Below are 72,089 nucleotides of genomic sequence, written 5' to 3' on the forward strand. Positions count from 1 at the left end.
GCTGGGGGAGTGGAGCGGCCTGCCCGCCCGCCGCGCGCAGGGCCAGCTCCACGTGCTGCCCAGCGGCCCGGATTGGACGGAAAGGGCTCGGTGCCGGGAAGAGGCTCCGGCTCTTTCCCCAATCCCTGAAGGGTTGGCCGGAGCTTCTTAGCGTGCGCAAACAGAGCAGTGCCTTCATGCTTCCCGTGACGTGACGGAGAGAGCAGGGTGGGGGGAATCCCGGCGCGGCTGAAGAGCGATCGATCTGACTAAACGGATCTGTTTGAAGTCCACGCCGTGCTAGGGCTGCACAAAACAAGTAATCGACCCCGCTGCCTCCACCCCGCCAGCGGCTGCCTGTGGGTGAAACACAACAGGCGGAACGATCACTCGATTTAATAATCACCATAGATACCCTCCCCCCCCTCCAGCTTTCCTATCAGAAAAGGTGTTTTCCCAGCCGCTTAGCAGCAGCAGTTGGAAGCCAGCCGAAGTTGTTCCTCGCTGTGCAGTCAGCCAAGGGCCGCCACGATGGAGATTTATTTTCTATACAAGACACTCAATGGAGCAGCGGCTGCTTTTTCAGCCAAGTGGTTGGCAGCAGGTCTCCTGCCAACCCCAAACGTGGGATTAGTGAGGTCACCAAAACCATCAGCAGCCGCGTACGCGCTGGGTCGCTGCCTGCAGCAGCCTCCTGAACAGAAGGCACCAGCATTGGCATTACAAAGCCAGCCCCCTCCAGCAGCACTCCAGAGCAGGCTGGTCAGGAGCTAAGGCTGCCGCGGAGCTGAGGGGGTCAGTAAAAGCTGCCCGGCTGTTTGTCTTCATGCGGAATCGCCACCAGACGCAACGCTCCTCGAGGTGCAGAAGTTACTGAGGCAGCGAAGTAAAAGGTGCAGAGCCCGAGCCTGCAAACAAGCACTACCCCCTGTGTCGCGGAAATCCCCGAGAGTGCCCACAGCGATAGACATTAGCTGAGGGAGATTTTCCAGGGAATGTGGGAAGGATCTGGCCCCTTGGGTGCAGCTCTTGTGAATGTCACGGCCAGCAAAAGCCAGGTCCATGCGCTCCCTATTGCAGAGCAGCGCCCTCCAGCCCTTTGCTCCGTCCAAAACTGCTCGGTTTACAAGGTTCAAACTCTGGGGAAAGGTGATGCATGGGGGTGGGTAGCTTCCCAGCCTGGTGCCTCGAATAGCTCAGTTCCTTTCCTTCCTGCTTGTCCAAGGGGACTTCTTTCCTCAAGTTCGGGGCTATTCTTTCCATGCTTGGCAGAGAGCAGTGTGCAAACGCGCAGGCTGCTGATTTCCTTTTAAAAATTACATGTTTTTAAACTGGATTAATTCTTTAATCCAGTTAGGGAGAAGGGGAGGGAGAGGCAAATTGTTTCCGTGGCTTAAATCTTTTTTGTTAAGACCTTAAACAGTTGCAGGAGACCCAGCTGGGCTTTGTTAAAATGCCATTTGAGTTCTTGTGACATATTGATTTTCACTAAACACATTACTTTTTCATCCCCTCCAATTAATAAAGCGGAGAAAAAACACAGAAGTAATGAAAGCAAACAGGATTTTAAATTAAACCACAAAAGTAGACCTGCTGAATCTCACTCAGTTGAGGGGGTGAAAGATCCCTTCATTTGAGATTAATTTTAAAGCAGTATTTTAAGACTCTCCCTCTGGGGAGGAAGGATTTTGCTGTGGCTTTCCCTGAAGCACTTAAAATCTCATAACTTTATGAAATCTTTCTTCTCTGGAGCAGGGCCTACCACAAGCAGAAACAGTGGAGGTGTTTTCCTTACAGGGCATGAACACAGTGAATTTCAAATGAAGCTGAGGGTGGAAAGCACCTCTTAGAATTGGACCCTTTGTCTGTGAAGGAGTAGAAAACAGAAATGCCTATATTATGTTACATATATAATGACTTAGAATGACTCTTTCTCTGGATTTATATCTATATATATCACATAAAATTTGCCACTTAAATGTATAAGTGATATATAAGTGAAATGTATATAAAATATATGAAGCAATTTTAGGTGACAAATCTAAGGAATTGTCCCAGGCTGCGGTTTCAATAGAGGAGGTTTTGGAACAAACTGATAAAAAAACAAAACAAAACAAAAAAAACCCCAGTAATAGGTCACAGGGACCAGATGGCATTCACCCAACAGTTCTGAAATAATTCAAATATGAAATTGTAGAACTAACGGGTATGTAACCTATCTTAAATCAGTCTTTGTACCAGATGGCTAGTGAATAGCTAATGTGACAACAATTTTATAAAAAAGCTGCAGAGGTGATCTTGGCAAATACAGGCCACTAAGTCTAACTTCAGTACCAGGCAAACTGGTTGAAACTATAGTGAACAGAATGATCAGACACATAGATGAACATGATATGTTGGGGGAAGAGTTGACATTGTTTTTAGTAAAGAGAAATCATGCCTCACCAATCTATTAGAATTCTTTGAGGGTGTCAACAAACATGTGGACAAGTGTGACCCAGTGGATATAGTGTACTTAGACTTTCAGAAAGCCTGTGACAAGCCCTCTCACCAAAGACTCTTAAGCAAAGTAGGCAGTCATGGGCTAAGACGGAAGGTCCTCTCATGGATCAATAACTGGTTAAAAGATAGGAAGCAAAGGTTAGGAATAAATGGTCAATTTTCACAGAAGAAGGAGGTAAATAATGAGGTCCCCCAAGGATCTGTACTGGGACCAGTGCTGTTCAACATATTCATAAATGATCTAGAAAAGGGGGTAAATAGTGAGATGGTAAATATTGCAAGTAATGAAAAATTACTCAAGATAGTTAAGTCCAAAGCTGACTGCAAAGAGGTAAAAAGGGTTCTCATAAAACGGAGTGCCTGGGCAAGAAAATGGCAGATGAAATTCAAGGTTGATAAATGCAAAGTAATGCACATTGGAAAGCATAATCCCAACTATACATACAAAATGATGGAATCTAAATTAGCTGTTACCACTCAAGAAAGACATCTTGGAGTCATCATAGACAGTTCTCTGAAAACATCTTCCAGCAGTCAAAAAAGCTAACAGAATATTAGGTACCATTAGGAAAGAGATCGATAAGACAGAAAATATCATATTGCCATTATATAAATCCATGGTATGCGCACACCTTGCAATACTGCATGCAGTTCTGGTTTCCCCATCTCAAAAAAAGATATATAAGAATTGGAAAAAGTACAGTGAAAGGCAATAAAAATAATTAGGAGGTGTGGAACAATTTCTATATGAGGAGAGATTAAAAAGACTGGAATTGTTCATTTTAGAAAAGAGACAACTGATGGGGGATAAGATAGAGGTCTATAAAATCATGAATGGCGTGGAGAAAGTGAATAGGGCAATGTTCTTTACTCCTTCATATAACACAAGAATCAGGAGTTACCCAATTAAATGAATAGGCAACAGGTTTAAAACAAACATAAGGAAGTACTTCTTAACCAAGGCACAGTCAACCTGTGGAACTTTTGCCAGGGGATGTTGTGAAAGCTAAAAGTATAACCGTTCAGAATAGAAGTCGATAGGCTCATAGAGGATAGGTTCATCAATGGCTATTAGCCAAAATGGTCAGGGACACAACCCCATGCTCTGGGTGTCTCTAAACCTCTGACTGCTAGAAGTTGGGACCAGAGGACTGGGTGAATTGCCCTGGTCTGTTCACTTGCTTTGAAGCATCTGGGATTGGCCACTGTCAAAAGACAGGCTAGTGAGCTAGGTAGACCATTGATCTAACCCAGTACGGCATTGTTATGTTCGTTAGTGTGTGTGTTCCACAAAACAGGTAATGTTTGTAAGGCACACAGGTAATGGGGAAATGGCTTTTCTTCTAGGGAGAAAAAAAGGCAGTGGAATAAATGAAAGCATGATCTAAGGATGTGATAAAATGCATGATACCGTGTATATGTCTCTATAATCTAGTGTAAAGACGTGCCATCTAGTTTGCGTTGGATCTGCATGATATACGATATGCGAGCCGGGATCCTGCACTGACACACTTGTTTAACTCTAGGCAGTGAACTACATATGTCCTCTGGAGCTCCTAACATAGAGACGAAGCAGCCAGCGGCTCCAGCACACTTTCCCCACCCTGTAAATACGCGGATGACAGACCCCAGCGGATCTGTGTAATCGGTTTGAGGCCCGCAGCACCCACACACCCGCCCGCTCTGTGCCCGTGGCGTGGGCTGCCTCCGGCCCCGTGCGCGGGGGGAGGGAGCCCAGGGAACAGCTCGGGTCCGCGCGCTCGGCCACCTGACGTCACAATCCGGCGGAGGCGGCTCCCCCGACGGCGCCGCGGCCGGGCTTCCGTTTGGTTACCTAGGAGAAGATACACAGTGCAGCGGGGCGGCTCGGCCCGGGCCAGACTGAGCGCGAAGCAACGGCTGCCTACTCCGGCGCGGCCCGGCAGTCAGCGAGCGGGGACTCGCGCACCGCGCTGGCAGCCCAAGCCGCGAGCCCTCCAGGTGCCTCTGCTCAGCCCCGCTCGTTGGCTCGGGACCTTAACGGCCCCCCGCCCCCGCCGCCATGAGCCAGAGGCAGGTCTTACAAGGTAGGTATGTCTCTGGGTGGCCAGGCGCAGCGAGCCCCTGGCTCCGGCTGTGCGCGGGGCGGGAGGGACTGGCCCGGGGCGGGCTCTTCTGCAACGCTCACTCTGTCCCCGTCTCCCGCCTGCAGTTTTCGAGCAGTACCAGAAAGCCCGGACTCAGTTTGTGCAGACGGTGGCGGAGCTGGCTACCAGGCCACAGAACATCGAGACCCTCCAGAATGCAGGTAAAGCGGCGCTTTCGTTCGCCCGCCGACTGGGGGCAGCGATCTCTTGAGGCACCCGGGCCACCACACAGGCCGATGGGGACTTGTACTCGGTGCTTGAAGTGGGGAGGGGGGGAAGTGGCGTGAAGTCGGTGTTCGCACCTTAAGGCCGAGCTGCCTTAGTGTATCGAATTGATACTGTCACAGCGAAGGGACCCCAAGCTCTGTAGTTACAGAATTAGTGTCATAATCGCCGTGCCCTGGAAAGAGAGGAAGTGAGGGTCACACTCCACCCAGCAACGAGTCTATAGTTAACCTTTTTTTTTATAACCACGCCTCCCCTCCGCCCCCACCGCAGTATTATGAAGGAGAAAAATAATGCAGGTGTCACCTTTCAAGACAAAAAAATGTTAGGGATTCCTGTCTGCAGTGCTGCCATCTAATTAGTGTGTTTAAACTACTGATGGTAGAAGGATCGCATTTTACTTTGCCAGTATAATGGTGTCTGACAGTGTTGGAGAAGAAATATTGATCTCATTGATAGAAGTAAAGAGAAATACTTAACAGCTTTACAGAAATACTTTAAAATATAAATGGTCCTTGTTACGTTCACGAAAGCTAAGTGTTTTAGGCACATAGTGTGCTGAATGGGAAAATAGAATATCTGTACATTTTTAATATTGAGCATTCATCTATGGCGTTCTTCTAGAAAAGGCTCAAGACTTGTTTTCTGTATTTCTGTATATCTGTTGTTTAGGCTTCCAACTAGTCATTATGTAGGTACCATATAGTTCTCATTGCCATTGTATTTGGACACCCTGTCTGTTGTATCTTCCTGGGTGAAATTTGGAAGTTTAAATATACTCTTGGATTGCACACACACATTGCCTTGCTTGACTATAATTTTATTTCTTATTTTTTTAAGAGTACAGAGACCTTTGATATGATCTTCTACAAATTCTAATTTATTTGTATTTAAAGGAACATTTGTTAGTATATATGAACATTTCTTATTTATAAATAAAATTGTATTTGGAAGCATGAAGAATCACTAATAAACAGACTTTTAATTGAGGCTAGCAGTGATAGTGTAAAGAAAATCCTACTCAAAAGGTAAGCAGATGTTGTATATTATGATAGTTTGCCTCAAATGTTGTTTATAAATTGTTGAACATTTCCAGCCATTTGATGGGTTCTACAATCACTCAGAAATTCAGACTTATTGCTGTTATAGAATTTAATAAACCGAAATAAGAATTGTCAGGCATGTGAACAGATGGGATACCACATTATTAGCATTCCATGGACCAGGTTCACTAATTCAGAGTTCTTATACCATTTACTAACAAGAGAAAAGGAGTAAAAACAGAGCATAATTCAGTTTTAAAAGACAATGTAAAAAAGAACAGTACAACTTGCCTTAACTTATTTTATGGTATTGATAAACTTATTAGAATACCCTAAGTATTTTGTTTTAAATACTTGTTTTTCAAGTCTCTTAAAGCTGGTAGTTTTTCTGAAATTCAGTAGAAACAAAGAAAATACGTACAACTCTATTAATACATTTTGAACCAAACCATAGTAATAACACAATAAACCTAAGTTCTTGTTAAAGAAATATTGGGCCTGATTATGCAAATGATCCATGAATGGAACACCCATTGAACAAGCCTTTTATAGTATTAAATGACTGCCTATACTATTTCATTTTGTCTTCCAGAAAACCAGGGTGTACACACTCTGATGTTGCTGTCCTTACTGATGCAATTTGTCCTCATTTGTGAAACAGGACTGTTTGCTTGAGCATGAACTTCTCATGATTAAAGGATTTATGATCAAGCCTAATATTTTAATAAATTGTATTTCTTTTGGAAACAGTTCTGTAAACTATTCAAGTCAGGATCAAGACTTATATTTGCTATTTTAAAAAAATGACGTGAGAAGGTTGTTGTTTTCAGAGAGTGAACAAAAAAACCCAACAAACTAAACCAAACAAAAAACCAAAAACCTCCAAGCACAGTTATACTTTACTTTATTATTTTAAAATACTTGTGGTTGATTAACTTAGTATAAAGCTATTTGGTTAGTTGAAATTTTGATTACTTTATAAACCTGAAGAGAGAAGTACAATGTCTCTAAGACAATATAAAAATAGCTTTTTGAACTTCAGTAAAATGAAAACAGTGATGGAAATATGGTTTAGATGAACAATAACTAATTTTAAAAATAGGAAATTGGCTTAATGCACTAACATTACACCCCAATGACCTGAGTTCAATTAGTAGACTAGTTTCAAGTGAGAACAAAGGCTCAATACTGCATCCACTGATTTCAGTGGAAGCAGGACTAGGGGGTGAGTTTGATGCTTTCATCCTAGTTTCCATTTGTAAAACCATCAAGCAAATTGGCATGAATCAGCCTGTTTGACAGTTTCTGTTCAAAATAGGCCAAAGACTTGGATATCTGACGTATTCCAGTTTAGTATTCCAGTTCCATTTTTCTAAAAGATCTGTTCTAGGAATTATTTTGAGGGAGTTCTATGGTCTGTGTTATACAGGAGGTCAGACTAGACGATGACAATGGTCCCTTCTGGCCGTACAGTCTACGAGGGGCCTGATATTGTGGTGTTGTGCAGCCAGAATTCCTACTGAGTTTTGAGTGTGCAAGGAATGCAGGATCAGGCACCAGCTTAGTGGTGTATCGGAACAGCAGTGCACAATGCTTGCCTGCCAGGCCTGTCTCAGTTTAGTTTTGTTACTCCTATTTCATAAGTTTTAAATTCTCTCTCAAATTTTAGATGATAAAAAATATTCGCAATGATATTTTTTATGGTTTTTGTACCATTTATTTTATTTGCTGAAGTTCATGAACATTAAAAATGAAACCTGATTTCCTCCTTGAAAACCAATTCGTAAGCATATGATTGTAACAACTGCTGTTAGTATCAAAATACTTCAGCAGATGTGTCAAATGCGCAATTTCTAAAGCTGAATGTGGTTAATTGCTTTTTTTTAAAAAAAGGACCAAGAATCATATTTTGAGGCATAGCTGTCTAGCAGATGACTGTCGTGTCTTTTATGGTAATCCTGCTGTATGAAGCTGTTTCTAATAAAACCAGAGGGGGTTCCTTTATGATGTAAGAATGAAACCATTCTATATACACTTAAAAGGTTTCTCTTTGCTTATCATTGTAAAGAAAGCTCATTGTTTATTAAGCAAAGAACTGTTTTAAGAAGATGTAACACTTGATCCTGAAAGATGCTGACTGCCTCAACTTCCATTGACTTTAACAGGAGTTGAGGGTGCTTTTCACCTTACAGGAGAAGGCCCTTATATTGGATTTAAGGACTGTCAGGCCTGGTCCGGCTCCCGGTGAATTGAATTACATTTGAGCAGCATTGGGCCCTTAAATAACGCATTTTACAGCAGTGTACAATTACATCATTATCCTAGTCTTGCTGCTAGAATACCCAAAAGTTAGATCTGGATGCACAAAGAATACCAGAATTTGGTACCTTATGTACAAATCCTTAGCAATAAATAAATGACGATTCCTAATGTCTTTTAAAAAATGAAATAGAGTTTGAGAAGACTCTTGTTCTTTATTAAACAGTGTCCTTGCTCAAAAGCATCCAAGCCAGAGATGTTATTTTTAAAAATTTTGATTACACTTCAAGGACCACTTATCTAGTATCACAATAGATGCCATTTGAAGAGGTGCATGAACCAACAGTCAGTAACAAGAAATGCGATGTCAACGGCAACTGTATTGTGGAGTAGATAGATAATACTAATAGTGTAATTGAATTTAAAATAAAATAGCTCAGATTGCACCCCTTGATCTGCACACATGGATCTCCACCACCTTTTGCACAAAAGCAGGTCCAGTGCCTTTAGCAGCACCATTTTGCCCTTTCAGACCCTATAGAGAGAACCTTCACAGAGATTTCTTCCCTTAGAGCTCCTTCCTGTATGTGTGCTTTCTTGTGGGCCATTGTTCCTGCCTTGGATGCTTTTGTGAATGAGTCTACTTGCATGAATAAGTGCTACTTGTTACTCAAGATAAGTAAACGTTGTAGAATTGGGCCTCTTAATTCATAATTAATGTAAATGTCTAAAAAAGAAAAAAAAATCCTTCCCCAGAAAATCTGCTTCAACTGGTAAGTATGTAACTGAGACATTGAAAAACAATTCACTTATCACATTTTATTCTAGTGGTTTGGGATTTATGGAAGAAATCTGTTTTGATGTTAATAGTTTTACACATTTCCTTTAAAAATAAATCTATTCCTTTGGCAAGTACAGCCCATAAAGTTTGATATCAGAATGAATTATTAAAAGAAAAACAATTATTTCAAATATTAGAAAGTGCATATTTTCAACAATAATTAAAGATGGATTTGAATTGACCCCCTCCCCCACATGATCCAAATTTCAAGGAGATGGATGTTTGGGATAGTTTGGAATCAGGTTTGACCCTTTGGCACAGGCCTGTTTCTACTAGTGAAAATCTTGTTTACTGTGAGCCTGATTTTGCTATCCCTCTTTATCCTGAGAAGTACAATATTCTGCAAGTAGTCCCACTGGAATGAAAGGGATTATTTGCTGGGTAATTAGTAGTCAATAAAAATAAGTACAGGAGAATCAGGTTCTGTAAACTTAGCAGTTTATTAATTTCTGGAAATCAGTTCTATCCTCTCACCTTCAGCTTGAGTGAGAATTTAAGTTATGGTACATTTTCTTGCAATGGAGCTTGCACTGATGAGGATTGTTACATCCAATAGGAATTAAGAATCAGTTTTATTTCAATGACTGAAATGACTTCAAGCCAGCAGACTAAGGAACAAGTCTTGCTGTCCTTTCCCATGGCTAAATCATGCCCGTCAACATTATGGCTCTGGGTGGCTAGGAGCCGGGTAGAAAACTGAGAATGAAAATTGAGAATCTGAAAAATGGAATTTGAGAGGCAGTGTGGGATTAGGACTCGGGAGACCTGCTGCTGACCTGCGCAATTCACTTTATCTCTCTGTGCCTCTGTCTTGTCTATTCAGACTGTAAGCTCCCCGGGGCAGGGGCTGTCTTTTATCTGTTTGTACGGTGCAGAGTGTAATGGGTGGACCTTGATGTCAGGTGAGGCTTCTAGGCACTATTGTAATAAAAATATTAAATATTTCCATCTCTCTATTGGCAGGATGGTTTTATGGTTAGAGCCCTGCACGGATACAAATATGTGGCTCCGCATCTGCTGGAATGAACTTTTACCTGACAGGCAATCCATCCTCCCTTTTTTAGATGTAACTGCATCAGCTGTTTTGGAGCCAGCAGACTTCCATCAGCTGTTGAGCTCCTGCCACCCCAAACAGCTGATGAGCCTCACCCTCCTAACAGCTGCTGATCTGTTGAGCCTTACTGGCTGCTTAGCAACTGATCAGCCCTGCCCTCCCGCCTAACAGCAGATGAGCTGTTGAGCCCTGGCAGCAGCCTACCAGCTGATCAGTTCACTGGCAACTGCTCTAGCCCTGCCCCAGAAGTCACAGGGGTTCCAATCTCTGTGACCATCCGACTCACAATCCACAAGAAATGGTCTGCGGATATCCGCGGATTTGTGGATTATGATCTTTCTAGAGAGGGCTGAGTGTATGGCCATGGAATGGTAAGGAGGCCATAGAGTGCAGAGAAAGAGGGATGGCCTTGTTAAGGTACTGTCCTGGAACTCAGGAGATCTTGGCTGTATCTGAGGTCTGCTATGATCTTCGTATTGGCTTTGAGTAAACCATTCAGGCTTCCTGTGTACATTAGTTCCCCTTTTGTAAAATATCATTAATAATACTTCTTCTACCTGAACACTGTGTTGTAAGGGTAGATCCATGTCTGTCTGTCTGTGAGGCTGTCAGGTACAAGGATGATGAGTATAATGGAAGAGCTGAATAATAATAATAATTAATAGTTTAAAAGCTTGTGAGAAACCAAAACCATGCCACTATCGGAAAATGTAACAAATGGGTGTTAGTGAAAATGGAGATTCCTAAAATCTGAGACATGGAGTGGAGTGAGTGGGAGTGGAGTGAGTGGAGCTGCTAAAGAGCAGGACACGGAGTAGAAATTTTCTACTGAAATTTTCTGCCAAAAATTTTAATCTGACATCATAATTCTACTTAGGAGAAGCGATAATGTAATGCAGAATGCTCGCTGCTGGCTCCACTCCTAACCTGAGGTCCACAACCTTTCAAAATCTGCAGTCCCAGACTCACAGAGTTGCTTCAACAGGCTTTTACTTTGAGGAGATGGTTCTCAGATTCACCTTGCTCTACATCTGCATGGACTATCTTGTGTTTACACAGTTTCCTCCTCTTCTAGGACACATTTGGATGAATAATTTAGTACTTAGAACCAGATTTTTAAAGGTATTTAGGTGCCAAAAGATGCAGATAGGCATTTTGGAAAATCCTATCAGGCACCTATCTACATTGTTAGGTGCCTAAATACCTTTAAAAGTCTGGCCCTTAGTCCCTATTAAGGCAAAACTGACAATTGGGAGCATTGCCTGAGTAGGGCCTACAGGATCAGGCTCTGAGTAAGGACTTCAGGGTTTTATGAAATGTAAAAGAATCTACTATGCTTTATTCCATAAATTTACAGAGCACTTTGCAAACATTGTGCTGAAGCCACTGGACTCACAATAATAAGAGCTTCAGGATCAAATGCATAGAATAAGACATGTCACTTCCCTAGGGAATCTACATTCTAAGAGCTGGATTCTGCAGTTGATTCTGCGTGGACAGACCCCTGTGCTCATATTGATCCAGTTGTAGGATTTGGATGTCTGAGCCCAATCCTGTGAGATGCTGAATGCCCTCAAATCCAATTGACCAATTTCAGTGGGATGATAGAAGATAAAGAATGCTGTTGAGGTGACTAGGAGCTTGTGAGAGGAGAGGTGAGTTGGGAAGGGGAAATAGCTGATATGATAAAAACAGGGAGAGAAGCATGTGAAGGGGAGAGTGAAGATTAAAGCCAAGAGATAATCACTGGAGTCATTGTGGAAAATTCAAATAGGGCAGTTGCTTTCCTGGTATTTTGTGATGTGGAGCTGTCTATTGAAGGAAGGAAGGATGTGTGTTAATGAAAGCACAAAGATATCATGGGGGAGAAAAAGGAGTCATCAGCAGGTCTGAGAAGATAAACTTTGAAAGGGCTTTGTTATTCCTGGATCCTCTATCTCTTTTGTATCTAGCCTTGGTGGAGGAAGCCCACAGGTAATGTAGTGGTAGAGATCCTGTTGGCAGCTGCTGGTTGGCTTCATGAAGTGGCTGTTAAAAGGGAGCCACTCATTCTGGCTTCCTTGATCTTGTTGCCCCATGCCTATGTGGAGGAAGCCTGTATGAGATTTGGGTGGGAGATCCTGCTGGGGGCTGCTGACTAGCCATGAGAAGTGCATTTTAGGAGATCTAGTGCTCCTGGATCCCTTCTGCCTCCAGCCCATATGGAAGAGGCTTATGAAATAGGCTGGGAAGGTCTTAAAAGGAAGTGGTTTGCTACTCCTGGCTGCTTCTGTCTGCTTGGCTGACAAAATGAGTGCTTATCATGTTCCCCACCATCTGTTAATTACATTGAAAATTGCCCAGTTACCCAAAACATCTGTTATTGAAAGATATTCAGTACCCCCATTAATATTTGAAGAATCCTAGCTGTACTTAAGCAGAGGAGTGGTGGCAGTAGAAATGCTGTCTCAACAAGAAATGAATGTGGGGCCGAGGATTGCTCTGTCTAAGGTGTTCTCTGAGAGGGAGTGTCTTGAGACAAGTGGGTGAAGAAGGCTCCTTTTCTCATTAAGCATTAGGGAAACTTCCTCCAACCTCTTCTAGTTAAGTCTTGCTGCTACACTGTTTCTAGGAGGGAGGATTTGAGATAACCTAGGATACTGTTCTATTTCCACATTCTCCAGACTCCCTAAGTTTTCCCCCATTCATTGGCTTTGGGTCTGGATTTGGGAATCAAGATTCCTGAAATCTCAATGTTACATGACAAATCTTTGAATATTATCATGTTAACTTACTGGGTGTCCTCCACATGTGCTGGGCACTGTACAAAACATAGAGTACAATGTAGCCACTGCCCCAAAGAGCTGATAGTCTACATTCAGATACAAAATACACTGGTGGATCACAAAATGGTGTGGAGGGTTTTTAAAGTTTTGTGGAAGAAATCTGTTTTAAGGAGGGATTTGAATGAACAGAAGGTGACTGTCAGGTGCAAACTGAGGGAGTTCAAAGCATAATGGGTGACATGGAAGAATCTTCTCTTTGTGTCCAGTTACGTTAGTTTTTTTTCTTCTTGAGTTTTCAGGTGTTTTCCCCCAAGCAGCAGAAAGAACTAAACAAAGGCTGCTGTCTCTGGCAGATTACTCTTTATTTGACTACAGAGTCTTGGAATGAAGAACCTGGAACTACCCTGAAGGTTTTTCCCTGATAAAGTTAGGCAGCAGCCAACACTTGCCTGCTCAAGTAAGACAAATGAGACCTTGCACAGCAACACGACTTAAACTGTGTGAGTTAAAGGTGATTCAGCTTCTAAAAGCTGTAAGATTTCTTTGAAACAAAAATGATGAATTGGAAACTGTGGATAGAAAGGGGAGCCATTCTCTATCCAAGATCAGTCATGGCTAGATTATGTAAGGGAGAATATTTGGCTACAGTTCTTTGTTACACCATCTCTGAGTAACTAATCTACTAATGACACCATCTCTGAGTAACTAATAGGAGCTCTTCCAAGACAAATCTAGTCTGTTGGTCTAAATAGCGTATTTTGTTGTTGTTCTTTACTTTTGACATTGCTGCGTGCAAACAAAGTTAGGGAATTTTTTAATGAAGTTTTCCTGCCTCTGTAACAAGAGACTTATCTATAGCAGGACCAAAAAGCAGCCCCCCATCAAAGCTCTACAGTAGAGCACTGCTACTCCCAGTTCTGGGTCTGCTCCTTCTGTTTCTCCATAGGAATTAGTTTCGCTGTCCCCTAAGTGGGCTGTAGTGGTGAAACGAAGAGCTCCCTATGCTTATTTGGCTATGTGCAGAAACATTCTGTCTCCCCTCCATGTAGTAAATTCTTATTGTTCAGTTCCACATACTTGGGTGTAATGGTGGCAGTCCATAAGATGGCTTCCTTTCCATCTCTGGTCATCTGTATTTGTAAGGCAAAGAGGTAATGTTCTCAGGCCACTTCCTTTCCATGGCTGAGTTCTGTTTTAGAGCTCAGTCAGGAAAAGGTGATATGGGCCTTTTACATTTGTTCCCTCAGTAATCATCTAGGAAAGAACCTTCCCCATCTCAGTGAACCTGACTGCAGCAGTTTGAGGTAGTTTGAATCTTCTCCAAGAAGGATTTGGGTTTTGGTTCTGTTCTATTCAGGTTCTTATGTTGAGCCTGTCATCATGGAATCTGAGTACCTTCCAGAAGAAAAAAGACTAGTATGTGTTGTGTGCTATGTATTGCTTAGCAGGAAAGTAAGGATGAAGAAGAGTTTTGCATTTTGACCAGAATGTGGTGAGCTTTGTTGATTGATTTTCTTGTTGGTGACGTTTGTGCCAAGAATTACCTGATGCACTTGCTTTGAAGAGGCAAATAGATTGTGTAGCAGCTGGGGCTACTGTGGGATAGTTGCTAATATAGATGTTATAATAAAAAGGGGGAGTGTGAAGCAAAGCAGTGGATGATGTACTGGAATTAATGAACATGGGCAATCTGAGTTGTGGTTGGAGTAGGATTAGTAAACTCTTCTTTTAAACATACAGACTTGTTAAACTGTGTAGCATTTTATGTTATCATATAAAACATTTTTAGTCTCAAAAAGAGTGTCTGTCCTCATATACAATCTATAATAGGTTACCCTAGTAGGTAAGCACAAATCTGTGTTTTGTTTTTTTTCTTGTTTGTTGGACAGGACCTAGCTAAAATTGCAGCAGAACTATGATATTTATAACTGTAGTACATGGTGTGTCTTTCTACTTTTCTCTGCTGTGCTGAGGTGAGTACTTATATTACTGGGGCAATGTAAAATCCACACTTTTTCTGATACTGTAGCTAAACCTTTTTGTTCTAAAACTATTTTTTCCCTTCCCCTTTTGGCAGCTGCTGATTTCAATGGGGGAAGAGAGGGAAGGGACATTGGTTTGTGTGGAGATATTTATCTGGTGTGAAACCTGAATGGGGAGGGGCAAGAATGATGGAAACAACTTGTTCCCTCATGTACAAACAAAGTCCCTGATCCTTCACATGCTAATGCTTGCGAGTGGTCCCACTGAATTGCATGAAACTACTCATGTGTTATAAGCATTTGCAAAATCAGGGCCTTAGATTGTGTGGGGAGCAGGAGCCAGCTGAAAAATATAGACCTTGTATTAGAGTGCTAGCAGGGCCTTGAATTAATACTGAGAAAGCTATTATCATGGTCCTACAGGGAGAATAGTCACAGCTTTTTTGTTTCTTAAATTAATGTAAAAGTTCTCACTGATGTTTTAAAAAAGCGAACCAAGCCTCATGTATTTTTACTGTTGGGCTATATAGCCTAATAATCTGTGTATCCGTATAGCTGAAAAACAAAGTGGTTGTTGGGAGTTTCTGATGTCTAAATGTTGCATTGCTGTTCTAAATTTTCTGCTTTGCTTTTAACATTAACATTGTTACAAGTATTTTGATTCAAACTCGAGAAATTCCCATGGGGTTCTGGCTGGAACATCTTTGGGAGACAGAGGGTGTGGACTTTGCTCTAGTTGTGAATACCAAGGGAAACAGGAGCTATTGGGAGGGGGAAAATGAAGAGACTGTTGGAGTCGTAGCTACTGCTAGGACCTGGCATGTTAAGGGAAGGAGCACATACAGTGGGTCATTTGATTTCACTGGGGCTGCTTGAATGAGTAAGGATTATCTGGGTGAATACATTTTGCAGGATTGGTCTCCAGGGACCTGTTACTGCTCACATTGAAGTCATTGGAAAAACTCCCATCAACTTCAGTGGGAACAGGAGTGAGCCCCCTAAGAAGAAAGTCTCCATCTGTGGCAGGCTGATCCGCCCTTTGCAGACAGAGCTATCATCAACAAAACCTGTGGAAAGGGAGGTGGATGCCCTTGATCTTCTTACAGTCAAGACTGAGGTTAAAACTTGCACTTCAGAGGAGAATTTACAGCCTCTAAGTAAACACTTAATTTTTATACTCTCCATACAAATGTTATTTCAGGAGTGCTAGTCAGAGACATGCTGTGACATGCAGGAATGAGAAATCATGGGATGTGGTGGGACTTTTTTTGAGTGGGTTTTTAAGAGGGTCTGATATCGCAGATAGGATCTAGACCAGGAGAATCATACTCATTGTGTGGAGGGGACCAGATTTTGCTTTTAACTATAGCCTGTGAGCATGGTATAGATTTAGAATTACATACTGTCCTCAGTGAATCTCCCACTGCTGTCAATACAAGATTTGTACAAAGATCAAGAATAGAATATGGCTGCTTTTTGTTGTTGTTTGAACTAAACTTTTGTTTCATTGAGGCATCACTCTAGGAAAATATATTCTCCTTTATGATCGCTACTATTTCTGCCCTGTTTCTCAATTTTTCCTATCCTTCTTCTTTCTTCCCATTACATTTTTCTCTCCCCCTCACTCACTCAGTGGTCTTCACATTCACTCCTTCCCTATTGCATCAGCTTAAATGATGATCAGTGAAATATTTAATGCTGACATTTAAAGTGTTATCACTAGGTGTATATCTATGCTTCGAGGTGGGGATGTGATTCCCAGCTCAAGGAGACATACACATGCTAGTTCTCATTGAGCTAGCGTGCTAAAAATAGAGCGTAGCCATGGTAGTGTGAGCTTCAGAAGTAGCTGCCCCAGCTATATGCCCATCCAAGACCGTGGGCCTGTACTTGGGATGGTTAGCCCATCCCAGCTTTGGCAATGCCATAGCTATACTCTTTTTAGTGCGCTAGTTCAATGAGAGATAGTGTGGGCTGGTCTCCTCAAGCTGGGAATCACACCCCCACCTCTAAGTGTAGACATACCCTATAATTCAGCTTTAATACTCAAATGAAATTAATAGTGGACAGGAGAGTTCACCCTGTCAGAGCAATTGTTTTAGGCTTAGGCTGTCTGCATGCTCTAGAAGACAAATCTGCATCAGATAACCTTGAAAACATCAATCAAGTGTGTTTTCACAACCATGAGGGCTAGAAGCATATTTCTGAGAAATGAAAGCTTATACTCTGCAGAATCTGGATATGTCATGTGGGCCACAGATGTCACTTAGTTTGGATTTGACACTTGGACCCCTCAGATCTAGACTGCTTCAGTCTCTGTTGCATTCCAAGTTTGATCCACTCAAAATGTTAAAAAAGTTTATTGACTCAAGCCCACCCAAAGATATTAATAGAAATGCAGGTTTGGGTAAGGCTTGGAAAGAAAAAATGTAGAATGATTATTTCCTTTTGCTCTGTTGGCAATTTAATCGGGGCATTTTATAAAATGAACTTAAAAAGAGGGACCTGGGCTTCCTGCTGCGACTAGGGGAGTTGGGTGGCACAAGTTTATCATACATTAAAAGCAGAAAACCCATCACAGTCAGTGTAAAAGTAGCATTGTTCTTGTCTACTGAATTTTGTGTAGTATGGAGATGCAGAGAGCGCCTGATCGCTCTGTGCTCAACTAGATCTTCAGTGGGCATTTTGCATTGTGTCAGGAATGGAGGATTGAGCATGCAATGTGTCATTTTAAAAGGAAAGATAACAAGAAATTATTGGTTGCAAAAGCAGTAACAGCCCATGAAGAGGAAACTGATGGTTTATTAAAGGATGAGATTATAAAAATTGATAACATGAAATTTTTGGGGTTAGGGTCTTGTCTTTTTATATACTTTGTAAAGTACCTAGCATATTTCAAAATGATTTATAAATAATTTATTAATAATGATAAATTCCTTTCTTCTCACAGATTGGTGGATATTAATTTAGTGGCCAATCCTCTGGGATGATAAGTGTCTGCTGCAAAGTGCTTCATGAACTCCCATTGATATCATATCAGAAGGCGTATGGGAAGATCAGGCCCTTGATGATTGGCGGGACTCCAAAGATCACTTATTAGTCTCATTGGCTTGAGGAGAACAGGCCCCAAACATACCTCCATGACCAAAGAAATATTTATATAGGGCCCAATGTTACCTTTCTTTGGAATATGGTTCAATGATAAATAACTAGAAGACTGCAAAGTTACAATTAAAAGGAAAATCCTGGTGCCTCATTAAGTCCAGAGCTGCTATCAGTGCCTTCATAATGCCGTGCATGTATTAGAATTTAATGTTGGCTTTCCCTCATTGAGGGGGCCTCTGCACATTCTCACTTGTAAGCAAGGGCTTTAGAAATTTTATGGGAAGTAGTGCCCATTGGGGTTGCGTAAGCTTCCTTTTTCAGCACAGGATGTACAGAGATGAGTTTTAAAAGGGTCTGTGTGGCCCCAAATGGCTCCGTTTCTTCCTTTTCACAGCCAGCTACAGATGTAGGTTCATTCTCTCCTGGCCTGCAGCAGTTTTTTTTCTTGAATATAAAGCTCTTCATTTCATTGTGGTGTTAGTTTAGTTAGCTAGCTAGTAAGTGTCAGGTAGCTGTGCACATTTAATTTTTATGTACCTAAGGCTCTCAGTCTTTTTGGCCATGACTGATCAAGCCTCTGAGAACTTAAATAATAAGGGTGGAATAAAATGGTGTGTTTTCTGTTCCTTCATGTTCCCAGAGGCAGACCAGCATTCCTGCTGACTGTTCTGTTTGGGGGAATCCTATTTCCTGGTTTGCTGCTTAGTGTGCAGGGGTTTTCACCTTCAGTATGCACCACTAGGCAGGTGCAGCTCTGTGCCTCCCTGACTGAGGACAATTTACGAGCCTGGCCATGGATCTGACATCAGATCAACCATCTGCCCCTCTGATTGGATAGAGTCTGCTACTTTCAACTTCAGACCAGCCAAGTCAGATCAGACAGGCACCAAAGAAGTTAGTACCAGACAGCACCAGATCTGTGGCAGTAGTCCCTAAAACAGAGGCCTCATTGGCACTGAGAACCTCAGCGCCAGGCAGTCAGTGTTCTGTGCCAGAATTTCACTGATGCCAAGCCTGATTTAGTCTCCTATGAAACACATCAATGTAAGTCTCTTACGGGTGATGGGACTGCCAGGTACCAAAGTAACCTGGCAAAAAAACTAGTAATAATCCAGCTCCACATTATGCGTCCCCATGATATATTCTGGACTATTTCTTGTACTTGGTCTCTTATCTTTGTGTCTTCTTGCAAGGTGAGTTTGTCTGAAACCTCAGTGTATAATTTGCCAGTGGACCATTTCAAATTTTTTCAGTCACCCACGATTACAAGACTCCTAAAAAGAACTTGTTCCATAATGGACCCTTACCCTCGTGCTGACAAAGTTGATGGGCTCACTGAGCCCTTGGGAGACCCCCTCTGTTCCACGTGTCACTATAGACCGTGGGTTAGATCAGCTGATGCAAACTGGGGTACTCAAATAAACAGAGACAGATGGAGTATAATTGCCATTTATAACCATAGCTATGAACATTCAATGCTGTGGTGCAGTGCTCTTGTGCCCATTGCAACCACTGCTTTACAGGTGAGGTAGAGGATCCACTAGGTTTTAGCATACGGAGGCAACACTTTAAAAGAATCACAGTTAGTAAACTCTCCTCCTCTACAAATTGTGTTCTTTATTCATGCATGTATCTCCTAACTTTGTGTTTGTTCTTTTGGTTATATTAGATTTGGCTCTACTCTGTAAGGAATTTTATGTCAAAGATAAAATGTGGTTTAAAACTGCTCCTGACTATATTGTGTTATCTCTCTGCATTGTTTAATAATGTGAGGAACAATGTACCCAAACTCTCAGTTAAGCAGGGTACATCCATTATGTAAACTCCTTACGTTAAGGACTTTTCTTTTTTTATATTTGGCTAGCATGTTGTGGGCACTACCATAAACACATAATAAATAATTATTATAATAATGAAATCTGAATAACTCTTTTATCTGGAGAGCAATATTTTACAGCTCTTGCTCCTCAAATTAGTCGCTATAATGTATGTAATGTAATCTGGTGTAATTCCTTCAAGAGGTTGTGGTGGCAGCATAAATCAAGAGGCACATACTAATATGTTATCACTAGAAGCCCAAGATAGAATTTCCTGTGCATATTTGTGTTTCCTTGTTAGCATATTTATTGTTGTTTTTTCTAAAAATAAGAGTTTAAATTGCTTCCATTTGTAAAGTTTTCTGTTTATAGTTTTATATTTCAAAAAGCGATTAATACTATTGTGATGTCCTGAGAATATTATTGCAACTTTTATGTTTGCTCTGAGAATTTTCAAAAGTGAGACTGGAGGATGGTTAAGTACTGTATCTCTAAGCTGTATTTCTAAGAGAGGACCAAATCCTGGAGTACACTATGGGCATCTAAATCCCAGAAGCACTTTAAAAGCTGGTTGTGGGCACTACCAGGGAGCAAAAGCAGCAGAGATGTTGTAAAAGAAGATTCTACATTCCTGCACACCCAGTGAGTTTTTGCAGCCCACTGTGGAGGGAGAGAACGTAGACTAGCCACAAGGGGGACAAGGGCATGGCTGGTAGATCTAAAAATGTGGGTAAAAAAATCTGTGTCTCGTAGAGCAGGTCTTCTACTCTTCCCATAATCAGCTATAGGAGCTGTAGCCTCTGTCCAGATGTGCTGGCCTGTCAGGGCCAGGGATACCATATGTCAGCCCCTGGTTGACTTCAAATAAAAAGATTTTGCTTGATTTCTCAAGATTTGGCACAAAATACTGACCTGCTTATGTTTATTTCTTAATGCCAGATGGACTATCAAAAGAGAAGTGGAAAGATGGTCTTGTGATTATTGTGCTGGAGCGGGGATGAGACTTGGTTCCTCATATGTATAATGGGGATAATACTTTCCTACCATATAGGGGTGTTGTGGTGATAGATAAGTATCTGAGAACTTTACAGAAATTAATTCAAGTGCTGGGAAGGGAGGAGGGGCAAATAAATATCTAGATCAGGGGTTCTCAAGCTTTTTTTGCTGGGACCCCCTTTGAAAATATTTCAGGCTGTGATGACCCCCCCCAAAGAGTGACGACCCCCCATGCCATGCCACACCACCATGTCATGCCACCCTTACTTCAGCACTGCTGCTGGGGGTGGCACTGCCTTCAGAGCACCCGGCCAGCAGTCACTGTTCTCTGGCCACCCAGCTCTGAAGGGCCATGGCGGTCAGCCACACCCCTGCCATGCACAGTGGCTGACAGTTCACGATCCTCCCCCCCCCATAATAACTTTGTGACCCTTGAGGGATCCTGATATAAATAGCCTATGTCACCCATCATGTGATGCAAATACACCTTTACCTGCTGGAAAGCAGGTGGGAACACTATAGACATTAACAGGAACAGGCAAATATCTGATTAATTTTCAATGGGACCTATATGAATTTCCCACAAGTTCCTGCTACTTGTAAGGGTCTATTTAATTTGTTCTTATGAAAAGGTCTGTTTAGATAAATCTTTGCTTATTGTATGATCTCTCTTCTTCTTTCCAATGCAACACAGGTGTAATGTCTTTACTGAGGCCTCTTTTGTTGGACGTGGTCCCAACTATTCAACAGACTGCTGCTTTGGCTCTTGGGAGACTTGCCAATTATAATGATGACCTGGCAGAGGCAGTTGTTAAGGGAGACATTCTTCCGCAGCTTGTATATTCATTGGCTGAACAGAACGTAAGGGATTTTTATTTTCTTAAACAATTTAACTGCCAATGGAAAAAAACTTAATTAACTATCTGTCTTGACTCTTAGTACAGTAATACATGTACTGAAGTTACGTACAGCATGTGCATTGATCTCCTGGTAGGTCAAAATGTACTGTAGTCATAATTGTAACTCAATGAGACTTAAAAATTCTTATTCTTAACTCATTATCTGTAATATATTCATGGAAGCTTTATTTTTCTGAAGTGTTAATGAAAGGATTTGAATGAAAGGCTGATTTTTTCTAAATAATCAAATACTGCACTGATAATTGATTAGAATTTGTCTTTAATTCTAAATGCTTACAAAATGCATATAAATTGAACTGCTTTTATTTTGTAGTTAACATCTCCCAACATGAACATTTGGAAACCTGTGTGGCACAAAAAATACAAAATCTAATTATTGGCACAGACATAGTACAGTGCATTAAAAGGATTTGATCTGCATGTTTGTCAAATAAAATGTCATATGATGTAGCACAAATATCTCTGACAGGCTCTCCCCCCACTTTTCCTACAGTTTTTGGATGGATTCCAATTTTAGGATCCTAGCTTAGGTTAACAGCAATGCTTTCAAACATAGTTCCTAGTGATTGGAAAATAACAGAAATTTGAGTGTTACAATATGGCTACAATTCCAATATATTTAGCTGTATTTAGGTTGTTGTTTTAGATTTAGAAGAATTCAGATATTAATGCTCATCGCTAATATGAAAATACATAGCTTTTCATCTGTTGAGAACACAGAAGTAATCACTAAATCAAATATTTTCATTGATGCATATCTAAACAATACTTCTATAATCATAATAAAAATATTACATATTACTGAAGGAAATCTCCCATTCATTCTAAAACACATGTATAGTATGGAAGGAAAGATAGGACTTATTAGACAAAGTTATAAATAATTTGGTTATTTAACTGTATTTTAAAAAGAGAAAATTATGGTCTTTGTTTAATGTTATGCCATTTATTTGATAGCAGAAACTATATAAAGTTAGCACAGATGCTTTGACTTATCTTTTCCATATTAGTGTCTATGCTGTCAGTGCATCCAGGAGACAGCTGTAATTCAAAATCACTTGGGGCATCAGAAAGATTAATGTGAGGTCATAGAAGGCCCACCGTGCTTTAGTAACTGAGGGCAAGTGAAGGAAACTAATTATCCAGTTCATATAGAGTTTAGCAAGACATGCAGGGATGCGCACAAGGGAGGCAAGCAGGGGCACGGGCCCCCCAATAATTATGGGGGGCACAAAACTCTTCTAGCCCCTGGGCTGCAGAAGGAGGGGGGAGAGCGAGCTCCTCCCTGGGCCACGGCAGGGTGAGGTGTGGGGGCAGAAGAAGAAACTCCTCCTGGGATGGAAAGGGGGGCACAGAAGTGCTCCTCCAAAACGGATCAAAGTTAAATTTCTGGGCATGCCCCTGAAGACATGCAAGTAATTTGCTAATTCCTATGGGCAATTCCCTCTGTATTCCTGTTCCATTCATTTTATGTACCAGCATCAAAAAGGATCAGATTCTGTGAGCACTCCATATGTGGAATTTCATTCACTTGTACATGTGGAGCACTTACAGGAGCAAGCATCAGATCAGTGTTTTGTCATATAAACTGAGTGAAATAAAAAGTTTTTATAATACATTCTAAATGTATTTGTGAATGTGTTTTATTCCAAGAACAACATATTGTGAATAAGAATAAACCCTAGAAAGTGTCTCCTCCCCCACAGCATAACAGGAAAAATGTGTGCACATGCACACACAGGAGGGTGTATTCTGGGACAGATCTTTGACTGGTGTAAATTGGCATAGCTCCAATGACTTCAATAGAGCTATGCCAATTTACACCAGCTGAGTATCTGCCCTATCATGGCTATATTATTCCTATTAAATTATGCTTTGGGCAGAGAGAGACACTTTAGGGTTATTACTCTTATTCAAAATATCTTTTTCATTAAAAGCAACCTATTTTTCTATTTCAGAACCTGGTCCTTCTCACACTGAAGTCCTGAGGACTTCTGCCATTTTAACTTCATTGGAATCAGGCCCTTAGCTTAGGCTAACATCTGTCAAATTGCATCCTAGCTACATGAGGACTAGATTTTGCCTGGTCCATTTTTATAGGTGTAGCGTGGTTCATTTAGGAGCCACAGGCCTAGGAGGCAGGCTGGCTGCAGCTCAACAGTTTTCAGAGTCTTGACGGACGGGACCTTGTCAGACATTCTGAGGTCTTGGCAGCGAAGTTACAGTTTGCCCTTCTTTGGGTTGACCACAGTTGGACTAGGGGCAGAGAGAAGGGTAGGGAGAACCCTCCTTCTTCACTGGGTCCTGGCCTAGACCCCAAGGGGAGGAGGAGTGGGAGGTGCTTCTATCCCAATTAGTTGATACCCCAGATCAGCCTCTCTTGGGCCACTTCCTACCTTCCTAGTACTCTCTTCAGTTTAGGGCATGGTCACAGCCCTTGGCTTCCCTTCACACAGAAGGTTGTTCAAGCAGTTTGTGTGATTTAGGTAGTCAGCTGGGGCTTCCAAATTGCAGTGTCCAATGATTTCACCCTTGTCAGGAAGAAAGGGAAGGAAAAAGGGGTCAGGCCCCTTGCTGCCCAGTCAGGCTGTACCCATAGTCCAAGTCTTTCCCCTGTGGATTCCTCTGTCCTAGAGGGTACTAACTGGCTTCCTCTTCCTCTCCTCTCCCCCCCAGTTTAATTGCCAGAGTCCCATTTTAAGCAAGTCCTCCATTTGGAGCATGTTCTGCAGCTGCTGAGGGGCAGGTCCTTCTTGTCGCAGTCTCGCTCCCTTTATTCTTAGTGAGAGGTCTGTAAATCCCATCACAATAGGCATGTGGGAAGTGCTGGCCCATGGATCCTTAACAATCTCCTATGCACTCACCACACAAAGCCAAGGCACGGTCTTGTTCTCTTTGCTCAGAGAAGCACAAGGACTTCTCTCTTCTAGTGCCAATGGAGGCACAAGGAACCCAAAGGGGGCAGGGAAGAGAGAGGGCCATGGCCAAACATGCAACCTTCACCACCTAACAGAGACGGCCAGGTGCACAAAGGGAAGCATGCTATACTGTCCTAAGACAGCCAGAGAGGAAGACTGGTCCAGTGTTAGGGCACTAGCTTGGGACTTGGGACCACTGGGCAGCTCATTAGGGCCAGCATTCTAATGGTATGTAGGAACCTAATCATACACATAGGCAGTAGTAGGATTTATAACTGCCCATAAAGCAGGGTAGGTACCTAATTCTCATTGATTTCAATGGAATTTAGGCACCTAACTCATTAAGGAACTTTTGAAAAATTTCATTAGTCATCTATCTGCATCATTAGTCCGTGTCTGTACCCCTCCTGGAAAATGGGGATAGTACCTCACATGGTGGACTTGTGAGGATAAATATATTCTACAGTACTGGGGGCCATATAAATACTATAGATAGAATCTGTCCTGCAGCTTGCCCTGCACTGGGGACAGAAGGTGTGTAACATACAGTCTGATCCAACAAGCCAGATTTATTTGTATTTTTGTAGTTCTTGGGACCATTCATTTATGCAAATTCATGTATCTTTTCTGTTTCTTCTTTCTCACACTTCCTCAACCTTCCCATTTTGTCTGTTTGTTTACCTATTGAATCTTAGATTGTGGGCTGACTAGGGCAGGCTATATATGTGTTAATTGTTTTTTCAGTGTCTTGTACAATGAAGCCTTGATGTCTAATTTGGGTCCTTATGTGCTACTGCAATAGGAATTAATCAATAGTAATAATAATATACTTCAGTATTTGTTCTGATCTTTTTTATTTTTGAAGTAATTGATGTTAGTAAAAATGTATGTGTTGTTTTATTTCCAATTTGTGTAGCGTTTCTACAAGAAAGCAGCTGCATTTGTGTTAAGAGCAGTTGGTAAACATTCTCCTCAGCTAGCCCAAGCGATAGTTGATTGTGGAGCACTGGATACACTGGTGATTTGCTTGGAAGATTTTGACCCTGGAGTAAAGGAAGCTGCAGCCTGGGCACTTGGGTATATTGCTAGACACAATGCAGGTAATAGGTTTTATCTGTGCTATCTTTCATCTTAATATTGTTTGTTTAAAAGTGATAACATATTGTGATGTTGATTTATTGTAATTTATAACTCAGAAAATGATTCCCCCGCTGTCATTAAATGTTACATTTGGAACTGAATTGTTTTCTATTTTACTGATCTGCTGAGTGTCAGATCTTGTGAGACACTTGCATATTTGGCAGCCCTTAATGCCTGGCAATGTGAGAGAGAGGCACTCCCCCATGAAATACCCTTTGGCTTAGGAGGTGATGCATTGGGGTGGGGGCCTGCAAACCAAAGATTCTGACTTCACCTCTTCTACGGAGTGCTTTTAATATTTCTGTGCACTTTGCAACCTTTATTACTAACTAAGGCCTCCTAACTCCTCTAACATTCATTCCCTTAATTTAACAAATAGCGTGACTGAGAGGTTGTGCAACATCACTTCTGGGAGAACTCGGAATAGAACTGTTGTCACCTAACATCACAGAACCAAATCTTATTCACTTGTCTACACTGCCTTTCAGAACAAATATGCCAAATCTATTGGCTTGACTATACTATTTGTAACCATTGCTCTAACCCCTAGACCACACTCTGCTCCCAGGGCCAGATCCCAGGAATCTGATACCCACCAGTCCACTACTTTCTCACATACAGTTGTGTAACCCTACTTGTAAAGTGTGTATCATGTTCCTATTTTAAGGGCTGGTCCAGGGTAATAGCTTACTTCTACCAGCTGTGTTCCTTTAGTTCAAGTGGTAGAGGGCTATGCTGTGGAGCTTGTTGTGGGATCAAACTCCCCTGACCACTTGTATTCAAAGGGGAAATAGCCTGTGTTCATTTGGATGAAATAAAGCTTAGTGTGTTGACCCTGGAATAATTGTAGCTGTTGAAATGATTTTATATTCTAAAACATTATATTTAGTATGAATTTGGATATATTTTATTGTTTTTATGTGGGTGGGCACTTGATTGTAGATTGTGGGAAATCTTGCTTATATGTCCAGAGAGTAGAGACCTTGCTTGTATGAGAGCCCAGAAGATCAGCACTTGATTTAATAAAGTCAATCTTTCCAGAACTTCTATCCATGTAAGCCAAGCTCCTACCTCTTCCTAATGGAGCAGTCCCATTTCTGACAAAATCCTACTCTTTTTTGTTTTTGTCCAGCCCTCTTCTCTTATCTCTTTTCTTTAGTGAATCACTGTACCAGTTCTTCCAGTCTGACACTGCTACTTTGAACATCATGATACCACCCTGAGATGATTTGGGTCATAAGTTGAATTGTCTCATTACAAAGGGTCAGGCATGGTCCACAAGCCAGAGAAAGAAATGTGGGAAGAAAGTTGGGAAGGAAAGCAATTTAATAACATATCCACCCATCTAAAAAGATCCAAGTATAATTGATAGGAAATAGTTTCTGCTGGTTCTGATTACCAACACCACCCACAAATTTGTAAGTTTTAGAATTGCAATTCTTTTTCAGGTGATTTCAAGTATCATCTGAGTAATTGGCCCCAATTGATCTTGTCCCATCAGGTCCACTTAGCTAACTGGCTAGATGATAGTACTGCTGAAAAGGAAAGGATCTGGAAGTTATAGGGGATCACAAATTGATATAAGTCAACAATGTGAGGCAGGTGTGAAAAAGTCACCTATAATTCTGGGATATATTAACAAGAGCATTGTATGTAAGACATGGGAGGTAATTGTCCTGCTCCACCCTTCACTGGTGAAGCCTCAGCTGAAGCACTGTCTGCAATTCTGGGCTTGATAAATTGGAGACAGTCCAGAGGAAAGCAACAAAAATGATGAAAGGTTTAGAAAACCTGCCCTATGAGGAAAGATTAAAATAACTAGGCATGTTTAATCATGAGAAAAGAAGGCAGGAGGGGGACCTGGTGATAGTCTTCAGGTATGTTAAGGATGGTTACAAAGAGGACAGTGATCAGTTGTTCCCTGTCCACTAAAGGCAGGACAAGAAGTAATGGGCTTAATCTGCAGTAAGGGAGATTTAGGTTTGATACTGAGAAAAACTTACTAACTATAAAGATAGTTAAGTTTGGAATAGGCTTCCAAGGGGCATTGTGGACTCCCCATCATTGGAGGCTTTTAAGAACAGGTTGGACAAACCCCTGTCAAGGATGGCCTTCTAGGTTTATTTGGTCCTGCCTCAGCAAAGGGGGCTAGACATGATGACCTCTTGAGGACCCTTCCAGCTCTGTGATTCTGTGGAAACAAGCCACATTCTCTAAAGTACAACACTAGCATGTCTCAGGGCATTGCTATGAGGTAGAGCTTTGCATTTATTCATCACCAGTTTGAATCCAGTCCAACTCAGTTGGGATTAAAAATTACCATATAATGGACGTTTGGTGGCCCCTGTATGAAAGAAGTTTGATAGATCTCAATTTCAGCTCCTGCATCATAAGACATGCATTGCATGAATTGGCAGACTTCGGAAAGAGAGACCAGGAACTGGAGAAGTTGTTCTTCTCCCTCCTGCACCTCATTCAGGGTTGATGCATGCTGGAAGTGTGTGGAAAGCTTGCCCTGCTGATCCGTGGTGTACTGTGGATCTCTGGCGCCCAGGCCCCACCCCATAGTTGGTGGCTGCACCCCACAGGGAGGGGGTGTCTGCGGGCCCGTTTCCTGCTCTCCACCGTACTCCCTCATTGTGGGGGCGGCGGGCAATGGGAATGACGGGCAGATGCCCCTGGGCCGTCTGGTGGCCGGGGGGGACTGCCTGGCCCCTGCATAAGCTGAGTCCCCATGGCTCCCTCATAGCACCCAGTGTGGAGGCGGAGGGGCCAGGGAGACGCTTGCTTCCCCCAGAGCAGGAGTCTTTGGCTGCCGGCAGGCCTAAGCTGGGGTTGGCGCAGCCGCCAGGGATGTCAGCAGAGAGTGACTCCGCTGAGGAGGGCCTGGCTGGGCCCCATCCCAGGCTGGCGCCCAGGGACATGGCCCCCTTGCACCCTCCCCCCTTGGTATGCCACTGCTGCTGATAAACAGAGGACTTCATCAGGGCCATCAAGCAAATGGAGATGACGTATAATTATTTAAGCTAATGAACGATTTGCATCTGTTGTTTTCCCGCAACTGTGAAGCACGTCCATGCTGGCGTTCTATCCCTATTGATTCTATACAACTGCTCCCTTTGGACCTGAGTCCATTTTTGAATGAGGACCTGAAATCAGATGAACTTCAGTTGAATTCAGCTTTCAGTTTGTTCCCCAAACTCCAGGCAAATATGTAGGAGGGGAAGAAAAGAGACAGCAACATCAACAAAATAAGATTTGTACAGCCCACTCTGAACTGAGATCTCTATCTTGCACATAAGTTCTCTTTGTGGCACACATATCTAACCTGTTGCATGAAGCAGATCTGCCTGCATCACTTGCCACAGAGTTAATTGCATGTTTAATAACCACTCTGTATTTATTAATCTTACTAAACTGAAATGAAATCCTTATATGACACATGACTTTCAGAAAGACTGGTAGATCAGATTTTCTCTTTCTCTGTCACCATTTTAGAAAGAAATACACCCTGTTCTCCTGGGATGGGAGGCCTACTATCTTTTGTTGTTCAATAAAATAAGTCTAAACTATTTTCTCTGCACAAAACAGACCCTGTCCAGTAATTACAATTTTCTTCAGCACATGCAGTGCACACAACAAATAAATCCATGCCCCTCCACGCCAGGTGCACCAGAATAGCAAGTGGAAAAGGATGGAGTCTCACACACATGCCGAGCCTGCTGCCCTTCAATCCAGGTGTGGGGCAAGTAGGCTCAGCTTGGTAGGATCAAATCAAGTGAAGGGCCTTAGTGTGTGTGTGTGGGGGGAGGGGATCCAGGTGTGGGGTGAGAGGGTTCTGTGTGGGGCAATATTGGTGTGGGCAGCTCAGTGCGGGATCTGGATCCACAGGGGCTCATTGGGGGGGTTCCAGATGCAGGGGGAAGGGACTTTGGGGGGGGGAGCATTCAGGTGAAGGTGGTTGGGACTTAGCGGGGGGACTCGGTGGGGGGTGGGCAGATGTGGGGCAGCTCCCAGTACAGTAACCCCTCCCCTCTCGGCGGAGGAGTGATGAGGGCAAAAAGGGGACATGGGGTGTGTGGAGGTTCCTGGGGATGGGTCTGACTCTGACCAGCCCTGGTGGCTCTCTGCAGGGGAAGGAGCACGAGTCCCATCCTCTTCTCCTCTACCGCCCACTTGCCCAGCTGGGACTAGCAGCTGAGCGCTCCCCGGGCTCGGGAAGCAGCTCAGATGACGCAGCCTGGCTCTCCTTGCTGAAAACAGCCACAGCCCACTTGGGGAAACTGACCGCCTCCCCATTCCTCCAGGAACCCCTCTGGAGTTGTGGGGAGAGGGTGAGCAGTGACTGCAGGGTCTTCGTGCCTGCCGGTCAGATTCCCCACGTCGACTGGCTGTGCTGCTCCCTCTATGCCTTCCCCTTACACAGCGGCGCGCAGTGACCAACAACGGGCACAGAGCTCAGCGCTCCCCCCACCCAAACTCCTCCGCAGAGAGGAGACCCCCGAGTCCCAATCTCTGCCCATGGCTGTGCTTTGGTTCCCTGTAGTACTCCTTCTACTCTTACTTATCGGCCCGCTTGTTGTCTCTCTGACTGTGGTGATGATTTCCACTCTGTACCAAGACCTCTCTTCTATGGAGGGCCAGAAGATTTGCTTCGTAGCCCCCTGCTTTTTTCCCCCTGCCACTTTATGTTTACAATTACTATTAATGATCTCTTTTACACTAGTAATAGCCACATGTTCATTTCTTTTGACACTTTTAGGGCCTGATCCAAAGCTCGGGGAAGTCAGCATAAAAGCGCACATGTACTTCAGTGAGCTCTGAATGACTCCTCTCTCTTCACTTTCCACTTCTAGTGACCAACTAAACTTATGACTTGGTCTCAGCTTCCTTTAGCTCCAGTGAATATCTCACAGATGGAAGAGCTTGTCAGCTACAACTCCATCCTCTCCATCTCCTTCTTAACATGGACTTTCCATTGCCTTCAGTGGTCTGTAATTCAGGTGTCACCCTTGACTCTGTGGTTTCCTTATCCCTCCACATTTCCCATGTTTACAAATCTTCCTGTTGACATAACTCCAACGTTGGCCATGTATGTCAGTGCCTAGATTCCATCTTTGCTGGAATTCTCCTTCCATTTTTGGTTATCTTGACAATAGCAACTCCTTTTTATGGACCTTTTCTATTTCCCAACGTGTACAGAATAATACTTCCTGCTTTCTCTGGTGGACAGAAAAGAACTGCCACATCATCCATGTGACCAGACAATTCCCATGAATCCCCATTTCAGGTTCCAGTTCAAAAGTACCCTTCCTGTTTTCTAAAACCCTCCAAGGACCATCTTGAGTTTGCCTCATGAACTCTAATCTCTCTGATCCCCCCTCCCTCTGTTCATTGGCAGTGGCCTTCTCTCTGTCTCTCCAAATAATCTTTACACTCTTTGTGATGAAGATGATTTTTTTGCATCTCCTCCCATCTGGATCAGCTTCCCTATCTTTCTTTGTCTCTCCATTTGCTTTCAAACTTCTTCTGAAAAAGTACTTTTCTCCCTTATCCTTATCTCTCTTTCCACCCTCTTTGTATGTGTGTGAGTGAAACTTTGCAGTTGTATAATTTAACTCTCTAAAGTGTCTTGGGGGTATAGTTTGAATGGAAGACACTATAAAAAGTGAAGCTGTAGTGAATCTCTTTTAGAGAAAAATAAATTTGGTTTTACATATGTACTTTGCAAATAAATACAAGCAAATGAAACCAGATGATTAGTATTTCTTTGACCACTGCTCTCTCTTGCAGCATGTTGGCAGGGCTCAAAGTGGGCTGTGTAGCCTCAAAGAATGGAAGAGATCATTTGGCCAGTAGTGGGAAGAGGGCATAGACCTATTGACAGCATACGGGAAGTGCATTTGAGATTGTGGGCATAGAGAGCAAGGGAAATGATGGGATTGAGTGTGGGAGTGAGGATAGGTAGCAAGCTTGGGGGTGGAAGGGAAATGAATTTTTGGAGTCTTGCATCTGTCCTTAACCACTCACCTGAGCAAATATGGGGCCTGATCCCCTTCCTCACCCTATAGGAAAGCTCAGAGTAGAGGGCTAAAGGGAGAAAAATCTCCACAAGTTGAACATCAGAGATTTCTCTGCAATTTTTCTGTTGGGGGAAGAATTTGTCCCCTCCCCCTCAAAGAACAGGCCACATGGACCACACACAAAGCTCTTGAATCTTGAGGAATCAAAGATAAGCCAGGGCCACTGAATTCTTCATTGGCTCTGTCTTTGATGATCCCATTCCTTGGAAGCACAGTTCCAACAAAGCCATGCCAAGAAGGCACCCTTTAAATGGAGATTTTCGCACTAGTGTTATGCCCCAGGTTGTGTTACATTTCTATCTATGCCTCTGCTAGGCACTAGTGGGGGGATGGGCATGATATGAGTTTCCCTGCAGCCCTATCTCAACCTGCTCACTTCTCTGCCAGTTCACCTGCCCCCTATCCTTTGTGGACCTTAAGGGTGCAGTTGGGGGTCTACACTAATTATGTCTTTAGCCATGCAAACAGTTACATCTTACAAGCAATATCAGAAAAGCAAACACTTATTTAAACATGACCAATAATGAGCCATCAGTATTTAAATGACATCAGACTCCTAGCTCTTCAGAACAGATTTATACTAAATCACACTTAGTGTTCCTTTTTGAAATTTTGTGGATCATTAATTTAAAAAAAAAAAGCGTTGGGGCTTAGCTGTGACCTTAAGATGTTATACCACTTCTCCTCTTGTCCTCTCTCTTTATGAAAGGTGATGACGATATCCTGACAGTAAGCTGTGAAATATATTTTTCCAGCAGCATCACCTATCTCCTTGATGTGATTTCCTTGGCATCATCTCCTTGGCAGTCTTCAGGCAATTGAGATGTGCCTTTGAAGTTGCCTCTAAGGAGGCTGTTACATTAGTAGGCTGCTGAGAAGGACTGTCTGTTTTTATTTTTCTGGATATCCTCTTTCTTTAACTGACCTTTATATTAGGAGTAAACCATGTGTTTATGTCAATTAGTATACAATACCAAAACACATTTTTGGTGGGAGGCAAGTATTACTCTACACATTTTTCATTAAAAATACATTAAAATGCGACAGTTTGTCACACATTCAATATCTTTGTGCTCAAATAACCTTCTTTAATAAATTTTGTTCTTCAGTAGTAATCACAGATGCACGCTCCAACACAGGCTTTTGTTGAAATCCTGGGCTTTGTATATATATGTGTCTCTTTACCTTAGAGGGAGCATGCATTAGATGCATGTGCCTTGTGTCTATATGCAAACTCCAAATTTTCAATAAAATAGTTCTTTGAAAGTGAACCCCAGAAGATTAATTGTAATAATCTTTTAAAAATTCCTGTATGTATAATATAAATATTGCTTCACAAAAACAAATTTCACTTTCATTATTTTAATCATGTGAAATCCTAAGTACAGTGTAAAAACTTGTGTGTTCAATGCATGTCAGGGTGTGCATCTGTGGTCTATTAATTCACAATACACATCTAGTCATAAAGATGATTTGGGCACTAACAAAATACAAGCAACATAATGACTGCATAACTATACACAGTTACTGAAAGATTGTGTGTGTGTAAAATGTATGTATATGTATGTATATATGTATATGTGTCTTAATATGGAAAGCCTTGATTGATGGACTGTAAATGAAAAGCTAAGCTTGGTCCTTGAAATACAATAGCCATATGTTGCCATGGTACTGTAAGCCAAGCTAAATGTTAAAGATAAGAATGGATGTGCATAACAAGGATAGAACAGCAAAACCTTATTTAAGACGCTAATAGTTTATTTGAAACTAATGTGCTTAGTATTCAATTTTCAATATCTTAAAATAGCATAGCTGGCTATCATATAATTTTTGCACCATGTTATCTAATAATTTCTTATTTCAATGCTGTGATCAATGCCAAATATAGGGAAGGAGCTAATGAATTTCAAATATTGCATTTCTTGAATTAGTCAGATAATGTGTGGGTTTTTTTAATTAAAATGAAGTTAGCTAAGGATGTTGTGTTAAGATCAAATGCATAATCTCACATTGACAATACTTCTCATTTAGGTAAATATATGTGGTAGAATTTGTATTTTAGTGCCCTCAAAATGTTCTTCTTTTAACTTTAATTATGTTACAAAACAAGGTGTATTTTTTTCAAGGAATGATGTAAAAAAATATATATATATAAATTGTATTGATATATTTGGCACATGCTCCATATTAATATCTGCTTATCATTTAAACAGACAAAATGTTGTCTAATTAAGGTGGTGGATAAAATTTTGGTACTTTAGCTTTCTCTGTTGTTAGCCATGCATAAAATGCTTGCCTATTGATCAGTGCAGAATAGCCAGGGCTTAAACAGCTGACATCTGCTTACTCTTTTTTTTTTTTTAAAAAAAACACAGAATAACAAACCATTTCAGCCTAATCTACCTCAAATGTGTGCATGTAAATGGGGGTCCATCTATTGACCTGTATTCTTTTCAGCTGTGGATTGGTCCACATGGTTTATGAAACCAGGGGGGCTGATTTGAAATGCAGATGTCGAGACAGTGAAGTATACCCTCCCCTTTTTTCTTTGCTCTATCTGTCAGGGTGAAAAATGGCTTGCACAAGGGTCAGTCACCCATACTCACTTAATTACTTTTCTTGGACCTACAGAACTGTCACAAGCTGTGGTGGATGCAGGAGCTGTTCCTCTTTTAGTACTCTGTATCCAGGAGCCAGAAATTGCTTTGAAAAGGATTGCTGCCTCAGCCCTCAGTGATATTTCAAAGCATTCTCCAGAGTTAGCTCAGACAGTAGTGGATGCGGGGGCTATTGCTCACTTAGCTCAGATGATCCTGAACCCTGACGCTAAACTGAAGGTACTTTTAATATATTTTTTTCTAAATTACACTAGGCATTATTTGTTACTAAATAGAGGAGATTGATTATCCATATTTATTTAGAAGGATCTTGTTCAAATGTCTAACAAAAAAACCCAAACAAACATAACTACACAGTTGGGAACAAACAGTTCTGATGATTTTTGTGTGTTCAATAACTCTTCAGTAAGGAACAGTGAAACTAGCCTTTCAAGTGAAGAGTGTTTGTGTTCTAGGCCAGCAGTGCATAGAGAGGTTCACGTAATAACATCTAAGGAACAAATCTGGTGTTCTATGTAAAATCCAAGCTCTAAAATTGAAAACCTGTTAGATGGATGTAATAGGTATAATGTGCACAATCCACTTACAACCAGAAATGTATAACTCTGTTTGCCTGTATTATAAAAACTTTTTAGTTTAATATTTAAATACAATAATGTATTTGTTTTTTAAATACATTGACTATAGCTTTTGTTTAAGTTGTCATATTTATAGTTTAGTTAATAGAAAATTTAGTTCTATTCCTGTGTACAGTTTTACTGTCTTATTCTTACAGCTATAAATAAATAAAATATCATTATCAAAAAAGAATATATCTAAACACTTAAATGGAATATTTTAAATATAAGATTTGGGTGATCAACCTTATGCTTTGCAAACAAAAACAATTACTGTAGGCTTCTATACTTTTTTTTAAGATATAGTATTAAATTGCATCTTATTGTCTTTGTATTTCTGTTATATAGCAAATTTTAAGGGGTAAACCTAAGGAGAAACTTTTATTAGATATTAATGAATACTCTTAGCTGTTAGACTGGTGTATGAATTGGCTCAATTAATATATAATGGTTGTGATTGTTTGATCTGTGTTGCTTTGTTTTTTTGATGGAGCAGATTGTGTGCATGATGACTTTCTGTGTGGGTTGTGGGGTGTTTGTATAATATTAATTTATAAAACAATTTCTGTTTACCAGCGTCAGGTGCTTTCAGCTCTCAGCCAAATAGCAAAGCATTCTGTGGATCTTGCAGAAATGGCGGTTGAAGCAGAAATTTTCCCAGTTGTACTCACATGCCTGAAGGACTCAGATGAATATGTCAAGAAAAATGCTGCAACTTTAATTAGAGAGATAGCAAAGCACACGCCTGAGGTAACACCTTGAAAATGCAAATACAAGGTCGCATCATTAGATTTTACATTTTAAATACAATGCCATATTATTCCATCATTTGCTTTTAGAAAGGGATGGCAAAAGGTTCTATGTCATTTCCACTGGAAAAATATGGAAATGTTTTTGTTGGTGTTCTGAGATGTGTATTGAATATGAATTGGATTTGGAAACTAGGAACAATGTGTATACTTAGCTTTTCCTTACCAGTAGATGTCAGTGCAGGGAATGGGGAGTACACTAATAATATTGCCAACCCCAAACATTAAAAAAGTATGAGTCAAGTCCCCCAAAATCATGAAATTGGCTCAAAAATCATGAGATATTTTAAAATGTTGGGATTTTGTTCTTTGCCTTCTGGTTGTTGAGCTTTCAGGTAATACTTGAATCACATTTTCAGGTTTTTTCCACAACCATGAGGTCCAAGAACTTGCTTTTAAAAAGAAGTGAAAACTAAGCTTCTGAACTCTAGGAACTGCAGGCTTGACGTTAAAGACTAAATATCACAAGACTCAAGATAAAATCACAAGAGCTGGCAACAATGGAATCTTCTGTGAATATTTGCAATAATTGTACTCTAATCAGGATTTAGATATCATCCTAATGAATCTCATTGACCCTAGAAAGTCCTAATCCATGTGCTTATCTTTAGAATGATAGCTATTGGGCTAAAATCATCCCTGCTGTAACTCGACTGAAGGAATTTATGCTACACTAGAACTGACTCTGGCCCCAGGACTTCTCTAGAATAGTCAGATATGTCAGTTATATGAACATTCTGAAAATTGTCCCCTTGGCCTCCTTCTGCAAACACAAGGGAACTGGTATGGCAGCAGGATTTGGAGAGCTCGTGCAGGGGTCTGAACCCCCTCTGTGCTGTGGAGCACATCTCTGCTGGAATTCCCTATGCATACTTTGGGGGAAAGTAGGGAGGTGGGGGTGGGGCTGGTAGGTCTGGAGGCTTCAGGAATGGCTTCTACAGCTTCTACAGTTCTATAGCTTGAGGGGAGGATTTCTTTCCCTCTCTTGGATTTCCCTACTGTTTCCTGGGGCTCTGCATAGATATAGGATTTGACCCTAAGTGACTGCAGTTGACAGCCATGCAGAGCGTTTATATTTTTAAAGTGACCACTTTAAAAATGTAAGTATCTTCTAACCAAGCTGTTGCAATAATAAAATGATCCTGTTCCTAACCCCTCTCTCTCTCTTTATATATATAGATATATAATACCCATCAATATAGGTGGAAAAAATCCTCCATAATAATATACAATTTAATATTATTGCTAGGTTTTGGTGATGTCATAAATCACTCAAATGCTTCTGTGTAAGTGATAGTAGAGGTGACATCATTTGGAAAAATACAAACCACAGTTTAATCTACTCCATGGGCATTAAAGACCTTAGGCCTGCTTATCATTTACACCAAAGCTTCTTAGAGCAAAGTACACATATACCTACTTTTAAGGACCCTTCACACAGAGTGGTGTAAATGGGCTTTAGTGTAAAAGAGCATCTGGCTCAATATGTATATTTCTACAAGTTGTTAGTATGTTAAGCTTTCACCTGGGTAATTCGTCAGTGAATGCTTACTAAGTAGTTCCAGAGGGGTAGCCGTGTTAGTCTGTATACAGCAAAAACAATGAGAGATCTGTGGCACTTTAAAGACTAACAAATTTAATATTTGCAGACATAAGCTTTTGAGAGACTTCAGCTCTCTTCTTCAGATGCAGTAATACTAAGTAGATTTTTGGAACGTGTAAGTCCATAACATTCAATGTCCAACATACCTTACATAAAGTTAATAGAAAACAAAGACATTCATAGTAATATAAATGTTTTGCTATATTATGAGCACTCAGAAGTCCAAAGAATGGATCTAATTCATCACTCCATTACTCCAGTTTTACTCTAATGTAACTTGATTGCCAACAATAGAGTTACACGTTTTAAAAAACAGGAGTGAAATGGTTAAGGATCACCTGAATATACTGCTTTATGATCACAGATACTTTACAGTATCTAATTTCTGTAGTTTATCTTCTTTCAGCTTTCACAACTTATAGTCAATGCAGGAGGAGTTGCTGCTGTGATTGATTGTATTGGCAACTGCAAAGGAAATGTCAGGCTGCCTGGCATCATGATGCTTGGTTATGTAGCAGCTCATTCTGAGAACCTGGCAATGGCAGTGATCATCTCCAAGGTTAGCTCCTGCTTCATTGTCTTCCTGTAGCAATTACAATGAGATTCTGAGAAGAAGAAATAAAAGAATATAGTCTCACAGATGATGGTTTGGAGTGATTTATTGATTTGTTTGGTAATGCACACCATAGAAAAAGTACCAGCGTATTTTCCTGTTTTGTATATTCCTTAGGTTCTGATCCTGTAAACACTTAATCATATAATTAACTTTCAGCATTTGAGTATTAAATTTCAGACTTGGCAGCAGCAGTGCACTTAAATTGCTGATAAAATATATCCATTCTTTTCAATAATGTGAATATGCAGTTGTATATAATTTTATACTAAATTATTCAGTATAAGAATTATAATTTTTGTGCCTTTATTAAATAAACAACTTAAGGATAGTACAATTGTTTTAATGTATAGTTTTGATACAAGTTGACATACCCAGTGATATTAATGCCTCTTCTGTAGTATTTACTTACTGTCTTCAAAATGATGGGACAGTCTGGAAAAGTGAGGTCCTTGATGAGTTGCTGCTTTTGTGCAGTGTTGGTAAGGATTGGTTTACTAGAAAAAGCATCTGAAATGCAAAATTATGCTGAGTTGCATTTGCACACATGCAGAAAAAAATGTAGGACTCAATAGCCTGTTTCCTCTTAAAATGAATATTTGTGGCCACATTATAATCCTTTTTGAAACAAGAATTTATGAAGGCATATCCTTTGCTAAACTAGTATGATTACACTGCTACTGCCATAATAAATTTACAACAAAAATCATCATGCTTACACAAAATCTTAGCTCCTGAAATGCATAGCATAGTTTGATTCAGCTATGCACATGATACTTTGGATTCAATAAGTTTGATGTTTGTAGATTTTTCAGTTTTAAGTGGATCTGTTTGGTAATAATGTAGCTGGGAGGTGAATTGTCATATGTGCAATGGGCAATAAGAGGGTTTATAGTTGTTAAAGATAATTGTATCTAACACAACATTTTGATGTGTGTTAAAGCCAGAGGACAGTTGAATAAGTATTATGGTCTATCAAAATCAATAATTCTAATTATAAACTGGGCATGACTAAGGGAGCAGTCTAACTGTGGAAGGTCCCAGCTCATGTGAGTATGGGTCAACATCTCCCTGTGCAGTAACTTATTAGTCATTCTTAGATTAATAATGTCCAATGAAAAAGGAAAAAAATGACTATATAAAAGATTCCTATTAATAAAAAAATCGTATACAATGAATAAAGAAACACCAAAGACCTTGAAATATCAGTCTGTCAAAATGGCAGCTTTGCTTTTAGCTGTTGCCTGAATTGTGGCATCTGCTCTTTGAATTCTTTGGAGAAGCTGGCGTGTTCGCTCAAACTGCTTTCGAACACAGAGAAACCAGCAGATTTAATATTTCTTTCTCCAGTTAGACTTGTATAGATTTGTTTAAAAATTCTTTCTGACCATATAGTTGATTTGAAAAATGACAATCCCATCCTGTGTTCATCTACAGCTTATTCAAGCCAGAAAAATAGAAATAGGGAAACAAGCTTTTTCTAATAATCTGTTTCAGTGCAAGATCCTCTAGTCCTGCCCTAGATTCATAATGTTTATGTTTTTAATGAATACTGCAGGGGGTGCCACAGCTGTCTATCTGCTTGTCAGAGGAACGAGAAGATCATATTAAGGCAGCGGCTGCTTGGGCCTTGGGACAGATTGGAAGACATACTCCTGAGCATGCACGGGCTGTTGCTGTAACAAATGTGTTACCAGTGCTTCTTTCTCTGTACATGGAAACAGAAAGCTCAGAAGATCTTCAAGTAAAAGTAGGTGCAGTGTCCTTCAAAATCCTTCAAAATGACAGAATGTTAATTGTTGTTATTCAACATTATCATTGCTACTAGTCAGTGAGTGATATCTAATGGTGTATTATTATTTTTTGTACACGTAAGCCTTTCTTACAATATTGTAAGTGTTGTCCATGTGAAATAAGTTTGCATTTTTGCTGTCTTGAAAAAAAACCCTCTTTGGTAAAGGATTGTCCACATTTAGAGCCATCCTTGAACATCCACTGGGGGGCCAGTTACAATCTGAATATTAGCATTTGTTGAAGTAGATTTTTGTAACAGGAAATCATGTAACAGTATAATATGTGTTAGATGTCTTATCACATCATGTCATGCCATTTTGAAGGCAACTAGAGAATGGTCAGCCCCAGATCTGTTGAGTAAGAAGATCCCACCTTTACATAGCCATTTTCAGAGTTTTAAAGGCAATGGTCGTCAAAAAATCAAGGCCAACATTCTCTGAACCTACAATCCTAAACAATTAGGTCGTTGCTTTCTGTACCAGCTAGCACTTTCTCTGTTTTAGGACCCAAACGCTGATGTACACTCACTTCCCTCTGCTGAGGTGGCAGTGCTCTCCGGACTGGCAGGGTCTCCTAATAAACCACTTCTCAAATACAATCTTTTAAAAACAAGTTTTTAATTTAACTTTTTTATCATATTACAGTACTTTAATTTATATTTACTTAAGGGGCCTGCTCCTTTTCCTATTGTAGTCAGTGGAAAATTGTTATTACTTTGACTAGATAACTTAATAAGAATATGATGCGCTGGAGGTTTGTTTTGAAGTTTCATAAGATGAGCCGAAAATTGATTCTTTATTAAATTAATTGTGTAGTTTTGATTCTGACAAAAACCCTTTCGAAATAATTCTGTCCAAAAAAGCAAATTGACTTTAAACCCCAGGGATGTGGGACATAAATTTATATTGTTGTTTCATTGATGTCTTACTATAGACATTTTCTTTTGCATTTCAATAGACTAAAAAGGCCTTAAAGAACATCCTGCAGAAATGCACATATCTGCCAGCACTTGAACCCTTGCTGCATGATGCACCTCCCAATATTCTGAAACATGTAGTTGGGCAGTTCAGTAAGGTAAGAAAAAGCTCCATTTGGTGAGTGATAGATTAACCATCTGTCATTTATACAGCATGTTTGCAGTGTTATGTAGCTGGGCTGGTCCCAGGATTTTGGAGAGACAAGGAGGGTTAGGTAGTATCTTTTATTGAACCAACTTCTATTGGTGAAAGAGACAAGTTTCAAGCTGCACAGGGCTCTATCTCTTTCACCAACAGAAGTTGGTCCAATAAAAGATATTACCTTCCCCCCCTGTCTCTTCAATTTAGACAGCATGTCAGCCAGTATTCCTAAAACCAATCTGGGTTGTTTTTTCAGAGGATGGGAGCGACCTCAAATGTCTCAATTTTCCTTTTATTAACCTGAGATTTTACATGGGACTGACATGCTCAACCTGAAGAGGGGTGGATACTGCTGTCTCTGGAGCTGTTAGTGATAATCTTGGGTGGGGAGAAAGCAGTCACTCATAAGCGAGGCACTCCTTTCCTCCTCTGCCAAAGGAAAAATGAACCCTTATGCAGAGAACCCCACTAGCTCAGTGCAACACTTAGTCCCATTGAGGCCCTGTTTTAGGTCTAGTTCAAGCTCTCTGCACGGGGTGAATTGTATCAATTTTTTAAAAAATGGTTTAAAAGCTTCTCTAGTTCTGTGTTTTATCTTCTGACTCCAGTCCTAGACTAGGTGGAAAAATTCTAAATTGTCTTCTAAATTCTTTAAAATGTGCAATTGTGTCTGTTATTTATTAAGTAGCAGATCTGAGCAAAGTATAAAGATAAAGATTAATTTAATTAAAATATTTTATTTAAACTGTGAATAATTGTCATGAATTTTAGATATTTTGAGTTTCTGCTGTGGTTACCAGCTGTTAGAGAATCCTACGCCACTACAGTGCTTTCTTCTTTCAAATACTGTACAGCTTAATTCTTTAGCAGTGAGTGCCAGATAGTCCTGCTAAAGTGTTCTTTGCTGGAAATGGCCACATAAAATGCTCTGATATTATGCAGTACTACCTACCAGAGGCTTGGAAATGCTGCTGTTTATACATCTGGCTAAATCAATAAGGATTGCAAATTTGTTCAAAATACCAGTGCCATGTTGCTTGTGTGTTGACCATTAATGCTGGCCATGCAACCGTTTTATACAGCAAAATCCTGCAAACATTTTTGAAGTATTGAAAAGCTTTCGCCTTTCAAAATCGAGATGAAAAGCCAAGCTCAAAAATGTTTGTGAAATGAAAATCTGAAAACATGCTTGGTGTTCAGCTCATTGGAAACTCTACATTTTGATTTTGACCATTTAAAATTTTTATATTTTTGACTATAATTAATTTGCATTTCAAAAGGAAAAGCAGTTTCAACCTGGAAAATGGATTTTTTTTATTGAAAAAATGTTAAAACAAAAATGTTTTGACAATTTTGAAACTTAGTTTTTCAAGTTGAAAAATTTGTTGAAACTTATTGTTCCCCAGGAATAGTTTCCACAAATCAGCATTTTCCATTGAAAAAATATTTTGTTGGAAAATTCCCAAGCAGCTCTGCTGACCACAGCGAGTAACAAAGGGAGCTCATAGTAGCTAGCTGCCCATTGTATGGATTCTTGCTGTTTCTTATGTTGCAAATGGCTTGAGCACTGTTTATATTGGCTGACATGTTGGTTCTTTATGCTTCTCCTCACCCATTGCATTAAACAATCTATACTTGGGGGTGTTTTTTGCTCTTCAAATGTATAAAATTAAATGAAGTCCTTTGCAGTAAAAGCATTTCTCTCACTTGCGCCATTACGTTGAAATTCTCTGTTCTTGGATGTTAGAAAGATTGCTTCCATCAGCTCACTTATAGCCAAATAAAAGCCTTATTGTCTTAACTATGGGGAAGCTGTGGCCATTTGAACACTGCCCTGAGTAGTGGTCTGTGCATCACCACACTGTCTCAATGAGCATTGAAGGAAAGACTGTGCGCCTAAGCTCTCTCTTGCCCATGGGGAGGATGCATCCTGCTCCCCCAGCCAGCTCTGGGAGCCAATATAGAGGGAGGATGTTGCATAGCATGGCTTACCTCCTTGCTACCCCTTGTTAGGTAGTTTGTGCCCTTGGATGCTGCAATCCCACACTGAAGGGATTGTCATTGTTCCTGGCCCTTGCATGGCGGTCATGGGTAAAAGCTTCTTGCTCCCTCCCTTTGCCTTCTCTACCTGCACGAGGGCCAGGACAGCCTGTTGTTTAATCCTTCTGGGATTTCTTTATATGGCACAAAAGGAACTAGAGAAATGAAAGTTGGCTCATTAAATTGTTAGTTCATCTACATGATGGAGAATGTGTCTCATTCCCTTTCCCCACTCTTTTAGCATAGTTGCTCTTTTTTTCCAAGGCCCTAGTTAACTACAACTGAAACACAACCAAATTTATAACTTGGTTTGCATAGCTAACATGAATAGGGCGTGATCAAGTTACAAAGTGCTTTTTCCCATGTAGGGTTTAACCTATAGGGCTGGGTACAATCATGTTTAATCATGACTATTTTTGTGTTGTAGATGTAACTGTCAGCTCATTGTTTCACTCCACATATTGTGGCCTAGTAGATCCACTGGCCTAGTGCTGCCATTCTCCTTTGCCTGCCCACAACTCTCCTCCTCCTCTGGAGAAAGCTGTATATCAGCATCATTCGGGTGGCTGCAAAATCCCTCTATTTGCCACTTCTGCTTCCCATCCCCTTTGTGCAGCAGAAATATTGCATTTTTGCTATCTGTAGGGGCCGTCCATGGCTACACAGAGGACTGTGGGATTTGACCCATGATTTTTAATATCCAGGAACTTGAGTTGATAGCAACTAATGTCCAAAGCTCCATTATTCACTTGCAGGACTTCTCAGTATTATTTTCCTGAAACAATCCATAATAGATTATAAAAATGATATAAAAATCTGCTGTACAAATAAACTGAGTGAGTCAATATACAAGACTTAAATAACTCAGTGATAATGGGACAGGTGCAATTATCATTCCATGTTAGTTTTCTGTTGTTGTTATTACTCAGTTTAATCTTCACAGGTATGTTGTTGTGTAGAAACAATTTTAAAATATTAATTATATAAAACTGTCACAAGCATTTTTTGTGATTTACAGTGGTGTATATTAAATTTACAAGTCAAATTATGTTGCAGCCTAGCGAAGATGGGTCAAGATTTAATTGTTCCTCGCTAATCAACACGTTAAAATAAAACACTTATTACAGGAGATGTTACATCTTTGAATATTGGCTGCAATTCTGTTTTACCTCATTCTCTGTGTCTGTTCTTTGATTTTTTTTTTTTTTTTAATATTAAAGCTTAGCAGCATAGAAAGAAAGTTTAACATTCTTATTATGCACTTCTTTTTTTTTATAGGTGCTGCCGCATGATAGCAAAGCACGACGTCTCTTTGTAACTAGTGGTGGACTTAAAAAAGTTCAAGAGATAAAAGCAGAGCCTGGGTCACTTCTTCAAGAGTACATTAACACTATTAATAACTGTTACCCAGAAGAAATAGTAAGGTGAGGAAAATGACGTCCTAGCAATTCATAGTTGTTCCATTGTTAGATTGTCTTCAGAGCAATGGCACAAAATGGGAGATTTAAAATATAATTTAAGGTCTGTGAATGCCCTTTTAAAAATAATAACCACCTTTGGTTATCAGTCCCAAAGAGCAGTTGGATGAACAAAATATTAGACAGATACTTTCCTGTTTAAACACTTTATTATTATCTTTTAAAAATTGCTTCTCAGATTCAAATTTACCTCTCCCTAAACCAGCGGTTCTCAACTGGTGGTACGCGTACCACCGGTGGTACTTTGAAGAAGGCTGGCTGGTACGCAAGCCGTACCGTGCCGATGAATCTGCCGCCGAAAGTCCGTTGTCGTCCCCCCCCCCCCCCGCCGCGAAACCCCCCCGCCGCCGAAAGCCCCCCCCCCCCTTTTTTTCCCAAGTGGTACTTGACCTGACTGTACCTGACCCAAGTGGTACTTGGGGAAAAAAAGGTTGAGAACTGCTGCCCTAAACAAAGCCCAAGATTGGCCCTTGCAGGGAACTTAGTGGGAGTTGGGGAATGGAATCAACTCCCACACGCTCCAGGCAAGCTCTAGGCTGCAACATTACCTTTCTGGATGCTGTGCCAGTCAGTGAACTGCAGTAGTAGTCTCTGCCCCGTACATGGGGTATTCAGGCCATGGAATCAGGTAATGTATCTTGTGGTGCATCCTCTGACTTCTCCTTGGCTTTCCCGACACCCTTCTCTGATCTAACCTGTTCAGAGCCTTTACTGAAACTTCTTTCAGTGTACAAGGGTGCAAAGACCCTTCTGCTCTGTTGCTCCACCCATAACTGCTCCTCCCCTGAACCTCCTCATGAGGCTTAAGTGTTATATAAAGGACCACGCACCAGCTGTCTGCACTATGGTGAGTTTTGCTCAATGAATACAGAAATACTGTTAAATAGCTGGCACTCAAAATGTCACCTACCTTAACTTATAATAAGGAGGGAAATCTCCTCCTGGATTCTAGATATCCATTTACCAGTTCTTCACTCCAGCAACACACTCATGCGGATGTTGTTCACTTACACACCTTGTACTGGTTCTGTGCATCAGCGTCATCAATTTTAACTATCGTAAACAGCATTTGTTTGCTAATAGTAGTGTTTAATTTGTAATGAAAGGGGTGTTGGGGTTAAGGAGTTAGGTGTTGGCAATTTTTTTACTTTCATAACTGACATGACAAGCCCAGAGGTGCCAGGGCTATGAACTGCCAAGCCTAGAGGTGTCGGGGCTCAGCCCTGACAAGCCCTGGCACGAATTAAGCACTGGTTAATAGCTGCTGCAAATTAGAAGTTGCTCAGAAATGGAGTCTTGTTTGCTTCTGCAAGGGAAAAATCAGTGATGGTCGAATAGGTAAAAACAAAACCATCAGGACATTTTCAAGCTATGAAGAGTAATAGTACAGCATTAAATAAAGATGTTTGTTTACATTTTCGGTGGTAATTCACGTTTCCTTGTGCTATAAACTTTTTTTGTTAAGGGAAGCAAAGAAATATGCCACTGGTGTAGGCAACAGTGTAATGAAGAAAATGTGCCTTTCAAGTCCTCCTGTTGCCTCTTGGTGTAGTAGAACCATGCTGGTTCCACTGCCTGCGGCACTTCTGTTGCTACAGAGGTCAGAGCTGGATTTGTCCTGTAAGCTGCTGTTTCAGGCTGGCTGTCTGCAGACTCAGGAATACAATTGCATTAGTCTGCTTTTGGAAAGTTGTTTTTACAAACGCTAACAATGAATTTACAAAACAACTAGATTACATTTTAAATTCCGCAGAAGATATTAAGAAAACAAAATTCAGTGAGGAGAATGGCATTAGCAGAAATTCCATGCATTATTAATTCCCTCTGTCCTATCATTTGGGATTTCTAATTGAACACAGTTATAACAAACCTTACTCCTATCTCCCTGTAATTAAAGCTTTCAGTGTTCTGAGATGTGCAGCATACATCTGCAAAAATGGCTCTTATGGATCTTAAGACATATAGCATTACTGTGTTTTCTTAGGAATATACAAAGTAGTACAAGTCTCAGATATAATGTTGATGGGTAAGGTATAAGAACCTAGACAGACAGCTAGGAGTGCAAGACTTCAGTACTATGTAGATTGAAGGCTCTTTGTGGTATAGCATTGAAGTGATTTTGCTTATCCAACTAGGGTGCATGCCTCCAGTTTTAATAATTTTTAGAATTCAGAATAAATATAGCTATTGGGTATAAATTAATCATGTGTGAACTCAAACTTTATTTGTTGTTCTTTGATAAGAAAACCATAATATGATTTGGAAGTGTTAAAGTATGTATAGCTACTCTTATTCCTTTCCTGGTCTGTGTGTTGATTTTCAAACTTCATCCACCTCTGGTAGGTCTGACATTCATGTATCATCAGGGGAAGCAGGACGTGTTTTTTTTAAAGCTTTGGTGGCCTGCACAAAGAGGAGCAACTTGAATGTTGTAAATTCCTCAATGCAAAGTTTTCAAAGAGTCCCACTGACAAAGGAAATTCTCTAGAAACTTCTCAAAGGAGAGAGACTTTGACCATGGTTGTCTCTAAGCATAGCATTGGAAAAATTTAATGTAGTTTTTCTTGGTCTTATCTTTCCAATTGGAATAGAAACAATAGTCCAGCATAAAGAAATCAGTATGCAATGGACTTTCAAAAGCCTTTGTTAGGACTTTATTTGTGAATAAATGAAGGATAAAGTTCTCCCCTGAACCCTATAGGTTAACAGAATTAATAACTACTTCAGGTGTCTTTAGTAGATTTCACCCCAGAGATAGAGGTTTTTAAAAATTCCATGAATGATTTACCAAGTCAATGATCCTTTGTAGTTTGCAGTTTTCATAGGTCATAAAGATAGGGTTTAATTTACAAACAAACAAGCATAAAAATGCACATCTGACTTAGGCACACAAATACGCTGATGCACATAAGTGAGGTTGTGCATACATAGCTGGGTGTGGGCATAAACCCTGATTTGCACACACAGTGGGGTATGTGTGGATTAAAATTTGACTTCTATGAAGTCTAAAGTAAGCATATTTACTAAAAGTCTCAATGCAGACAAAATTATAGCATCTATGCCAAACCATGAATTATGGTGTAATATGCTTAAGGCCTGCCAGGTTGGAAGGATTTTGTGAATTTTCACCAGTGAACCTTTAGATAAATGGTATAGTTCAGTTAAAAAAGGGGGGAAGGGGGGAAAGACAAAAAAACCCCAAACCTCTTCAACCAGTCGCCAGCAAGCTTATTCAGAAAAGGGCAGCCCACTTAAAAAAAAAAGCTGGCCTCTGATTACTTGAGGCACACAATTGGCCTGTTCTCAAAACCAGGTCAGCACAGTGAACTTCTACTGTAAAAAAAAAATCTCTTGAATAATATAATCTCCATCAATAATTTGGTATTACAGAAATAAGGTCGTTGCCATAAAACACTGTTACAAGATCACTGTTACTAGCGTTGTACATACATTAATCAACTTCTTGCCTTTTTATTAGTTTTCGACACATGCACTTGCTTTCCTCTGGCAGCAGTAAGCCATTATGCTGTGACAGCCATTCTGTGGAAACTCATGCTTTGCATTAAGGACCAGAGTTTCTCCAGAGCTCAGCACCCAGCTCCGATTGAAAAGAATGCTGTTGGGTACCGAGCCTTCTTGAAAACTGGCCACTTCCTTTAAGTGCCTAATTGGGAGCTGAGCTCTTTTTGAAAATCTGACTTCAATTGAATACTGAGCACTTCTGAAAATCTGGTCCTATATAGGTCTGAATACTGGCTTTTTACTGTCATTTTGCTAGGGGTAAATGACAAAAGATGCAAAGTACAGTAGTACAGAAAGTTTTTTAAGGGATTACAGGTGGATAATTGTAGAATTTCTTCAGGTATAACCAAAGTTTGAATCTAGCAATTTTTCTAATAAATACATTAGATATTAATATAGTTTAAATATTTAGCGTAATATATATATATTTCCTTGTCTAATACACAACCAAAATGTTTCTTTTTCAGATATTATTCTCCTGGATATTCTGATGCACTTCTGGAAAGGGTGGAAAATTATCAACCAGTTTTATAAATGCTCCAATTTTTCTGTTAAAATACTGTAGTTCATATATGTGCTTTCATGACTGGCATGAAAATATAGTACAGTATAGCCAGAAACTCTTGCTGCATTCTGAAATATTTATCCTTCTGCTATTCTCTGAACTATTAATCACCGTTATTAATCCTTTGTCAGTTTGAAGCAATAACCTTGATCCTTTCTTGTGCTGTCGTGTTTGTGTAAGTTTACATGCAGAACAGGGATTCTCAAATGTCAGGAGTTCATGTTTCTCAAAAGTCACTCATCGTGCAGCGTGCTGAGCACCTTCTGGTTGTTCTTGGGAGCGCTCTTCAACTCCCACTACACTTAATGGAAGTTGTGGGAGCTCAGTGCCTCCAGCAAATTACATTTTGTTCTGTATCTAATTATTAGTTTCTGAAGTTTTGCTCCTCCTTTTTTGATTTTTCTGTCTGATCCGACAAGCGTTATTACTTCATGTTTCACTGGCATGCCATGTGAGAGTGAGGATTTGTGATGGAGAAACACTTTGCAGAATCAGTCCTTATTCTTTACTTCCTCAGGGAAAGCCAGTGGTTATCTGACCTGGACTGAGGCTTTGGCTTTCCCCGCATTGTAACTGTTTCCCTGTTTGTACCTTTATATATAGTTTAGAGCTGCTCAAGCCTGGGAGAATCCGAACTCTTTTTTTTTATTATGCAATTAGTTCTCCTCTGTAACATTTCCAACCCCTCCCTGATGGAAAGCAAGAGACTGACTTTCGAGGTACGATTTTCGTGTCTAGGGGCCTAAGTAGGTGCAGAACAGACAAGCTATCAGGGTCTGACAGTGGTATGAGGGCCAGATCCTGCCTTGGCTGGTGCAGTATGGTGGACCAGGAATCCTGGCCAGTGCATCCTCTACAGGAGTGCTGCTGCTCAAGGCAAGATTTCTCGTGATGGGAAGGGGCAGCATATTTCTCTGCCCCTCTGATCAGGAACAGGTGTGAACTGAACTTCTTGTATATGCACTTTGGCCAGATCCTGTAAGGTCCTGCCAGATTCAGAGCACCTTCAACTCTGGTTGAAAGTACTCAGCATCTGGCAGGAAGTACTCAGCAGCTCACAGGATTGGGCCCTAAGAACAAGCATCTTCAATGTGTTGAGAGCACTTAACTCCCAGTGACTTGAATGGGGCTTGAGGCTGCTCAGCATTTGTCAGGAGGCAATTGGCACCCTGCAGAATTGGGTCCAAGCAGATCCAGGGCCTACAGAGAGTCCTTCATCCGTAGATCACACCCACTTAGGTGTGGTTGCAGGTATTAGCTGTTGGCTTCCTTAGTGCTTTCTGGAGCACTATGGAGAGATTTTGCTCTCTTACATGATGTGGTAAGACTCTTAAATTCCTCTTATCCCTCTTGTGTACCAGTGCAGCACAGGTCAGGATGTAGCCCTGAATATTAGCTTACCTGGAATTGTCATTCATCATTCCCTTTGTACTACTGACTGTTTTTCTCCCTGTAGTATGTAGCATTTTCTTTCAAAGACTAATAAACTTTGTTTCTGGAATGGAGTGTTGAAATACTCAATTGGGGGGGGGGGGGGGGGCAACATTTGAAAACCCCTGCATTAAAGAGGACACTTTTGACATACAATAAGACCTGTTAAATTGACTTTTTTTTCTACTTCCTTAAAATGTATTAACTGAGTAAGTTTATAAAACAGGAATACTCTCCTCTATTAACTGCATGTAACAAGAGCAATGTTTCACTGTCATTGGAAATGATTTAGAGTGGGTGTCCTCAGCCAAATTCTAAATGGCTATTTTCTGAAGTGCTGAGTGCTCCCAGCTTCTGTGCTTTTCAGAGAGAGTAGAAGGTGCACAGCACCTTGCAGTATCTAGCCCTAATTGAGTGGAAGCTGAGAGGCTTCATGAATTCTGATACTGAGCCATTCATAGACCATACTAGGTGGGTTCTTTCCTTAGCACCCAAAATATCTGTCTTCACTAAAGGAAAGTAAGCACCTATATCACGTTCTGTGAATGATACACTATGTACATCCCAGGGATTCTGCGTGGGTAAATTTCAGGCCCTAAACAGACCACCGACCTCTAAATCCTTTTCTAATTTCTCACAGTAGACCTGATTCTCCAAGGTGATGAACTTTACCTGTGAGGACACCACAATGTGAAATGAGGGTGCTTGGTGCCTCACAGAAGCTGGCCCAGTATTGGGGAATTATTATTTAAGACAATTATACATTTTATCCAAGGCCAGTAAAATCATTTGGCCTCTAACTGCTGTAGTAATAACCCAAGGATCCTGCCAGATCCTGCCACGCTGTTGCAGGGAGGGGAGATGCTGCAGAATCCTCTGCAACACGTTTTTTCATAGTTTCACTTTTCTTCAGCCCTCCTTGTGCTGGCTGCTTGCAGTTGAGTAGGCTCCTTGCCTGGGTTGTACCCCGTCCTTTTGTGGCTGGAGCACTCCCCTTGGACACTAAAGCTGCGCAGGGCAGGATTTAGGTTTTAACAAACAGCATTATGCCTTATTTGCATTTTCAAATTTAAAATCACTAGCTCAATGGCTATTGTTTTTTGCAGTGCTTCAATAGCTATGTTTTACAGCACTTCAGTCCTCTCTGTGTTGGTTTAAACAACATCTCCAGCTATGTTAATGTTTGTCGCCACTACTGTGGCAACTACCAAGTGTGTATCTTTCGGTCTCAATTTCATGGAATAAAATGTAGACGTTTGCATTTTAATTTACTGTAGAAATCCTCTTTTTGTATCGGTTTATGACATCCTGTCCCACAGAAACTCATGGAATTTGGCTTAATGAACAGGCCAGTTGGGCAAGCATCAGCCGCGGCCTCAATTTACCTCTGGAGCAGTGCCTTAGTATCTCCCACTGAACTCTCATGCACCCAGGTATTTCAAAGATCATTCCCATTTGTGGGAACTGGCTTATTAACCCATAACACAAAATAAATATAAACTGGCCCTTTGGTTCTTCCAGGCACAAGTAGTTAAGTTCCTTCAAACTCACAGTTCCTTTAGCCCTTCTCTTGGGCTCAGATAATTCATTGTCCTAGTATCAGGGCTTCTCAGTCCAAGTCCTTGTGGCTCTTAGCTGAAGGTTCTTCACAACCCTCCCGCTAGGGGCTGCATTTGAATCCTAGCAGGCTTCCCCAGGCTCTCATAGTCCTCGCTTTGCCACAGGAGAGATTTGAAGGGTGGTTGTTCCGGTACAAAGAACCCAGACTGTCTCTCCTCTCCATTTGAGCAGGCTTCTGTTTATTGGAAGCACCATCTCTGGAGTGGTGGCATGTGACTCAGCACAGACCAGGCCCTTGAAATAGTGTAGAGTTGTGCAAGATTTTTATATAATCCATTTAGCAGCAGGATTGGCTGGCTCGCAAAAGCCACCTTTTCATCTAGCCACTTTGGGACCAATAGGCTCTGCAGAGGGGAGCTTACACAGATAAACTCGACTCTCACATACATGATACAAGGCAGATTTCAACCAACTCAGGGTATGTCTACCCTATGGGCTCTGTCATGATCGATGCAGCAGGAGCAACTGAGCGGGTCGTGTATGGCCTCTCCTGTCAATGCTGGTAATCCACCTCCCCAAAAGGAGTGAGGCTGCGTTGACGGGAGGGCATCTCCCATTGACACAGCGCTGTCAAGAAGCCGTGGAACGTCAAAAGTACATTGATGGGAGAGACACAAGCTATGTTATGCAGCTTCTGTATCTCCTGTTGATCACCAGTGGCATTGTAGACCAGGTCTCAGAGAAATAATAGACAAGGTCCCATGGAAAGACCAATTAGGAAGAAAAGGAGTTGAAGAAGGCTGGCAGTTCCTAAAAGATGGACGACTAGAGGCTCAGCATCAAGCAATTCCGATGCAAAGAAAAGATAAGAAGAGCCACAGGAGACCAATGTGGCTGCACAAGGAGATTTTTAACTATCTCAAACCCAAAAGGCATACATACAGGAAATGGAAGGAGAGGAATGTTACCAAGGAAATATACATAGGAATATCACGAGAGTTTTGGGACAAAATCAGAAAAGCTAAGGTAAAGAATGAGTTACAGCTGGCAAGAAATGTTAGAGACAACAAGAAGGGGTTTTTCAAATATGTCAGACAAAAAAGAAAGATCAGGGATTGTGTGGGTCCACTGCTCAATGGAGAAAGTGAGCTGGTAACAGAAGATGATAGGAAGGCAGAGCTGCTCAGTGCCTACTTTACTTCACTCTTCTCACAAAAAATAATGTGATCAGAAAACTAGCAAAGTTATCATAGGCAATAAAGGGGAAAGGATGCAGATCAGGATAAGTAAAGAACATATTAGATCTGACCAATTTGAATGAATTCAAGTAAGCAGGGCCTGATGCTATTCACCTGATGTTGAAAGAATTAGCTGAAGAAATCTCAGCACCACTGGTAATAATATTTGCACTCATAGATGACAGGAGAGGTCCCGGAAGACTGGGGAAGGGCTAATGTAGTGCCCATCTTTAAAAGGGGAAAAAGGAGGAGCCAGGGAACTATAGCCTGACCTTGATACCTGGGAAGCTACTAGCGCAATGTACAAAACATTTAATTTGCGAATACCTGGATGATAATCACTAGCACCCAGCATGGATTTACTAAGAACAAATCCTGCCAAACCAGCTTGATTTCCTTCTTTGACAGGGTAACTGGTTTGGTGGATAGGGGGAATGTGATGGACCAGGGGCATGCACAAGGGGGGGGGCAAATGGGCATAGGCCCCCAATAATCATTGAGGGCACAGAACTCCTCCAGCCCCAAGGTGGCGGGGTGGAGGAGAGAGCAAGCTCCTGCTGGGACTGAGTCAGGGGAGGGAAGTGTGAGCTCCTGGCAGGGCTGCGGCAAGGGGTGGGCACAGAACATACCCCTCCAAAAGGGTCAAAGTTAAATTTCTGGGCATTCCTCTGAAGTGGACATTGTGATGCTGGCTGGATTAGGAGGACCAACTATGATATTATTAAGCATCAAAATGTCAAAATCATAATAATTCACATGAGATATGCCATGTCAGGTACCATTAGAAAGGCTATAATTTGCTAAGTAAGATGATAGTGTTTATGTTCATGTGTTATATGTGTATTGGAAGTTTTATGGATATGTCTGATATATCTGTATTTCAATTTGTGCTGTGTTTCTGGGTGACACCCCAGGCAGGATGGCTGCAGCACTAGCCTGCTTAATGGCCCATTAAGGAAACTCATAGGTACAATGGTCCTGGGGGAGAAGCCAGGGATATATACCTGATGAGTCACCAGGACTTACTCATGTGACCCTGGACTTCATCTTATTCCTTAAATTTCCACAAGCAGCATGGCAAAGGCCAAAGGACATAAAAAGACAGCTGTACCATATCCATTTTGTCTTCAGTTGTCAGTCTTCACCTACCTCTGTGTCGTCTCATCTGCAACTGAAGCTGTGAATCAAAGAGCTGAGACCCATCCAGGTACTGGATGTACAACAGAGGGACTATACAAGCCGGCAAACTCCACAATTCTTCTAGAAACCTGATACATATGGACTTTCAAATCAGTTATATGTGTCTGATTGCTTTAATCCTTTAACATTTCTCTTATAGTTTGTTTCTTTCCTTTTATAATAAAGCTTTAGTTTTCGTTATTAAAGGATTGGCTGGCAGTGTGGTATTTTGGGTAAGATCCAAACATATTGATCTGGTACTCTGGCTGACCCTTTGGGGACAGGAGAACCTTTGTGGTAAAGAGCATAGAGTTTTAATTAACTTATCTCTTTACTGGACCTAGTGGCTGATTGGGAGCCAAAGACTGAAATGCAGTAAAGGGGGCTGTGTATATTTTTATCTTAGCTTCTTGATAACCAGTGGGGTGAATCAGAAGCACTGTTTGTGGCTGGTTGGTAAGTCTGACTTCGGTGTCACTCACCAGCATTGGGAGAATCTGCTCTCCTTTTGCAGCCTGCCCTGACCTTGGCATTTTCAGGTGGCTACCCTAGGCACGAACGGGTCACAGACATAACATGCCTGGACTTCAGCAAGCCTTTTTCCACAGTTCCACATGACATTCTGATAAGTAAGCTAGAGAAATGGGGGCTCAGCAGAACTACCATTAAGTGCATACAAAATTGGTTAAACAATCAAAAACAAAGAGTAACTATTAATGGAATGATGTCAGATCGGAGAGAGGTCTCAAGTGGGGTTCCACAGGAATCTGTTCTGGGTCCAATGTTGTTTAACATCTTTATTAATGACCTGGTTTTAGGCATAGAGAGCATACTGATCAGATTTGCAGATGGCCCAGAGCTGGGGAGAGTTACCAACACTTGGGAGCATAGAGCTAAAATTCAAAAGGATCTTGATAAATTGGAGAACTGGGCTCTAGACAACAAAATGAAATTTAACAAAGACAAATGAAAAGTGCTGCGCTTAGGGAAGAAAAACCAGGTGCACAGATATAGCATGGGAGGGATAACTGTCTTGGCAGCAGCACTGCTGAGAAGGATTTGAGAGTTGTGGTAGATCACAACCTCAACATGAGTCAGCAATTGCAAAAAAAGCAAATGCAATTGTAGGTTGCATTAACATATGCATAGCATGCAAATCTTGGGCGAAAATTGTACCCATCTACTCGGCACTGGTTAGGCCTCAGCTGGAGTACTGTGTCCAATGTTGGTCACCAATATATAGAAAGGATATAGAGAAACTGGAAAGGATCCAGAAGCGAGTGACAGAGATGATCAAAGGGATGGAATGGAAGCCATCTGAGCAAAGACTGAAGGAACTGGGTATGTTTAGTTAGGAAAAGAGGAGATGAAGGAGGAATATGACAGCGGTCTTCAGATCCTTGAAAGGCTTCCATAAAAAAAGACAGAGAAAAGTGGTTTTTTTCTTGCCACAGAGGGCAGGACAAGAGGCAATGGGTTCAAACTACAGCATAGCAGATTTAGATTAAATCTCATTAAAAACTTCCTAACTCTAAGAACAGTAGGACAAAGGAACTGACTGCCTAGTGAGGTTGTGGAAGCGCCTTCACAGGAGGTTTTCAAATACGCTGGGTGGCCATCTGTCTTGGATGGTTTAAACACAACAAATCCTGCATCTAGACTAGATGACCCTTGGTTCTGACCTTATGGTTCTATGATACTATCTTCTGTTCTGGGGGGGCTTGTGTCCTATTTTTTTTCAGGTGTTTAGCAGTGGAGCCCTGAGTCTAACAGGCCTCTGGGAGATTCAAGGATCATTTCTCCATCTTTTTTTCCAGAGTAAGACATGGAGTTACACTAGGGACAGCAAAAAACTGGATTTAAATCCTCAGCATCTGTACGTAATTGGTTTACTAGATTTGTGGATCAAATTGGCCAATTGGAGCTCTGAGCACCATGGAATAGTAAATGGGATTGGACCACATAGCAGCAGCTGACTATGATCCAGTGAATTGCTGTCCAAAGTGAAGATGAGGTGATTGTATATCTGTCTGAAAGTATGTCTGACCACATATCCTCTTCTGTGGCTGCTTGGAAGCCAATGTCCTGTTTTGTTAAACCAATGGGTCTGACCATAGGGAGGAGCAGAGTGGAAGGAGGAGAGGATGGCCTCATTTACGCACTGGACTGTAAATCAGGAACTCTAGGTTCTGTTCCTCGGTCTGCCATAGATGTCACCTGTGACCTGAGGCTCTATGCCTCATCTATAAAAATGTGGGTTATAATATTTCACTCCTTTGCAGGATTCCTAATTCACTGATGTCTGTAAAGAATTCTGGATTGAAATCCTGACTAATATAACTACAAGTCTGATTAGGAAAGGAAGATTATTCTTTTAGAATTTTAGTTGCACTAATGACTTATGGGTTCTGTGCATTTTTCTCAATTCTTTCTTTCACAATTTGAAGGCATTTTCTTAAAAGAAAGAGAAAAGAATCCAGAAAGTAATTTCAATGACAAAAATCCCTTTCTCATCTTTTTTATAATACTTAAGTGTTGTTATTGGTGTTACTGGAAGAAACCATATTATGTAATCAACCCTATAATTTGAGTTAGTGTGAATACTAATTATACTATCACCACTGTACTTGTAGTTATATGTACAGCAGAAAAAAAATCAAATTAGGAACAGTACATTAGCAAAGCATGTTTTGGGGGGCTAAAATTATTGCCGTTTATGCTTACAGCAAGAAAACACCCATTATATTGTGCTGCCCATCACAAGAATCTCCTTTCCCATGGGTTAAATGTATTAGTCAATTATTATTATTCTCTGACACTGAAGGCCTGCTCCTGGGTATAGCTGAGTGTCACAGTGTATTGCAGAGGGCCCTCAATTCCCACTACCTTCAGTGGGAATTAACAGTGCTTGGCATCTTGCATCATTGACGTTCTTAATGTATCTCAAGAGGAATTGTTCATTTCCCAAAAAACTTTTTGTTCAGTAAGCAGGAGCAAACAGTTTCAGCACGAGTCGATCCTAAGCTGCGTGATAGATCATACCAAGAGTAGCATATATGCATGAAAACAGAGGGGGAAGCAAAGGCCAGCCACAGACCAAAAATGGGAGATAAAAGGCAAACATCAGAACAAAAGGAATACTGGTACTGCTCAGTACAGCATACACTGAAACTCTAAGGGTTCCATATACACTCAGTCCCAGTTATGCTTCATTATGAAGCACCATCACGCTTTGGTTCATATGTTTTCCCAGTTTGTTCTATCCCCTATCCAGCATCCTCTGCATGTTTCTATATCAGACATTTCTCTCCTATGAAGGCTATCATGCATTTAGACTGTGATCTAATTTTTAAGGTTTATGTGGTGTTGCTCTGTCCCTTCCCCCTTTATCAACATTGCTGGGAAAAGAAAACTGGGATAACCTTACAAACACAGCTTTGTTTCCTGAATGAAGTGAAGTTGTTGGCTGATGGTACAAGGGGATACAGGAAATTAAGATACTGGCCCTGATTCACTGTTCTCACTGGTGTAAATCACATAATTCCATTGATTTCAATGAAGATACACTAGCATATACTGGTATAACTGGGCAGAGAATCAGGCCCATGAAAACCAGCTGTCCTCTCACTATCATGAGTTAAGGATATTGTGGTGCTGAGAATGCAAAGATGAAAAACATTACAACTATTTCTTGCCTGAAGTGCTGTGTGTGTGTTGGAGAGAGAGAATGAGATCAATGAAGGATTTAGTAGAAGGATGGTAACACAGCAAACAGTCAGGAGTAATGTTTTCAAAACAAAGTTTATATATTCCTCGAGTTCTATACATTTAACTTCTCTGTGCCTAGTGCGTGCCTTCTTTGCACAAATTCACTATAATAAATTTGTAGCTTGCACTCCACAGATTTTCGTTGTTGGGGCACATACCTTTGGGAATAGTGAATCTGAGATCTGCTGTACATCTGCGCAGTGTTACTGTAGTAACAGTATTTTATTTTCATCAAGTGTTTTTCCAGTTAAATTATGTGTGATCAATACCGTATACAAAATAACAGAGAAACTGAACAAAGCTACAAACCCATCTCAGGGTCTAATGTCATCACCCACCAGTAAGGAGCTTCATTCTTCTGGTGACTGAAATTTCATCAGATGACCATGTTGTGGATTATTATTTTATCATTTTTTAATAATGGGCTGTAACAAATAATAAGAGTAGCACTGTATCACAGAAGGTGAGGGGTTGGTAGTAATCCCAAACATGTTTTGCAGATTTATATTGGCCTTAAAACTGACATCCAATTTAAAATGCATGTGCACAAACAAGCACACAGTCTCAGTCTTAAACATAAAAATACTTGACAAAAAGTTGAAAGATTGTTAGTCTGTGTCACAAAGAAGAAAAATTTATTTTTCCCTGCTAAAGGGACCTGAGATCTCCCTGAAAGTTTTTTCTCTGACTTTGATGGGAGGTTAACTGATAACTTTAGTTAGAACAAAAGTATTGGGAATTTTTTTTTAATTTTATCTTTTTGTGACACAAGCAAATAAAATACCAAAACACTTAAATTAAGCTGGGCACTTGTTCCTTAGCTCAAGCTAATGTGAGAATTATTAGGAGTGAATATTTTTCATTATTATTTTGGGGGAAAATGAAAAGGGGGAACCTTGAAATTCTCTAAATACATCAACAGCAAGGGATAACCCTTGTCCTTTCAGTCCTCCTGCACTGAGGAACTCTGCCCCAAAGAAGGCTTCTTCTGCACGGCCGTGAAAGGGGTGATGGAGTTAAGGAGACACGGGTCCTGCCCCACCCTAACTGCATGGATCCACCCCCATTCCTGCCCTGGAGGGGAGGGCATATGGGAGCAACCACAGGATTCCCTAACCCTCCCCATCCCCTGCTATCTCCATACAGCAACCTGCACCAAACCTATGTACTTGGGCTTGGCATACAGAAGAGGATTTGCTCCTAAGCATTTCCCATGGGTTTTGTGTGAGGATTCGTTAGTGCTTTGAAGATGAAAACTGCCGTATAAGTACTAAGCATTATTGCTACTTACAGAACTGATCAATGCACCGCCGACCATTAATTTGTTTTCATGTGGCAAGTCTGTTAGTTAAAAGGCCATCAAAATGGTTCATTTTCTTACAGTTTACAAGAATGTTATTTCACACTTACAGTATCACACATGATTTATAGGCATGTTATGACAACATGGCCGTGAAACCTGATTTTCATTTGGCGCAGTGTTGGAGGGATTTTTTTTTTTTTGCTATATTTATTTACCTACCTACCTATATAATTTATTTAGGGCATGACCCTGCAGCAACCACCAATGGGAGTTTTGCCATTGACTTCAATGAGAGCGGAATCACATGCTTCCTACTTATAATAAAAGAAACAAACAACTGACCCTGCCAACTAGATGAAATGTTTTTAAAAGTCCTATACATTGGTGATGCAGCTGTGTGCCACCGAATGGGATATTTTGCAAATCTGATGTATCATTAGGAATAAAGGTTAGAATGCCCCAATAACAATTTGAATTAATGTGAACTTAATTACCACTTGTTAGGAGATTAGGAACTAATTTAAAAGGTGACAAAGGTCAAGGATTTGCCTCTCATCTAGTCTCCCTTCATTGTTTATTTTTTTTAAACTGCCTTTGAAACTGCTTTATAAACAGTTTGAGTTCCTCTGAATAATTTACACAGGGGCAGAATGAACACTGGTTTTATTGGTACTTGTTCACTGACCATGCATGAAGAAAATGAGATCCTTTTCCCCTCTTGGCTATAGTTTGGATTTGTAATAAACTAAATTCCTTCCCTGTGAAATTAAACAGAGATGCATATTAACACTCCAAAGAGGAGCACACAGAGCTATCGCAGCAACCCAAACTCAAGATTAGATTTCCTTTCCCTCCTCAACCATTTCTCCTGCCCCTGGAGAATAAGGTAATTCCCAATGACTGCAGTGAAAATTATTTTATATCTGGGAGGGCCTCTAGCTCTGAGTAGTGTTTACACACCTTCTGGTAAAGCAGTGATCCTTGCACCTACTACCAAACCATCTGATGATTTCAATGTGAAAAACACAAGCAGCATCCCATTTTCACAGGATGGATATCAAAAAAACAAGAGTCAGTAAAAAGCGACTTGAGGGAAATACAGAAGTAAAATTATTTTATGTATAAACAGGCTAATTTAACTTCAACACAATCCGTCGCATGCAAATGAAACCTGGATCCTACAGTTCTTCAGTGCTATGATGGCAGAGGCATTAGCAGTACATAAAAGATAACTATCAGATGTAGTATATTAGACATTGTACAAGCCTGTAAATGACACATAATGTTAGTGAATGGCCCTGATCCTGCAAACCCTTATTCATCTGAGCAACCCTACGGGTTTAGTAGGAATACACACGTAAGTAAGGCTTCGTGGGCTTGTACCCAGTGGAAAAAGTGACAAAAATGCAGCACTTTCTGAATATCTGAAATAGTTAAATGGATGAGGCTTGACATTTTAACAATGCTCTGATAAAATTTAAAACCATCATGCAAGAAAATGGGAGCGGAGATATGGAGCAAGTATATGTTTTAAGCCTGGTATAAATTCTATCCTGTTTCAGTAGGGTCAGATTTACTATCACAAGTTAGCCAGCTAGGTGAAGGAAGAAACCACCAGACAACTGAAAATTTTGATCTAATCTTATGACACAACCTCATTGTAAATTCATCTTTGTTCCCCAAAGCACAGCAGCAACATTACTTAGAGCAGTACAAGTGGCTCTTTAACACCAGTATGCACAACCACCATATTGTCTCTTCATGAATCCCATAGGTCTGTCTATATTACACTTCCTGGAAATGCAAGAATCCCCTCCTTCTCAGCTGAACAATGCTACTATGCAGGCACCATCTCCAGAAGGGATGGAGCATGAACCCACCATAACGGCAAAGTAGTTCCAGGTCATAGAATATCAGATTATCGCTACTGTGGGCAAGAAACCTATGGCAGTGGGCTGTTTCTCAAGCACTTTAAAAAGCTCTCTACTGTGCCATCAAAGCTTTGCTACAGAGAATGGGAGAGTTGGATCTAGCTCTCATTTAAATACCAGTGGTTCTCCAGGAAGAGAATTCCTAGGTGACTCTACCCAGATATGATCTTGTCAGAGATCTGATTATGTCCCTGCACCGAAGAGGAGCAAGCAGAACGCTTCCTTTTCTGAGGAAGATCTCTGCAATGGGAGAGACTTGAAAATCAGTAGGAGCTGCTGAACTACCTCTGCAACTAAGGGATAATGTACAGATCCCCATGAGAAACTAGAGTCACAATGAGAAACCATCGCTGTCAGGGAGACACCTTACCAGTTAACTCTGATACAGTAGAGTTAGTTTCTAATGCCTCTTATGGGCAGAAGTCCCTGTCCTTCTGCAATGGCCAAAAAGGTGTGTGTGGGGAGGGAAATAGACATGGGTTTCCCTACTTACATAAATAAATTAGACCAGCAGAAAGCATGAGGGAGTGCATGGGAGAGGAACGTTTGCAGGCAGTAGCGCAGAGAGAGCTGCAGTAGTGAAACACAAGGACACTCACAGTGGAGACCTGTTTCTGGTGGATGAAGAAGAGACCACTCATCTCTCTTCTACAGGAGGATAGGGAGAAATCTAACTATAGCAAATCCATGTGCTGCAGGCAACAAGTTATTATAGAACTAGGATAAATATGGGGATTAGAACTAGACCCTTGTTCTTCAGATCCAAAATGACAGTCCTTTACCACATCAGCTAAAGGAGGTCTCTTTGCCCTGGCACTAAAAGCAGGTCTCTTATCCTCTCTGAGGGTCAGACATGTGAGGACAACACAACCTTGCTCTTGCTATCATCTCAATATTCCCCATTACATAAGGGCTGCCAGAAAAAGTGAGTTGCAAATGGGGGTGAAGGATTAGAGAGGTGGGTGGAAGAGCTAACTCTCCACAGCTGATGCCCAAATAGGACATGGAATCCCTAGCAGGTTCACTTATCAATCAAGGTAATAATTACTACTAGAGGGCTTAAGAGATGCTTATAAGAAACTATTAGTACACATGACTCTGATGACCCCTGAACAAGTTGAAGATGATGACTGAACGCACATGGCCCATTTTCCTGGATAAAGTGGGTCAGGCAATAGAATATAACAAACATAGGAATTATTATACCAGATCCATGCTTCAAATCATTTTAATTGCCCATCTCTGATCCACTTGTATTTCACTGTACCTTTTCTGAGAAGGGTGACCAGAGTTAAACTTGTGGGTGTTCTGTTGATTTATATATTATTTTCTGTCTCATCTTTCTATAGCTCATTATTTTGTTTGCTTTTCACTCACCACTTTACATTGAACAGAAGTTTTCATTGAGCTGTCCACAGAATCTAGGACTTTTCATGAGTAGTTACAGTTAATTTAGACCCCTGTAGTATGTGTGAGCAGTTCAAATTTTTCCTTCCAATGTGAATTACCTTGCATTTGTCAACATTTAATTTAAACTGCATCATGTTGCCCATTCACAGGACTTTACTAGGTCTCTTTGAAGTTATTCACAGTCTTCTGGATCACTTGATGATTACCTGTTCTATTCATTCCCCCTGAATCACCTGTCATTGGCCACTGTCGGAAGACAAGTGCTGGGCTAGATGGACCATTGGTCTATCTCAGTTTGGCTGTTCTTATGTACTTCTCTAGTCTTGAATAATTTAAAATATTTTGTGTCACCCATAAATTTCGACACCATGCTGCCACTCCCATTTTCAGCTCAATTCATTCATATATTAAAAACTAGTCCAGATACAGAGCCTTGGGACAACTCATGGTAAGGTTTTGCCGTGATGAAAGTTAGCCATTTACGCCTAGTTTTTGCTTTCTGTCTCTTAGCCAGTTTCTAATCCAAGACAATATTTTACACCGCACTCAATAATTACTTAGTGTTCTTTTTAGCCTCTTGTGAGGAACTTTGTCAAAGGCTTTTTTCAAAATCCAGTTATATTATCTCTTTTACTACTATATTGCTGACTTGCTAAATGAATTCTGGAAGATTAGACAGGACTAGTTTTCCTTTACAGAAAAGGTTTTGTCCTTCTCATATTATATTAATATCATTTTGTCATTCTATTATTTCAGCCAGTTTACTTGATACTGAAGTTAGGTTTACTGATCTGAATTTTCCAAACTTGCCTTTTTAAAAGATAGGTTCAAGATTTGTTACCCCTTCTTTATAAACAGGATTTGTAAGGAGACAGTGGCTCAATCATTTCATTACAAATCTTACCCCTTTCGACTGCAGCAGTTAGTCAAATTCTGAGTGTTGTGGATTTTGTCAGTTTTGAGGGGAGATTGATGATAGTCAGGTATTTTCTTTTTTGCAATCCTGTTTCTTTACAAGACTTTCTCCAAACACAGAAGGAACCAACAGGAGATACTTTTTTTGCTTAAAGCCCAAACCTCTTTAGCCAGCACCCAGACACAAAAGACCTCTCACAAGACTTTTTCCAGGCTTGTCCAAGCTATGTATCTCTCCCTCTGTGCTGCCTTTTGCTTCTCTTTTTCACACACACACAGCTGTCTCCTGCTTCTCTTTTTGCATACACGAACCCTTATCTAAAACAATGTGCAGCAAAAGCCCTCTGCCCACCTGATTCAGATTCCTGAGACTAATCACATATGCCTTTGTTTTACGTGCAGAGCTGCTTAACCATCTTGCACAGGTATGTATCTACAATGAAGCAGGAGCGGGGGAAGAAAGGGGGTGGATGGCCATACCGATCAGCCTTACTGTTGCTTCACCCAAACCACATTACGTTCCTTCAAAATTCTTGAATAGCTATATCATCTGGTCTGGGTGACATGTTCCTTTTTAATTTGTTCCAGCACTTTTCTTTGACACTTCAGTCTCTGACTGTACCTCATCTTTATTACCTGAAAAGAATAGGTTGAGGTTAACTATCTCCTCAACATCCTCTGTAGGGGAGATTGATGCAAAAGATCTTGTTTAGCTCCTTTGCAATGCCCTTATCCTCCTTAATTTCTCCCTCCCACCAGGCCCATTGATTCTCTTGCAGGCTTCCTGCTTCTTACGTATTTAAAGAATTATTGTTTTGTATTTCTGTATCTTTGGCTATTTGCTTTTCATATATTCACTTAACCCTCCTCATTTCCATTTTACATATTGCCTGTCATAGTTTATGCTCCTTTCAATTGACTTTATTTTCTGGGGAAATAGTTACGTTGTTTTGGCAGGATTTATATATTATCACAAAAATAGCTAGTGTATGCCACAAAAACAGTCAGATATCTTCCTTAGGAACACGTGTACTGGGATTAATTATGACTGCATACGATATAGTAATTTTAGTGACCAGCTGAACAATGTAAATTGAAGCATTTCTTTGTACTACAAGATTAGTGAAGGCAAAGGTGAACACATGCAAAACCAGTTTCTCACAATGTTTTCTGTAAATTAAGGTCTGGATGAAACATCACTCGGAAATGAAGCAATTTGTTGCAAATACAAGCTCCCTAAGGTGCTGTGCAGAAAGCTTGGTATGAGCCACACAATCTTTTTTAATGAGCTCTTGTGTTAATGGCTAATAGACAACCTCCTGCAATGAGGGGCAACAAGAGGAGCTGAAGACTGTATGATGCTCAGGATGATATGTGCATATGAAGCAGCGCAAGTGTGGAGTGAGGCATGGAGGAGACCTCCAACGCTTGTATTATTTTATGTCCCATTAGAGAATACATGGACCAAATGCAGCTGCACTTTCCTTGCTAGCCTCATTAATGTGCAAAGCAGTCATTGCTTTGCAGACACATCATAACAACATCAAATCAAACCTCAGATCCTGTCTATTGTACACATTTCTTAATTCCACAAGGACTTGTTTGTGTTAAAGTTGCTCAGAGAATTAGGCTACTTCTATCTCTCTTTCTCCTCCCTCATTGTTGGTTGTGGTGTTTAGTGTGTGGGTATTGATGGCCTGTGATATACAGGATGTCAGACTAGAGGATCTGATGTTCCCTTCAGACCTAAAATGCTGTAACTCAGCCTCCCTCCATCTCTACTTCACTCTCTTCTTCCCATTAGTTCTCGGTTTATTGCTGAGTGGATACATCGATAGACAAAAGGCTGCAGCTGCTGGTGGGCATCACACTCACCAGCCCTTCCTTGTAGAGATGAGATTACAAATGGCAGAGACTTTCCTTCCTAATTACATGGTGCCCCCAGATGCTACTTGGATGATACTGCAGGATTGCTGAGAGCGTGGGGTGTGACATGCTGTACTCCATGTACACCCTTATGGTGTTATTGTGTATCATTTACGTTCACCTGTGTAGTGTAACTGTGTATTGTTGAATGCAAAGTATGTCATGTAAGGTGTTTTTGGAATGCTCATGACATACTGAACATTATTATTATGATCGTGTGCTTCTTGCAATGTCACATGCGTAGTTATGAAGCTCTGCTATGTAATATTCCCAAATGTGTGGCTCACATAGATCCAGGCAAACACAAAGCAGAGTGAACGTTCACACCTCACTGAGGCATGCATACAGGAACAATGGACAGGCCTGAGCAGCTGTTGAGGTGATGCCCAGTGGAGGAAGCCAAACCGGACATGCCCAATCACCTGACCCCAGGGGGTGGCAGGGGAATCTGTTATAAATAAGAGGCATGTTGGTCTCTGGAGCTCTTCCTTGTAATCTATCTACAAAGCAACATCAAGCAACTGAAAGACTGAGCATGGTGGTGGTGGTGGTGGAGGGGGGAGTCTGGTTGGAGGCAGATCAACCAGTCTGTGGTAAGATAATATCAAAGATTTCAAGGCTACTGAAGTGTTAAATTTCATTTAGAATGCGATTCACCTTTTTATTTCTTCCTGATCAAATCTGATCTATATTATCCTGGCTTATAATCACTTAAAATCTTTCTGTACTTTAAATTTATTTGTTTTATTTTATCTAAAGTAGTGCTTGTTGTTTGAATGTGTGTAGAGACTTCATTTAAAGTGACAGAGCTGGTGCATATCAATTTATTTGATAAATTGACTAACCAATGAGCTTGCAGTGTCCAGTGTGCAGCATTGAACTCTGTAAGATGGCAGTTCCTAGAGTTGCATCTGGAACTGGGGATGGTGGCTGGGGGTCATTCCATTGCAGAATCCCATGAGCACTCACTCACTAAGGTATGAGCTGCTTGCTTGCAGGAGACTGAGTGAGCTGACTCAGGAGTGGATGATTCACACATCAGGGCAAGTGCAAGATGGACTCTAGGAATGAGGGATTGGGGTGACACAGCAATATACCAGTCCAGATTGCAGAGGGGAATGTCACAGGGGGGAAGAGTAAATGGGATGCTTCTCTTTTAAGTGTCAGCAAAGGTCTTTCTCTGGGATGGGGACACTAGGTCTCCCCCTGAGAAAATGACCCTGATAATGGAGAGAAAGAGCACTTGGGCATTAGCAAGGGGGAGTGAAGGCAGAAATGAGTTAATTACATAAACCACACAAAAAGGAAGCTGAAGTAGTCGGAAGAAGCAAGGAATTTACCCCCGTACCTATCAACACAGAAACAACCTGGAACTTACAAGATGCCACCACCACAAGACCAGCAGCTTTTTGTTGCATCCTTTTCCTCCTTTCTTCCTGTCTATTCTGTATAGTCAGAGTGCAAGCTCTCAGAGGCAGGGACTTTGTCTTTGTAGAGCTGTGAAAGAACAAAGTGATTGTGACAATTTGGGGGATCTGTCCAAGTAAATTTATGAATTCCATTTGATTTTATGAACTCTATATCTGACTATAACCTTCAGGATGGGTTAAAACTTCCTTTTTATGGCAGAAGACAGACAGCTGAGCCATTGACTTTGAATAAACCTCTGCCAGCAACCCCACTGGCAGGCAGGAAGAACAGAAAATCCCAGTGTGAGACGAGAAGCAAGAAGAAGTGTCATCAGACCTTACTTTTAAAAGGGACTAGCTCTGTAGCAAGTGGGGATATAGCAGAATATGCTTTGCTTCTGCCTTTTAGAACCACAGAAAACACTCCAGTTCTATTGGTTGGGTATCTGCACAGTGCCATTTACTTATATTCCTTCCATCAATACCTATGCAGCAATGCTGTTTACAGTGTCCTCTGTGCTTTCAGCCCTTTCCCCAGTATCTGAGAGGACCAGAGGTCTCCTCTTCTGAAATCTCTGTCAGACTAGATTCAGCTAGCCCTGTTCCTGTCTCCTTCACTTCCTTCCTGTGTCCTTCTTATCAGTCTTGAGCTGATGGTCTAATTGGCTCTTTAGCCCACCCTGTCCCCTCAGCTGATTAGATAATTAACTTCAATTACTCCAGTCAGCCTTCTCCTGAGGAAGTAATTGGTGCCAGAGGTCAGGTTCACCTCTTATCATTCAGCACTCTGTCACATGGGCAGACCATTGCTAGAATCAGAAGACTGAGCAGAAGGAATTTGGCTAGAATGGACCTCCCCTCCCTCATGAACATTGACTAAACCCAAAAGGACTCCAAGGAGTGATGAGGGCTCTGAAGGAGGGAACTATATTCGGGTGCTCACTTTCCATAGATCTGTAAATCTTTTCTGCTGTCTATGAGTAAAGTGTGTGTTTTTAATAAGTTCCATTGCAAAGGATCCTCTGTGTTTCTTAAACATAAGATTAAGTATGGCCATAGTGGGTCAGACCAATGGTCGATCTAGCCCAGCATCCCATCTTCCAACAGTGGTCAGTGCTAGGTACTTCATAGGGACTGAACAGAAAAGGGCAATTTACCCTCTTGTCCAGACCCAGCTTCTGGCAGTCAGAGTTTTAGGGATACCCAGAGGATGGGGTTGTGTCCCTGACCATCTTAGCTAATAACCATTGATGGACTTATCTTCCATGAACTTCTATTTTGAACTCATTTATACTTTTGGCCTTCACAACATTCCCTGGCAATGAGTACCACAGATTGTGTGTTGTATGAAGAAGTACTTCCTTGAGTTTATTTTAAACCTGCTGCCTATTAATTTCATCTGATGTTCTCTGGTTCTTGTGTTGTGTGAAGTGGTAAATAAAACTTCCCTATGCACTTTCTCCACATCATTCATGACTTTATAGATTTCTATTCATATCCCCCTTTGGTCTTCTCTTTTCTAAGCTTAACAGTCCCAGTCTTTTTAATTTCTTCTTGTATGGAAGCTGTTTCCCCTAATCATTTTTGTTGCCTTCCTCTGTACCTTTGCAATTCTAATGTATCTTTTTTGAGATGGGGTATGTAATATTCAAGGTGCGGACATACCATGGATTTATATAGTGGCATTATGATATTTTCTCTCTCATTACCTATTCCTTTTCTAATGGTTCCTAACATTCTGTTAGGTTTTTTGACTGCTGCTGCATATTGGGCAGATTTTTCAGAAAACTATCCACAATGACTCCAGGATCTCTTTCTTGAGTGATAACAGCTAATTTAGAACCAGTCATTTTGTATGTGTACTTGACATTATGTTTTCCAATGTGCATTACTTTGCATTGATCAACAATGAATTTCATGTTCCTTTGCAAAGAAGCCTCTATGTTTCTTGCTTTAACTGTCACATAGTCCCCGAAGAGTTAAACTATAAATTGAAGCACCCATGAGGAGGGCACTCTAAGACAGCTTGCATAAGCTACTGGGAAGACTTGGGAGTGCAGCACTGGTCTTAGGACCAAGGACAGATGGACCATGGGGTCCCGCATTCCAAGAAGGACTCAGAACAAGTGACAGTGTATCAGTATTTCCAACCTCAAGAGATAAAAAATCATGAGCCACACTCCCCAAAATCATGAGATTGACCTGAAAAAAATCTTGACATTTAAAAAAAACCCTATATTGTGTTTTTGGTCTGTCTTTGGATTTCTGGACTCCCCCTGCCGATCCCCAGTGTGTGTGACAATTAGTGCTGCCCATGCTCCAGCATTTACTTGGAGAGATGCTTTTGGCCCCTGCTGCAGGAACTCTCACCCCCTCATCTGCCTGTTCCTTGCCCAACAATTCATTCTGCTCCCCACAACATCCAAATCAATTCTGCCCTCCATCTCCTGTATCAGTTCTCCTCCTTCCCAGATCAGCACCCCATTTCACCTCTGCTCCTCTTGGAGTTCCTCACCCCCCTCTCCCAGGTCTGGGGTGGCTGTAGTGGTGTCCCTCACTGACTTCCAGAATGGGGAAGGAAGCTCCTAGGGTTCGTCCCCCCTTCCCAGCCAGGGTGTTTCAGAGGATCTGTCTAGTTACTCACAAGAAGGGAGGAGGGAGTGAAGCCTTCCTAAGCAGCTGGACTCTTTAGCCTCCCTCCCCTCCCATGAGAATGGCTGGGGAGTTCTGAGGGGAGGGGGCAGATAACTCTTCTTGTAGCAGCTGTGATTGGCTGTTCAGTGTCAGGAGGTGGACAAGTGGAGAAGGCAGCCATTCAGAGAGGGGTTTCTCCCCAGGCAGTGCTCAAATTTGCAGGAGGGTTGGGTTGAAGCTGCTCATGTCATTGCAAGAGGAGCTACAGCTGAAATCCTGTCCCTTGTCCAGAAATCACAAGTGTTGAAAACATGGGCATCTGGACGCTGCTCAGCCCAGCTGGCTTAGCCGTGCAGGGGATCCAAAGGCTGAGTCCAATACAGCAGGCTGGTGACTGTCTACTAGCAGGGATTCAGACAGCACTGTAACCGCAATGTTTTCAGTACTGGTGTTTACAGTACAGCGTGAGATTCATATCCCAGAGGCACGTTTCATGCAATGTTAAATTGCCTGGTTTGTCCAAAGGAGAGGAAGGTCAAATGGGAGGCTACGTTTCAAACTGGACCACTGGGGGAGCTGGTCAGTGTGGCTCCTGTCTGGAAGCCCAGCAGTGCCTCTGTGGGTGGGCCAAGACTGGGTGGAGGCAGGAAAGCTGACCTGGGAAGAAAATAGAGAGAGTTAGATGCAGGGGCTGGTCAGAATGTGAGGGGATGACTAGACCCCTCACCATGACTTGGAGACTTTCCCCTTTTACTGAGTAAACAATTGAACAGTCAGAGAAACCCAGTTCAAAGGGGGGTTAAAGGTAAACAGAGGTTGGTAAGTCCTCTGTACATAAAAAGAGCCCTGCCCAAGGAAGGGAAGGAAACACCAAGAGAAGTTATTGTGTCTGTTTTGTATAGCAATACAGTTCTGGTCAGCTTCTCAAGTGGGTGTTCTGGTACCCACATATTCCTCTCAACTCTCCCTTCCACAGGGACAGGACATTTCACAGGTTTAGGTGGTTCATCCTAAAATCTTCTGAGGCACTGCAGAGAAGATGCGCAGAGATATTATCACATATCTTTTATATTATTACTCATTGCTATTATTTCTGATGTTTATATAATTGAAAGTTGGTGAGCTGATTCCTACAGTGCAACTGGAATATTTATGTTGGTAGCCGCAATCAGTAACACAAGAGAGAGAGAGACAAACCAGAATAATGAACTGGACGGGGGTGGTGGGTTCTATAAGAACAGTATTTATCAAGTAGCCAAGTGTAATCTGAGAATGGAGACAGCAACAAAAAGGAAATATTATATATTAGGAGTTAACAGAACAAAGACAACCCTAAATAGGCATCTGCTACAGACTTCTGTGACTGGAGAATGAGAATGAAACGTTTCTGGATCATCTGTTAAATAGATCTAAACCATGGGCTACTGTTCTCATGAAGGATTTAAATTACCCAGACATCTGCTGAGGGAAAAATACTGCTAAATAGGAGACTCACTGAGTAGATTCTTGGACTGCATGAAAACTTCATGACTTTAAAGGGGCTAGAAATCACCAAAGGCCTTTCACAAAGGCCTGCAAAGGCCTTTTTTTTTCTAGATAGGGCTGACTCCTCTTCTTAACCAAGTTGACAAAGGACATTAAAATACAGAAACATAAACTAACAATGGACAACAAGTAAAAATGCAGTGAGTAAAAAGAGCCCAGTCTTCCAATAGATTAGAAGTGACTACACTGATCTGTTTGTTATGGAATGAGATGAAGTATTACAGAATGACGAGAAAGCTTGGATGTTATATCTGTCATCATTATATGCACTGACAGATGAAGATGATCTCTCCATTCTGTTTCTGATTTTTTCAGTCCCAAGAGAGTATCATCCAGCTGTTTCCATCACAGAATTTATTTAAGCACATTTTTCCATTGCTTCCTCTTTTTTCTGAAGTCTCCATTTGGTGTTTAGCCCAGTGACATCTCTTCTAAATCTATTGCTCTTTCATGTCTTTACTCTTCTCATGGATATGTCCACTTTTTAACGTCCTTTGCTCTACTTGTCTTTCAAGGGTATAATTACAAGCATATTACTATCCCTGTTGTAGTGAGCTACTCACTGATTTTCAGATCATCTTTTTTGCTGAAGCCCAGCTTTCTTCAGTGTTCAGTGTGGAGGGAATGAGGGACTAGAGTGTGAACATACTAGCTAAGTATACTTTAAGCTGGTCGATTTTCATAACTAAATTCCCAAATATTCTGCACTGCTTCATATCACCCCCTCATGAATATTATATCCATGTTTATTTTCCAGTCTGTCACAGAAGTGTGTTTAAAAACACAAAGCCAATGGTGTAGCAAGTTCAACAACAGTTACAGGAAGAGGCAGATTTCCTGAAACTAGCTCAAAGTAAGGATTTTCTTTAAAATGTTCTGAGAAGATATCTGCAATCATCAATAAAGGCTTCCAACTGCTTTGCATTTTGAGTTCTTTGGTATGTGATTCGGCAAAGCTATTTAAATCTATTTTCTAATGAGACGTTGACTGTATAACAATAATATCCAGCTTACCGCTATGGAGGAACATTCAGCATAAGATTGATTTTTATATGCATGCATTTATAATAATTTTAAAAAATAAGCTTAGTCTCTATGAATTTCATGCTACACATATGCTCAAAATTATGTTTGAAATATAATGAAATAATATAGGAATCACATGGGGAAAGTAATAACATGTCCCTAAAATTGTTTTAAACTGCTTACCTCAGTTTGAACAATAATCAACAAACAATGCAATAGTAATGAAGATCAAATGTCACTATGATGGATGACTTCCACATGTCACCTTTCACCTATGAAGGT

At 41.0% G+C, this 72,089-nt stretch overlaps 1 protein-coding gene across 5 annotated transcripts; it reads left to right on the top strand.

Moving 5' to 3' along the window:
• The first annotated feature begins 4,119 nt into the window (after nucleotides 1-4,119).
• Nucleotides 4,120-50,033, top strand: SPAG6 (sperm associated antigen 6). 5 transcript variants are annotated; one of them, XM_067562359.1, is made up of 11 exons: nucleotides 4,120-4,547; nucleotides 4,673-4,768; nucleotides 21,389-21,555; nucleotides 25,449-25,632; nucleotides 34,387-34,592; nucleotides 35,567-35,740; nucleotides 37,809-37,961; nucleotides 39,574-39,765; nucleotides 40,767-40,883; nucleotides 44,246-44,391; nucleotides 48,435-50,033. In XM_067562359.1, exons 1-11 carry the CDS (start codon nucleotides 4,523-4,525, stop codon nucleotides 48,499-48,501), a joined length of 1,527 nt encoding a protein of 508 aa, XP_067418460.1. In that variant the 5' UTR covers nucleotides 4,120-4,522; the 3' UTR covers nucleotides 48,502-50,033. The 5 variants fall into 5 exon arrangements, with proteins under 5 accessions (XP_067418460.1, XP_067418461.1, XP_067418462.1 ...); XM_067562360.1 differs by having other exon boundaries at nucleotides 4,121-4,551; XM_067562361.1 differs by lacking the exons at nucleotides 4,120-4,547; nucleotides 4,673-4,768 and adding an exon at nucleotides 10,307-10,400.
• Nucleotides 50,034-72,089: the final 22,056 nt, after the last annotated feature.

The sequence above is a fragment of the Emydura macquarii genome, unplaced genomic scaffold, assembly GCF_026122565.2.
Source record: "Emydura macquarii macquarii isolate MOO-44397 ecotype Brisbane River unplaced genomic scaffold, CSIRO-AGI_Emac_v2 contig_2422, whole genome shotgun sequence".
Lineage (NCBI taxonomy): Eukaryota > Metazoa > Chordata > Testudines > Chelidae > Emydura > Emydura macquarii.

Excerpts from the sequence above, each read along its gene's own strand:
- SPAG6 (XM_067562359.1), top strand. The coding sequence starts at position 4,523 with ATGAGCCAGAGGCAGGTCTTACAAG. Across the intron at positions 4,548-4,672 it reads CCAGAGGCAGGTCTTACAAG|TTTTCGAGCAGTACCAGAAA; the intron begins GTAGGTATGTCT and ends TCCCGCCTGCAG. Across the intron at positions 40,884-44,245 it reads TAGTTGGGCAGTTCAGTAAG|GTGCTGCCGCATGATAGCAA; the intron begins GTAAGAAAAAGC and ends TTTTTTTTATAG.